Source organism: Homo sapiens, chromosome 13 (genome assembly GCF_000001405.40).
Source record: "Homo sapiens chromosome 13, GRCh38.p14 Primary Assembly".
Taxonomy (NCBI): Eukaryota; Metazoa; Chordata; class Mammalia; order Primates; family Hominidae; genus Homo; species Homo sapiens.
Window position 1 is genome coordinate 76,226,675 of NC_000013.11, and position 72,089 is coordinate 76,298,763.

At 37.2% G+C, this 72,089-nt stretch overlaps 2 long non-coding RNA genes across 2 annotated transcripts, besides 1 other annotated feature; one reads left to right on the forward strand and one right to left on the reverse strand.

The window, feature by feature from the left end:
• Window positions 1–2,840: 2,840 nt before the first annotated feature.
• Window positions 2,841–44,230, reverse strand: LOC105370262 (uncharacterized). The gene is made up of 3 exons (XR_942093.3): window positions 44,156–44,230; window positions 21,157–21,256; window positions 2,841–3,018 (listed from the first exon to the last, which is right to left on the reverse strand). It is a non-coding gene; the product is annotated as an uncharacterized LOC105370262 (long non-coding RNA).
• Window positions 16,611–17,111: an enhancer, noted in NCBI's record as "H3K4me1 hESC enhancer chr13:76817421-76817921 (GRCh37/hg19 assembly coordinates)". NCBI's record gives its function as "activates a minimal SCP1, AML or CMV promoter by ChIP-STARR-seq in naive H9 embryonic stem cells {active_cell/tissue: H9 hESC(naive)}" and the evidence as "EXISTENCE:reporter gene assay evidence [ECO:0000049][PMID:30033119]".
• On the forward strand, window positions 40,821–54,593 carry LOC105370261 (uncharacterized). The gene is made up of 3 exons (XR_942092.3): window positions 40,821–40,936; window positions 45,221–45,303; window positions 54,289–54,593. It is a non-coding gene; the product is annotated as an uncharacterized LOC105370261 (long non-coding RNA).
• Window positions 54,594–72,089: the final 17,496 nt, after the last annotated feature.

Below are 72,089 nucleotides of genomic sequence, written 5' to 3' on the forward strand. Positions count from 1 at the left end.
TAGTGAGTTTTCTCTTTAGTTCTTATTTTTAGTTTTAAATGTGCATCCTTACAAGATTTCTTACTGTTTGGTGCAAATAACGAATGATAAGGGGAAATGGGAGGTATGGTATAGTCAGCCTGCAGACCAGGAACCCTAGCTGCCACCACCACAAACAAAACAATAAGCAAATATTTTACTTAACTTTCTTTCATGATAGAAGAACTGCTTACTTCATGAGTCCAGAAAAATACAGCAAGGAAATCTTCTCTTAAAGAAACTTTGGGTAGCTTTGTAAAAACCTCTTACTGAGTCATAAACTGTTTACTGAATTCAATGAATCCTCACTTTTCCCTCAAATTAAATTTAGTGGGTGCATCTGTTACAAAAAGTATTGATGACGCCTGACTGTGGAAATTATTTACAGAAAGCTTTTCATATCTCCTGGAGAGAGAGGCTGCCTCACAGAGAAACTATGTGAGTTAGTTACAGTTTACAGATGCTACAGGAGCACTAACTCATGGGTGTGATCATCATGGCTCTGGAGCTGGATGCTTGAAGCTCTGATGAGAAAAGTCCCCAAGGGGAGTTGTGGTCCCAGAGGAAATCCAATCTAAGATTGTCCTGTGCTACTTAATCCAGCTGTCACATGTAACTTCCTGGGTCCCCCTTCTACCATATTCTTCTTTCCAATGTAAATAATTACAAACACAATTACTGGACTGTCAAAAGGCAGTACTGTGATATTTATATAGAAGAGTCAAAAATTCCTGGAGGAAAAACTATCATCACACACACACACACACACACACACACACACAAACACACACACACACAGCTCTATGCCTTATAATGACATTTTGGTCAATGATAGACTGTATAGCTGATGGAAGTCCCATAACATTGTAATGTAGCTGAAAAATTCCTTTTACCTAGTGAGGTCAAAGCCATTGTAATGTGATAGAGCAACATATTACTCACATGTTTGAGGTGATATCGGTATAAACAAACCTACTGCGCTGCCAGTCCAATAAAAGTATCGCACATACAATTATGTAGAATACATAATATTTGATAATGACAATAAACAGCTGTGTTACTGGTTAATGTAATATATATATATATATATATATATATATATATATATATATATATATATATATATATACAAGCTTTTATCATTTTTTATAGTGTACTCCTTCTACTTATAAAGAAAAGTTAACTAAGTTTACCCATCCAGTGGTTTGCAGAAAAAGGAGAAGGAACACAGATGGATAACGAGCAATAAAGGGCAACATGCTTGCAAATAGAGAACAAAGGCCTCTGAGTGCACAAGGAAGGATAGAGCCTTCTTTCATCTGATAAAAAGAAAGAGGGAAGTTTAATAAAAGAGGTCACACTTGAGCTGGACCTTGGATAAAGACTGGAATTTGATGGTGGAAATGCGATAAAGTTTCTTTTTGCAGTGAACAGCAAGGATAAAGGTATGGAGACAGAAAACCTATACATTGCAAACCTGTTTGGGTGAAATATAAGAATACTGGGAAACAAGATAGAATCATTGTTTTTAAAACTACCCTCGTGGTTCCTTCCTGTAAGATGGGGATGAAGATAATTGTGCCTATTTCATGAGGCTGTTATGAGGATCAGATGAGTTGATTCATGTAAATGGTTTGATTTCGAACACACAGAAAGCACTCAACAAATGAAAAAAACATGAGGCTAGAAAGCCCTCCACTGCTACTGATTGTTAATTTTTGTAAATCTTCCACAGAACTTGAAAGAAAGTACTTTCTCTGTTTATATGAAATTATAGTCAATTTACATCAATTAGATAACTCTTACTGTGTTATTTTGTTCAGCTCTGTGTTTACTTAGTTGATCAATTGTGGTTTAGAACAGGAGTTGGCAGACTATAAACAGTAGGGGAACACACCTGAAGCCTGTTTTTGTAAAGGTTTATTGGTAGCCAGATATAAATGTTTGTTTATATAATATCTCTGATAGAGTTGCATGTCTGTGACAGAAACTGTATGGACATCAAAGTCTAAAACCTTCACTATCTGGCCTTTTATGGAAAAGTTTCCTGACCCTTGGTCTAGAGAGAAACAAAATTAAGTTTCTTGCTACTATTTATTTCAATCAATTTGTTTTTGTACTTACAGCAATTTTTAGTACTTGTATTTTGGTTCTATATTATCTCATGCTCAAAAATTCATTGTGGCATTCACTTTCCATCATTTTTAAATGACAGTATTTATCCAAGTTATTTATATTTTGCAATAATATTTAACCTTGCCTGATGCCTGTATTGTCAACTGTTGATTTCTTTGTTTGCATCTCTCAAGATATATCTTCACTTGTACTTTTAGAGCCAACTTGTTATGATTGCATCTTTTTCTACATACTTTTTAAAATTTAATGTGATATAAGGTGAATTTATATCCCATTTAACTATAAATACTCTTCTTAATCTTAAGCCCTTCATTTTATTTTATGTTTTTCTTTGTAACTATCTTTTCCTCTATAAGATGTGTGTGCGTGTGTGTCTGTGTGTGACAGAGAGAGAGAGAATGCTAGGCTACAGCTACAGACTGCAGAAACCACTCTAGATAGTTCAAATAGAAGGGGATTTACTACCAGCTAGGTCAATGGTTTGTGAAATTGTTGGTAGGGTTGGAAGAGCAGGATTTGGGCAGAGTTCTTTGCTCCTAGGATTGCACTCATCTGTGATTGTGATTGAGAAACCTGTGATGATTTCTGCAGAGAAATACTGAAACACAAAGATATGACCATGGCACTCACTTTGTCACAGTCTGGAAAACTGCCATTCCCACTGTGGCCAGTGGTTTTTCCTGGGCCACATTACTTCCACTGTGATCTCCATCTGAAAATGGATGCCTCATACTCCACCTCCTTCTTACTCACTTCCACATTTCTCAGTGAATGCATACGTTTAGTAGATCCTAAAACACACCTGAAGCCCTCGTACATGGAAGTCTGGGAAATGAAGATTTTAGCTGTTTTTTTCTCTGCAATCTAGGGAGGCATTTAAAAATAAACATTGAGCAAATCAATCCACCATATCCATCATCTTGTGTTCTTCCCTATTTTACATAACATGCATGGCTTTGAATAATTATCTCATTTTAAATAGTACACATAAATATCTATTTCTTGACTTATAAATATTAATTGGAATCTATTATCCCTCAAGTATGAAATATAAAGTATCTAACTCACTCTGTTTTCTCCAAAATAGAAAAAAATGAGGCAATGAGCTCACTTCCATTTTCCTGTTTCCCCCATTTTTCTCATAATTTATATTAATCATATTACTATTTTTGAATGATCAAGGTTTATGACACTTAAATTCTATCCTATAACTGTAATTCACCCGGTGATTGGTATGAGTCATACACTTTTACAGATTTAATTATACCGACGGTCTTTCCATACTATGGCTTTTCCACCTCTGACTTTAATTGCAGATATCCATGTTTGGCTGTATTTAATTAACAAATACGCCTACCTTGTGGCATATTTGTAAAAATTTAAAATAATGTATTAAATGTCTCAGGTATGATAGCTGCTCAATAAAAGGCCATTTTATATGGCCTTACTCTTATTAATAAAGAAAAATAAAATGACAAAATTGAGAATGTAAATAAGATAAAGATAGAATAGTATTCATAGCACATGGTAAATAATGAATAGATTTTGTACTTAATTTTCTTTGAGCATCAATAATGTTAGATTTGAGGAGGAGGCTGAGCAAGATGGTAGAATAGAAGGCTGCACTGATCATTCCCTCTTGCAAGGGCAGCAATTTAACACCTACATACAAAAAGCGCCTTCAAAAGACCTCAAAATCAGGTAAGCACTCACAGTATCTGGTTTTTAACTTCATATCACTGAGAGAGACACTGAAGAGGTAGAAAAAACAGTCTCGAATCGCTGATGCCATCCCTCCCCCACCCATAGCAGCAGTGGCATGGTGCAGAGTATTTCTGTGGTCTCGGAGAGGGAGAGTGCAGCAAATGGGAGGCATTAAACTCAGTGCTGTTCTGTTATAACAGGAAGGAAAACCAGAACAAACTTAGCTGATGCCCACCCATGAAGGGAGCATTTAAACCAGCCCTAGCCAGAGTGGAATCACCAATCACAGAGGTGGGAACTTGACGTCCCACAAACCACACCATCACGGGCTAAAGTGCTCTGGGGCTGCCAATAAACTTGAAAGGCAGAGTAGGCCACAAGGACTGCAACTTTTAGGAGAGTCCTAGTGCTGAACTGGGCACAGAGACAGTAGACAGGGGTTGGGGGGAGGGCATGCTGAGACACCAGCCAGGACAGCCAAAAGAGTGCTGCCATCACCACTCCCATAACCGCAGGATGCACAGCTCACAACTGTAAAAGAGATGCCCCTGCTTTCTGCTTGAGGATAGAAGAGGGAAGAGTGGGGAGGACATTTGTCTTAAACATGGATAGTAGCTCAGCCACATCAGGATAGGACACTGGTCAGTATTAGGAGGCCCCCTTCCCAGCCCTAAATCTTGTATGACATTACTAGACACATCCCCCTGGGCCAGAAGGGAACCTACTGTCTTGAAGGGAAGGACCCAGTCCTGGCAGCATTCATCACCTGCTAACTGAAGGGCCCTTAGACCCTGAATAACCAGCAGTGATACCCAGGTACTATGTCGAAGGCCTTGGGTGAGACCTGACATTTACTGGCTTCAGAGGAGGCTCAGCAATTCCTGCTGGGGTGGCTGCAGGAAGAGACTCCTTCTGCTTGAGAAAAACAGAAGGAAGAGTTAGAGACTTTGTCTTGCACCTTAGGTACCAGCTCAGCCACAGGGAGTAAAATACCAAGCAAGCTCTTTGGGTCCCAAATTCTAGGACTTGGCCCTTGGATGGCATTTCTGGACCTGCTCTGGGCAGAGGGGAGCCCACTGCCCTAAAGGGTGGGTTCCAGGCCAAGCAGCATTCACCACAAGCTGACGAAACAACCCTCATGCTTTAACGGAAAATTGGCAGTAGTCTGGCAGTACCGTCCATGGGCCTGTGGTGGTGATGGCCACAAGGTGAGGCTCCTCTGCCTTTGGAAAGAGGAGGGAAGAGAGGGAAGGATTGTGTCTTCTGGTTTGAGCGCCAGCTCAGCCACAGTACAATAGCATACCAGGTATACTTCTAAGGTTTCTGACTCTAGTCTCTGGCTCCTGGACAGCATCTCTGGACCTGCCCAGGGCTTGGGGAACTTGCCACTCTGAAGGAAAGAATACAGGCCTGGCTGGCTTTGCTACTTAGTGAGTATAGAGCCCCAGGGCCTTAAGTGAAAATAGGTAATGGCCAGGGAGTGGTTACAGCAGGCCTTGGATAAGATCCAGGGCTTTGCTTACTTCAGGTCTGACCCAGCACAGACATAGAAGTGGTGACCACAGGAGTGCTTATGTCACTTAATTCTCAGCTTCTGATGGCTCAGGACAGAGAGAGACCCCATTTGTTTGGGACAAAGTAAGGAAAGAGAACAAGGGTCTCTGCCTGGTAATCCAGCGAGAAGAGAAAGAGATAGGGGTGGAAAGTTTATTAAAATGGATAATAACAGAACTTCCCAAATCTGTAGGAAGATATCAATATCCAAGTACAAGAAGGTTATAGAATACCAAGCAGATTTAACCCAAAGAAGACTACCTTAAGGCATTTAATAATCAAACTCCAAAGGTCAGGGATAAAGAAACAATCCTAAAAGCAGCAAGAGAAAAGAAACAAAAAACATACAGTGGAGCTTCAGTACATCTGGCAGCACACTTCTCAGTGGAAAACTTACTGGCCAGGACAGAGTGGCATGATATATCAAAAGTACTGAAGGAAAAAAAAAAACAAAAAAAAAACAAAAAACCATTTACCCTAGAATAGCATACCTGGCCAAAATATCCTTCAAACATGAAGGAAAAATAAAGACTTTCCTAGACAAATAAAAGCTGAGGGATTTCATCAACACCAGACCTGATATACAAGAAATGCTAAAGGGAGTACTTCAATCAGAAAGAAAAGGATGTTTATGAGCAATAAGTAATCGCCTGCAGCTGCAAAATAAGCCTGCACTCACTGATAATAGTAAGTATACAGAAAAAGAGAATATTGTAACACTGTAAGGGTAGTGTGAAAACTACTCTTATTCCAAGAAGAAAGACTAAACAATGAACCAATCAAAAATAATAATTACAATAAATTTTTGAGATATAGACAGCACAGTACAACATAAATAGAAACAACAAAACGTTTAAAAGTCAGGTGAGGAAGTTAGGGCTTACAGTTTTTGTTTTCTTTTTGCTTGTGTTTATACAGTGTTAAGTTGTTAACAGCTTAAAATAATGGTATTTGCAAGCCTCATGGTAACCTCAAACCAAAAAACATGTAACAGGTACATTAAAAATAAAAAATGAGAAACATTCACATCACCAGTCAAAATCACCTTCACTAAAAGGAAGACAGCAAGGAAAGAAAGAAGAGAAGACCATAAAACAACCAGAAAACAAAGAAGAAAATGACAGGAGTAAGTCTTTACTTATTAACAACAACAATGAATGTAAATAGGCTAACCTCTCCAATCAAAAGCCACAGAATGGCTGAATGGATTAAAAAACAAGACTCAGTGATCTGTTGTGTGCAAGAAACACACTTTACCTATAAAGACACACATAGACTGAATATAAAAGTATGGAAAAAGATATTCCATGCCAATGGAATACCAAAAAAAGAGCAGGAGTAGCTATGCTTATATCAGACAAAATATATTTCAAGACAAAAACCATAAGAAGAGACAGAGGTCACTACATAATGATAAAAGGGTCAATTCAGTAAGATAAGAATTTTAAATATATATGCACCCAACACTGGAGCACCCAGATATACATAAAGCAAATATTATTAGAGCTAAAGAGAGAGGTCCCAATAAAATAACTGGAGACTTCAACACCCCACGTTTAGCATTGAACAGATCATCTAGACAGAAAATCAAGAAGGAAACATTGGACTTTATCTGCACTATAGACCAAATGGAAATAATAGCTACTTAAAGAACATTCCATCCAGTGGCTACAGAATGCACTTTCTTTACTGCAGCACCTGGATCATTCTCAAGGATAGACCATATGCTAGGTCACAAAATAAGTCTAAGACATTCCAAAAAATTGAAATAATACCTTCTCTGATCACAGTGGAGTAAAACTAGAGAGCAATAACAAGGAATTTTGGAAGCTATACAAATACATGGGAATTAAACAATATGCTTCTGAATAACCAGTGTGTCAATGAAGAAAGTAAGAAGGAAATTGAAACATTTCTTGAAACCAATGATAATGGAAACATAGCACACCAAAACCTAAGGGATACAGCAAAAGCAGTACTAAGAGGGAATTTTATAACTATGAAAACCTACATCAAAAAAGAAGAACTTCCAATAAATAATCTTACAATGTATTTTAAAGAACTACAAAAGCAAGAGCAACCCAAACAAAAAATTAGAAGAAAAGAAATAGTCAAGTTCAGAGCAGAAATAAATGAATTTGAAATGAAAAAGAAAAAAGCCAAAAGATCAATAAAAGTGTCTCTTCTTGGCCAGGCATAGGGGCTCACACCTGTAATCCCAGCACTTTGGGAGGCTAAGGTGGGCAGATCACAAGGTCGGGAGATTGAGACCATTCTGGCTAACAGGGCGAGACTCTGTCTCTACTAAAAATACAAAAATTAGCCAAGCATGGTGGCGTGTGCCTGTAATCCCAGCTACTCCAGAGGCTGAGGCAGGAGAGTCACTTGAACCCAGGAGGTGGAGGTGGTAGTGAGCCGAGATCCTGCCACTGTACTCCAGCCTGGCAACAGAGTGAGACTCTGTCTCCAAAAAAAAAAAAAAAAAAAAAAAAAAGTCTCTTCTTGTCCTTTGCCCACTTTTTAATGGGGTTACTTGGTTTATTTTCATGTGAATTTGTTTAAGGTCCTTATAGATGCTGGACATTAGACTTGTGTCAGATGCATAGTTTGCAAAATTTTTCTCCCATTCTGTAGGTTGTCTATCAATAGTTTATTTTGCTGTGCAGAAGCTCTTTAGTTAAATTAGATCCCATTTGTCAATTTTTGCTGTTGTTGCAATTGCTTTTGTTATCTTTGTCATAAAATCTTTGCCAGGTCCTATGTCTAGAATGGTATTGCCTAGATTGTCTTCTAGGGTTTTTTTTTTTCAGTTTGGGGTTGTACATTTAAGTCTTTAATCCATCTTGAGTTAATTTTTTTATATGGAGTAAGGAAGGGGTCCAGTTTCAATCTTCTGCATATGGCTAGCTAGTTATCCCAGCACCATATATTGAATAGGAAGTATATTCCCCATTGCTTGTTTTTGCGAGCTTTGTTGAAGATCAGATAGTTGTAGGTGTGTGGCCTTATTTCTGGGCTCTTAATTCTGTTCCACTGGTCTATGTGTCTGGTTTTGTATCGGTACCATGCTGTTTTGGTTACTGTAGTACAGTTTGAAGTCTGATAAAGTGATGCCTCCAACTTTCTTCTTTTTGTTTGGGATTTCCTTGGTTATTAGGGCTCTTTTTTGGTTCTGTATGAGTTTTAAAATAGTTTTTTCTACTTCTGTGAAGAACATCATTGGTAGTTTGATAGGAATAGAATTGAATCTACAAATTGCTTTGGGCAATATGGCCATTTTAACAATGTTGATTCTTCCTATGCATGAGCATGGAATGTTTTTTCATTTGTTTGTGTCCTCTCTGATTTCTTTGAGCAGTGTTTTGTATTTCTTATTGTAGAGATCTTTCACCTCCCTGGTTAGCTGTATTCCTAGGTATTTTTATTCTTTTTGTGGCAGTTGTGAACGGGATTGCATTCCTGATTTGGCTCTTGCCTTGACTGTTGTTGGTGTATAGGAATGCTAGTGATGTCTGTACATTTATTTTGTATCCTGAAACTTAGCTGAAGTTGTTTATCAGCTTAAGGAGCTCTGGGGCTGAGACTGTGTCGTTTTCTAGATATAGAATCATGTCATCTGCAAACAGGAATAGTTTGACTCCCTCTCTTCCTATGTGGATGCCTTTTATTTCTTTCTCTTGCTTGATTGCTCTGGCTAGGACTTCCAATACTATGCTGAATTGGCATGGTGAGAGAGGGCATCCTTGTCTTGTGCCAGTTTTCAAGGGGAATGCTTTCAACCTTTGCCCTTTCAGTATGATGTTGGCTATGGGTTTGTCATAGATGGCTCTTATTATTTTAAGGTATGCATGCAGCCAACAAGCATAGAAAAAAAAAAAACATTTCCATTGATGCTGAAAAGCTCTTAATAAAATTCAATATTCCTTTATATAAAAACTCAAAAAACTATATAGAAGGAACATACCTCAACATAATTAAAGCCATATATGAAAGACTCACAGCTGGTATTATACTCAATTGGAGAAAACTGAAAGCCTTTCCTTAAAGATCTGGAACATGACAAGGATGGCCACTTTCACCACTCTTATTCAACATAGGACTTGTGGTTCTACCTAGATCAATTAGACAAGAGAAAGAAATAAAGGGCATCCATGCTGGAAAGGGAGAAGTCAAATTATTCTTGTTTGCAGACGGTTTAATCTTATATTTAGAAAAACATAAAGACTCCACCAAAAAAAATCTATTAGAACTGATAAACAAATACAGTAAAGTTTAAGAATGTAAAATCAACATATAAAAATTTGTAGCATTTCTATATGCCAACAGTAAAGTCTAAAACAGAAATTAAAAGGTAATCCCATTTACAATTAAAATTAAATACTGAGGAATTAACCAAGGAACTGAAATATCTCTATAATGAAAACTATAAAACATTGATGAAAGAAGTTGAAGAGGACAACAAAAAAAATGGAAAGATATTTCATGTTCATTGATTGGATGAATCAATATTGTTAAAATGTCTATACTGCCCAAAGTAATCTACAGATTCAATGGACTCCTTATCAAAATACCAATGACATTTTTCACAGAAATAGAAAAAAAAATCCTAAAATTTATATGGAACCACAAAAGACCCAAAATAGCTTAATATCTATCCTAAGCCAAAAGGACAAAATTGGTGGGATCACATTACCCAACTTCAGATTATATACTACAGAGCTCTAGTAGCCAAAACAGCATCGTACTGGCATAAAAACAGACACATAGACCAATGGAACAGAACTGAGAACCCAGAAAGGAATCCACACACCCACACACCTTTGTGAACTCATTTTCAACAAAGATGCCAAGAACATACACTGGGGGAAAAAAAAACAGTCTCAATAAATGGTGCTTGGAAAACTGGATATTCATATGCAGAAAAATGAAACTAGACCCCTATATGTTCCCATATACAAAAATCAAATCAAAATGTATTAAAGACTTTAAGACCTCACAATATGAAACTACTACAAGAAAACTTTGGGGAAAGTCTTCAGGACATTGGTCTGGGCAAAAATTTCTTGAGCAATACCCCACGAGCACAGGCCACCAAAACAAAAATGTGCAAATGTTGTCACATAAAGTTAAAAAGCTTTGCACAGCAAAGGAAACAATAAAGTGAAGAGACAACCTACAGAATGGGAGAAAATACTTGTAAACTACTTGTCTGACAAAGGATTAATAACTGGAATATATAAGGAGCTTAAATAACTCTATAGGAAAAAAATCCAATAATCCAATTTTTAAAATGGGCAAAATATTTGAATAGACATTTCTCAAAAGAAGACATACAAATGGCAAACAGGCATATGAAAATGTGCTCAACATTACTGATCATTGGAGAAATGCAAATCAAAACTATAATAAGATATCATCTGACTCCAGGTATAATGGCTTATATCCAAAAGAAAGGTGGGAACAAATGCTGGCAAGGATATGGAGAAAAGGGAACCCCCATCCACCGTTGATGGGAATGTAAATTAGTATAACCACTTCGGAGAACAGTTTTGAAGTTCCTCAGAAAACTAAAAACTGAGCTACCATATGATCTAGCAATCCCACTGCTGGTTGTATACCCAAAAGAAAGGAACTCAGTATATCAAAGAGAGTGATCTGCACTCCCATGTTTTTTGCAGCACTGTTCACAATAGCCAAGATTTGGAAGTAACCTATTTGTCCATCAACAGATGAGTGGATGAAGAAAGTGTGGTACATATATACCATGGAGTATTCTTCAGCCAGAAAAAATAATGAGATCCTGTCACTTGCAACAATATGGATGGAACTAGAGATCATTATGTTAAGTGAAATAAGCCAGGCACAGAATGACAAACATTGCATGTTCTCACTTATTTGTGGGATCTAAAAATCAAAACAATTGAATTCATGGAGATAGACAGTAGAATCATGGTTACCAGAGGATGGGAAGGGTAGTGTGTCTGGAGTTGGGGGGGCTTAGGGCAAGTTGGGGATTGTTAATAAGTACAAAAAATAGAAAGAATGAATAAGACCTAGTATTTGATGGCACAACAAGGTGACTATAGTCAATAATAACTTAATTGTACATTTTATAGTAACTGAAAGAGTATAACTGGATTGGTTGCCACGCAAAGAATGAGTGCTTGAGGGAATGGATACCCTATTTCCAATGATGTGGTTATTACGCATTGCCTGTCTGTGTCAAATCATCTCATATATGCAACAAATATATACACCTACTATGTACCCACAAAAATAAAAAAGAAAAAAGAATTTACAAACAATAAATAATGTTAGATTTGAGTATTTTCTATGATACTAAACTATATTATGACATTAAACCAGGTAAGATGTCTCAGGTTGTTTCCTGGCACAAGTTATCTAGGTTAAGGAGCCTCAGTTCAGCCATCTATAAATTGAAACAGCAGTGCTCAAAAGCCCTTCAGCTTCCTACAATTCTATATTGCATTTTCATGACTCTTGTTGGGTTACCTGTAACTATTTTTAGGATCTAAGTTTGCCTTCTTCCAGGTGCTCTGAATGTTCCTTGACATATTTTCTGTGCTGTCAGTTGATGTGTGTGACAGGGAATGTCAACTAATTGTAATATTAATCTAAAAAGGCTATTATTCAAAATCAATTTGTGATGTTTATCAAAATTAAGGAGCAATGATCCTTGTTTGTCTACAGTGTAGGCAGGGCATGTCATTGCAGGTCTTTTGCAATATGTAAAATAAGAAGCTGACATTATTTGTGTTCAAGTCCAAAGTAGCATTTTGGGAAATTCTGGAGCTATTTTAGATTTTTTTTTAAAATCAAATTTCATTGGACCTAGTGTGTGTGTGTGTGTGTGTGTGTGTGTGTGTGTGTGTGTGTGTGTAACTATTTGAGTACACTTTTTTCTTATGGCTTCCAATAGCCTCAAAGGCTCAAAAAAATGAGGAAGATTATAGAAATGAAAAATAAGAAATAAAGAAAAACCTCATGCATGACTATGGGTTATTTTATAATAATTGGTCAGTGATTGGAAGCTTCTGAAACCATGGTCTGGAACATTAAATTGCAAGCTCGTAACTGAATATCATAGTATCAATTTTCTGAAATTTGACCCAAGAAAATTTAGAACACTTATGAAATAACAGGGCAATGATTTCCCAAAACACTCATATTACTGAAATTGGAGATGATATGGGAACATAATAGTGAAAGCAAAATACTAAGATTTTGTGGGAAGATATTTTTGAGTCTTCAATGTGAAATTGAGAATTGATTAAGAGGTGACTTTGTGGTGGCCAATTAGGAAAAAGTTATTTGTGTCTACATGTTTCACTAAGTCTAGTGTCTGGAATTTGTGTTAGTTAAGTAACTATAAATAAAAATGAGCTGCCACTCAGGCAGTTCTGACTTTGGAATTCCATAAAAGATAGTGCTACAGGAATCCATTTGCAAAATTTAAAAAGGAATCCCATAATTCTTGCAGAATAGTGGGTTTCGTGAATTGTTTTAGCACAAAGACACCACCATTCACGATCATAGCAAACTACTCAGAAAAGTCGTGTCCCTGGGAAACAGTTAAAGCTTAAAGAGTGTTGGATTCTTTTTTTTTTTTATACTTTAAGTTTTAGGGTACATGTGCACAATGTGCAGGTCTCTTACATATGTATACATGTGCCATGTTGGTGTGCTGCACCCATTAACTCGTCATTTAACATTAGGTGTATCTCCTAATGCTATCCCTCCCCCCTTCCCCCACCCCACAACAGGCCCTGGTGTGTGATGTTCCCCTTCCTGTGTCCATGTGTTCTCATCGTTCAGTTCCCACCTATGAGTGAGAACCTGCGGTGTTTGGTTTTTTTGTCCTTGAGATAGTTTGCTGAAAATGATGGTTTCCAGCTTCATCCATGTCCCTACAAAGGACATGAACTCATCACTTTTATGGCTGCATAGTATTCCATGATGTATATGTGCCACATTTTCTTAATCCAGTCTATCATTGTTAGACATTTGGCTTGGTTCCAAGTCTTTGCTATTGTGAATAGTGCCGTGATAAACATACGTGTGCATGTGTCTTTATAGCAGCATGGTTTATAATCATTTGGGTATATACCCAGTAATGGGATGGCTGGGTCAAATGATATTTCTAGTTCTAGATCCCTAAGGAATTGCCACACTGACTTCCACAATGGTTGAACTAGTTTACAGTCCCACCAACAGTGTAAAAGTGTTCCTATTTCTCCACATGCTCTCCAGCACTTGTTGTCTCCTGACTTTTGAATGATCGCCATTCTAACTGGTGTGAGATGGTATCTCATTGTGGTTTTGATTTGCATTTCTCTGATGGCCAGTGATGATGAGAATTTTTTCATGTGTCTTTTGGCTGCATAAATATCTTCTTTTGAGAAGTGTCTTTTCATATCCTTCTCCCACTTTTTGGTGAGGTTGTTTGTTTTTTTCTTGTAAATGTATTTGAGTTCATTGTAGATTCTGGATATTAGCCCTCTGTCAGATGAGTAGATTGCAACAATTTTCTCCCATTCTGTAGGTTGCCTGGTCACTCTATGGTAGTTTCTTTTGCTGTGCAGAAGCTCTTCAGTTTAATTAGATCCCATTTGTCAATTTTGGCTTTTGTTGCCATTGCTTTTGGTGTTTTAGACTTGAAGTCCTTGCCCATGACTATGTCCTGAATGGTATTGCCTAGGTTTTCTTCTAGGGTTTTTATGGTTTCAGGTCTAACATTTAAGTCTTTAATCCATCTTGAATTAATTTTTGTATAAGGTGTAAGGAAAGGATCCAGTTTCAGCTTTGTGCATGTGGTTAGCCAGTTTTCCCAGCACCATTTATTAAATAGGGAATCCTTTCCCCACCTCTTGTTTTTGTCAGGTTTTTCAAAGATCAGATGGTTGTAGATATGCGGCATTATTTCTGACAGCTCTGTTCTGTTCCATTGGTCTATATCTCTGTTTTGGCACCAGTACCATGCTGTTTTGGTTACTGTAGCCTTGTAGTACAGTTTCAAGTCAGGGAGCGTGATGCCTCCAGCTTTGTTCTTTTGGCTTAGGATTGACTTGGCAGTGCGGTCTCTTTTTTGGTTCCATATGAACTTTAAAGTAGTTTTTTCCAATTCTGTGAAGAAAGTCATTGGTAGCTTGATGGGGATGGCACTGAATCTATAAATTATCTTGGGCAGTATGGCCATTTTTATGATATTGATTCTTCCTACCCATGAGCATGAAATATTCTTCTATTTGTTTGTATCCTCTTTTATTTCACTGAGCAGTGGTTTGTAGTTCTCCTTGAAGAGGTCCTTCACGTCCCTTGTAAGTTGGATTCCTAGGTATTTTATTCTCTTTGAAGCAATTTGAATGGGAGTTCACTCATGATTTGGCTCTCTGTCTGTTATTGGTGTATAAGAATGCTTGTGATTTTTGCACATTGATTTTGTATCCTGAGACTTTGCTGAAGTTGCCTATCAGCTTAAGGAGATTTTGGGCTGAGACAATGGGGTTTTCTAGATATACAATCATGTCATCTGCAAACTGGGACAATTTGACTTCCTCTTTTCCTAATTGAATACCCTTTATTTCCTCCTCCTGCCTGATTGCCCTGGCCAGAACTTCCAACACTATGTTGAATAGGAGCGGTGAAAGAGGGCATCCCTGTCTTGTGCCAGTTTTCAAAGGAATGCTTCCAGTTTTTGCCCATTCAGTATGATATTGGCTGTGGGTTTGTCATAGATAGCTCTTACGATTTTGAGATACGTCCCATCAATACCTAATTTATTGAGAGTTTTTAGCATGAAGTTTGTTGAATTTTGTCAAAGGTCTTTTCTGCATCTATTGAGATAATCATATGGTTTTTGTTGTTGGTTCTGTTTATATGCTGGATTATGTTTATTGATTTGCGTATGTTGAACCAGCCTTGCATCCCAGGGATGAAGCCCACTTGATCATGGTGGATAAGCTTTTTGATGTGCTGCTGGATTCGGTTTGCCAGTATTTTACTGAGGATTTTTGCAGCGATGTTCATCAGGGATATTGGTCTAAAATTCTCTTTTTTTGTTGTTTCTCTGTCAGGCTTTGGTTTCAGGATGATGCTGGCCTCATAAAATGAGTTAGGGAGGATTCCCTCTTTTTCTATTGATTGGAATAGTTTCAGAAGGAATGGTACCAGCTCCTCCTTGTACCTCTGGTAGAATTTGGCTGTGAATCTGTCTGGTCCTGGACTTTTTTTGGTTGGTAAGCTAGTAATTATTGCCTCAATTTCAGAGCCTGTTATTGGTCTATTCAGAGATTCAACTTCTTCCTGGTTTAGTCTTGGGAGGGTGTATGTGTCCAGGAATTTATCCATTTCTTGTAGATTTTCTAGTTTATTTGTGTAGAGGTGTTTATAGTATTCTCTGATGGTAGTTTGTATTTCTGTGGGATCGGTAGTGATATCCCCTTTATCATTTTTTATTGTGTCTATTTGATTCTTCTCTCTTTTCTTCTTTATTAGTCTTGCTAGCAGTCTATCAATTTTGTTGATCTTTTCAAAAAACCAGCTCCTGGATTCATTGATTTTTTTTGAAGTTTTTTGTTTGTGTCTCTCTTTCCTTCAGTTCTGCTCTGATCTTAGTTATTTCTTGCCTTCTGCTAGCTTTTGAATGTGTTTGCTCTTGCTTCTCTAGTTCTTTTAATTGTGATGTTAGGGTGTCAATTTTAGATCTTTCCTGCTTTCTCTTGTGGGCACTTAGTACTATAAATTTCCCTCTACACACTGCTTTGAATGTGTCCCAGATGGCCGAATAGGAACAGCTCCAGTCTAGAGCTCCCAGCATGAGCGATGCAGAAGATGGGTGATTTCTGCATTTCCAACTGAGGTACTGGGCTCATCTCACTGGGGAGTGTAGGAAAGTGGGTGCAGGACAGTGGGTGCAGCGCACCCAGCATGAGCCGAAGCAGGGCGAGGCATCGCCTCACCCAGGAAGTGCAAGGGGTCAGGGAATTCCCTTTCCTAGTCAAAGAAAGGGGTAATGGATGGCACCTGGAAAATCGGGTCACTCCCACCCTAATACTGTGTTTTTCCAATGGTCTTATCGGCACACCAGGAATTTATATCCTGCTCCTGGCTCGGAGGGTCCTAAGCCCATGGAGCCTCACTCATTGCTAGCACAGCAGTCTGAGATCAAACTGCAAGGCTGCAGCGAGGCTGGGGGAGGGGCGCCCGCCATTGAGTAGGTAAACAAAGTGGCTGGGAAGCTCGAACTGGGTGGAGCCCACAGCAGCTCAAGGAGGCCTGCCTGTCTCTGTAGACTCCACCTCTGGGGACAGGGAATAGCCAAACAAAAGGCAGCAGAATCCTCTGCAGACTTAAATGTCCCTGTCTGACAGCTTTGAAGAGAGTAGTGGTTCTCCCAGCACGCAGCTGGAGATCTGAGAACGGACAGACTGCCTCCTCAAGTGGGTCCCTGATCCCTGAGTAGCCTAACTGGGAGGCATCCCCCAGTAGGGGCAGACTGACACTTTACACGGCCAGGTACTCCTCTGAGACAAAACTTCCAGAGGAACGATCAGGCAGCAATATTTGCTGCTCACCAATATCCGCTGTTCTGCAGCCTCCGCTGCTGATAACCCAGGCAAACAGGGTCTGGAGTGGACCTCCAGCAAACTCCAACAGACCTGCAGCTGAGGGTCCTGACTGTTAGAAGAAAAACTAACAAACAGAAAGGACAGCCACACCAAAACCCCATCTGTATGTCACCATCACCAAAGACCAAAGGTAGATAAAACCACAAAGATGGGGAAAAAACAGAGCAGAAAAACTAGAAACTCTAAAAATCAGAGCTCCTCTCCTCCTCCAAAGGATTCTTTTTTATTGTTTAAACATCTGTAGCATCAGTATGATATTGAACTTAAAAGGAAAACAATTATTTGCATGTATGTTAGTACTGCACCAGCTCTTCCACCTATCAACTACATGAGTTTGGGAAAATCATTTCATTTCCCTAAGCTACTTACTGACATTATTTTGAGGTTTATAGAAGAAAATTCATAGGATACAGTAAAACTCTACATATGTAACATTATTGCATTGCATTTAAAAAAAAGCATTAAGAATTATTTAAGCACATATCCCCTAGTTAGACAAAGTAAAAACTTTTTAAAGCAGCATTTAAATCCAATGCAATGTCTTAAAATATAAGCACTACCAATTCTTATCACTGTTTTCTTAAATGTAGTTAACTTTTAATTATTAGCAGTGGATTGCCCACATAGCAATTTATCAACAGTAAAGCTTCATACCTTCAACAGAAGCATTGTGCTAGGATATACTTTGATTACTTTATCTGTGTGATTTTAATTAAAATGCAATGTTTAATGCTAGAGGGAAAATTGTTTGGGTTTTCTCTTTATACTTCACTAAACTCAGAAAAAGATATTGAAGACACATTTCACTTTTTAATCCTTACCTAAACATCCTAAAAATTATGAGAAAAAATGCAGCATCGCAAGGAAAATTGTTGAATAATATTATCTTGAATATTCGCTGTTTGCAAATTTCAACAATTTAAGAAAAATGCTAACTTTACATATACGACCATATGATTTCTGCGATTTGTTTCAGCATAACTCAGTGGAGGATGGGAAGGTTACGTATGTGTAGATATATATGAAAAAACATTTGGAAGGCATTGTTGATTGTGGAAACTGAAGAGGTTCATTTTACTATTCTCTCTACTTTAAAATTTTTATGCTGAAATGTTAACAATAATATACATAAAATGAGAAAAAAATTATTAGGTGATTTGCTGGCTTATAAATCCAATGGAAGAAAAGAAATCCTAAGAGTTAATATGAAATACATTTCATCCAAGTACGTTTCAAGAGCATTTCCTTTAGGAAAGTTTCAAAACCTTATGAAAACTGATAATTCATTCAGATTGTAGCATGGTCATGTTATGATCCTCTGATGCTTAATATTGAGTGTCAACTTGATTGAAGGATGCAAAATATTGTTGCTGGGTGTATCTGGGGGGGGGGTTTGCCAAAGTAGATGAACATTTGAGTCAGTGGACTGGGAAAGGCAGACCCACCCTCAATCTGGGTGGGCACAATTTAATCAGCTGCCAGCTCAACCAGATTAAAAGCAGGCAGAAGAGCGTGGAAAGACTAGACTGGTTTACTCTTCTGGTTTCTATCTTTCTTCCGTGCTGGATGCTTCCTGCCCTCGAACATTGGACTCCAAGTTCTTCAGCTTTGGGACACAGACTGGCTTCCTTGCTCTTCAGCTTACAGATGGCCTGTCATGGGACCTCACCTTGTGATCCCTGTGAGTCAATACTCCTTAATAAACTTCCCTTTATATCTACATCTGTTCTATTCTGTCCCTCCAGAGAACCCTGACTATGGCAGATGCCAACTAAATAGCTTCTCTCTATTATGGGAAATACTAACAGTTTGTATTTCATATTAAGTTCTCTGTCATTATACGATTATTTTATGTCATCCAGACACTAAAGTTATAAACACAGATTATGACATGTGAAAATAAAATTGTATAGGTTATTATTTAGAGGTTCCTAAACATTTCATGATTTGAAAACTATGCGTAAATGTATTTATACTTCTACCAAACGTTTAAAAAATTCATCTATTTGGTAATATGAAGAAACAAATATAAAATAGTTCTAGTTTAAATGACTATATACTGATTATTACATCTACAAAAGCAAGTGAAGCATTGACAAACATCATTTGAGAAACTGGGCTTTTCGTATAAATAACCTAGATGGGATCTTTCTGCTGAATCAATTCTCTGGATAAAACTAATTCTCCACTTTTTAAAAAACCTTTGTAAACAGTCTTCCTTAATTTTGTAAGATAAAGGAGCCCCTTCTAGCAATAAGCTCAGCTTAAAACAAGCACTGATTTCAAGTGAAAGTGTGGAATAATTTGGGAACATTTATTTTGCTGCCTTACATATGTGCAGACTGATTACATAATGACAAAGAGGTCAGGCTGCTTAACTCGACACAAGAGTACTCACTGGGGCAAAACCTGGAGTCTGTTCCTGTCTGTAATACAGGTTTATGTTTAGTACAGTGTTCACAGATCTTCCTGAAGTGAATCCCTCATGATTGTTTTACATGCCTTATTAGTTCTAAAACTTGTCCTACACATTAGTATTATCTAGACAAAATATACATACAATACCTTTGCTGACCACCAAAATCCAGAACACATAGAAAACTAAAGGAATATTGTAATCTGGCTCTGCTTTTTAATCTGACATAATTCCTTTCTATGTTCAAACAAAGCATTTCTCCCACCTTAGGGTTTTAGCATTTGCAATTCTCTATCACATGTTTGCTTCTTAATCATCAGGTTTCAGCTCTATACTGTCCTCCTCTATAAGAGGTATTTTTGGACCATTCAATGTAAAACAGATTCATCCAGTCCTTATCCAATCCATAATTTTTTCCTAGTTAAAATTGTCTTGTTTAATTATTTTTATGTTTATTGCGTGTCTCTCTTCACTAGGATGTAAAACATAAGACATCTCCATGAGCACACAGAAGAACAACTTCTTCTTCTTCTTCTTCCTCCTCCTCCTCCTCTTCCTTTTCTTCTTCCCCTTCCCCTTCTTTTTCTTCTTCTTCTTTTTCCTCTTCCTCCTTTTCCTATTCTTCCTCTTTCCTTCTCCTCTTTTTTTTTTTTTTCCAGACAGGGTCCCTCTCCCTGTCAACCAAGCTGAAGTGCAATGGCGTAATCATAGCTCATTGCAAACTCAAACTCCTGGACTCAAGCAATTCTCCCTCAGTTTCCTGAGTAGCTGGGATTATAGGAATGAGCACCTGTTTATTTATTTATTTGTTTGTTTTCACCACAGTGTTTAAAATACTGCCTGGCACATTACTAATGCTCAGAAAGATATTTTTGAATGAATAAATGACAAATGAAAATCAATGAATTTGTTTATATAGGGCTTGTTTTCTGGATCATAGTTAAATATAAACAAAGATTTACTCATCAATAAAAATTATGACACTTTCATTAGAACAAGTTACTAAACAAGGCTCTAGATTAAATCAATTAATAGAACAAGGGCAAAGTTGTGTCATTTATCACATACAGTTCAACTATTTACTATTATATAATAGCAAAAGCTCAAGTACTTTATAATACACATGGTACTTTGAATTCTATTTGGCAGATTTAGAATCCAAATTATTGAGCACATATTCTTTATTTGCTCAAGACATCAGTCTAACAGGGTGCAATGTGAAGGGACAGCTGGAATTAAAACCTATCTGAGTAAATACATAAAGGTAGTATTTTTAAACTTAAAATAGATTATATTTGAAGAATGAGGAAAAGATGACCCCATGACTCAAATGTAGTAGACTTTTAAAAGATGAGGTTGCCCTTGATGCTGCAGAAGATTAAACACTGCTAGACAAAACTGTAGGCTAAACTGATGAGATCTGCTCTAATTTATATTATCTTATGTGAACTAGTTCTAAGGTAGGTTGTTCTTTCTTTTCAGAGACTCTACTGGGTACTTCAGAGATCCCCAAACACTGGTCATCTGTGACCTGAAGTTCCACACAAGTGCATCTCTATTAACCATGCTGACCAGTTGTTTCTCATCCTCCATGTTGCTCCTCCAGATTTTTGGCTCAACAAAAATACCCTCGTTGTTTTGTGGTTCTATCCATATGCTTTTTCTGACAGTTTTACTTACTTCTTTTAGGAATGCTGCACTTATCTTGTCCATTACCCCTTCTTCAAGTGTTTATATATATCTCAACCAACTCTTTCACAATATTTGTTGATGTGGCCACCTGAAAAAAAAAAACTCTCCATGTAGTGGAAAGTTTACTAAATCTGGGAGCAGTTTACCCCATTGCTTGACTCTGAATTCTGATATAAAATTCTTCATATTAGGCAAAACTCTTTATACTTATAGTTTTTCTAAATTGATTCTGGTTTTCTTTTTGAAGCCTCTTCCATGTAAGATGCCTTTGAATATTTTTAGATATTTATTATGCCATTTCAAGTCTTCTCTTCTTCATTAAAGAGAAACATCCTTAGTTCAAAGTAGTTTGATGCTGGCCCACCCAGCTGGCCTCCACCTCCTTCAACAGCACCATCAAAAGTACTCCTTCTATAGCACTTCCAGTCCAGAGTTCTGGCCTCTATTGAAATACTGATTTGCTGGTCTGTTCATCTAGAGTCTAACTCCCTGAATAGCAAATGTGCTGGATAGGCTACTTCCTAAGACCAGAGAATCCTACTCCTGACATCAGGGACCTGCATTTATCAATGATAAACCCACCATATATCCCGTTCCTGTGAAAACTATATACCTTTCCCCATGTTATCCTAATTGCACTGCACGATGCTGGCATCTGCTGATCCAGCTGCCGACCATCTCTCTCCCTTTCAAAACTGCACAATTCCTCTGGAACTTCATTTCGTATTAAATATAACCCCATAGATACTCAAACTTTTTAGTAAACATTCCATACACTTTATTTCATTAGCTGAAAACTGCTTCCTTTCCTGTTTACACCTCCCTAAAAGCTGACATGATTCCATCATGTATTGTCCAAACTGGGATATTTTTTAGAGTAAATAGATAAAACCATTAGTAATTACAATATGAGATTAGGGGTAAACTGGGACTGGGACTGCCCTGAACAAACCAGGATGTATGTCCATAATAGTTTCCTGGGGCTGCCATAAGAAATGACCATAAATGAGTGGTTCAAGGTAACAGAAATGTATTCACATATAGTTGAGGAAACTAGAAGTCTGCAGTCAAGATGTCAGCAGGTTTCCTTCCTTTCAGAGGCTCTGAGGGAGAAGAAATCTCATGTTTCTCTCCTAGCTTCTTGTGGTTGCCAACAATTCTTTGCTGTACCTTGACTTTTAGATACATCACTCCGATCTCTGCCCATATTGTCACATTGCCTACTTAACTGTGTCACTCTCTTCTCCTACTCTATCTCTTGTTAGGGCTTACACTAAATGTCAGAGTCATTTTAATCCCATATGATCTTACCTTGATCTTTAATTACATCTGCCAAGAGCCTTAGTCCAAATAAGGTTACATTGTGAAGTTCAGGTCGGAATGGATTTTTGAGGGACATAGTTCAACACACCACAATGGTCAAACTACCTACAGGATGATGGTTCTTCTCCCACAGTCCATAGCTTTTGGAGTTGTGAGGTGCAGTTAACACATTCTCTCCCCGTGCCATTTCTACATTATTCCTTCATCTTGTATTAAAATATCCCTCTTGATACTCATGTCAGTTGGTTAAATCATATTCCTTTTTTTTTGTTTCAATCTCAGTCAAGTCCCTTCTTTTATCAAAACCTATTTAAGTTCAACATTCATATGAATAAAGCCTAATATCCCCAAAAAGTCATTCACTTGATAGTCTCTATTCCATCGACCTTTACCCCAACTCTGTTTCAGGTTTCTATTCCGTGACTCATATTATAGATAGTAAATTATAAAAATATCCATTTCAAAAATGGTTAAATGTCAGACATTTCATACAGTTTAACAAAATAGAATTTGTTCTCAATTCTCTGCCTGATATGGCTTGGATCTGCGTCCCCACCCAAATCTCATGTCAAATTGTAATCCCCATTGTTGGAGGTGGGGCCTGATGGGAGGTGATTGGATCATGGGGGCAGTTTCTCATTAATGGTTTAGTACCATCTCCTTGGTACTGTCCTCACAATGGTGAGTTCTCACATGATCTGGTCATTTAAAAGTATGTAGCAACTCCCCCCTCTAACTCGCTCCCACTCCCACCATGTGAGAGGCCTCTCTCCCGCTTTGCCTTCCACCATAATTGGAAGCTTCCTGAGGCCTGCCCAAAAGTAGAAGCCACTATGCTTCCCATACAGCCTGCAGAACCATTAGCCAATTAAACCTCTTTTCTTTCTAAATTACCCAGTTATAGGTATTTCTTTTTATCAGTGCAAGAAAGGACTAATAACAAAGGACTAATAACTTTACAGCAGTGCAAGAAGGACTGATAACTGCCTCATTGTCCTTCTGTCTTACTTTCCCCAAAACATCTCAATCCTCTGTCAAACTAATTGTCCCTTTTCTCTTGTCTCACACATGGTGTCTGTGGAAAATCCTACACTAAGGCAGATTGTTGCTACTTCATTTTGGTTTCCATAAATTATTGTGTTAGTGTTGCCTAGAGCTCTTCTTAGTCATCTCTTGACTGGTTCTTCACAGCGACTATTTCAAACCTTCTCCACTCTGTTCCAAGTTCCTACTTCCCACATCATCCTTCACACTCATCATGCTACCTGTCCTCCTACTTTATAAAGGAAAACAAAGCCAACAGATGGAAAATTTCTTCATTTTCTGACGTTCTATTTTAACATTTTGCTGCATTTACATCTTATTTTATCATTTCCATCCTACCACAATGGTATAAAATATCCCCACTTTTAATTTTAGAATAGTTTCTCTGCTTCAATTTTGCATACCATCCGTTTATCTTCAAGGATACTCCTCCACTGATTATTTCCTGTGTACCACTCTCTTATAGCTCCTACTTCAAGAAGCACTCCTATCAAATATTGAAAAAGCACTTACTATATTTTAGGTAACATGTAAAACTCTGTGAAATTAATAATGAACAAGATATTCACTGCCACTGCCTTCATGAAACTTATAATCCGTTTAACAAGAGACTAATTCAACAGACTACATTTTGTTTTCTTTTTTTTTTTTTTGAGACAGAGCCTCTCTCTGTCACCCAGACTGGAGTGCAGTGGCATGATCTCAGTGGCTCACTGCAACCTCTGCTTTCCAGGTTTAAGTGATTCTCCTGCCTCAGCCTCCCAAGTAGCTAGGATTACAGGCGCCTGCCACCATGCCCAGCTAATTGTATTTTTAATTGTAATTTGTATATTTAGTAGAGACGGGGTTTCACCATGATGATCTCGAACCCCAACCTCAAGTGATCCACCTGCCTTGGCCTCCCTCCCAAAGTGCTGGGATTACAGACGTGAGCCACTGCACCCAGCCAACAGACTATATTTTCTATTCATCAAATATTTTCTCCCATTTGTCTTTTAACTCTGATTTAGTATTTTGTCATACAAAAATATTCTTGTCTTAATTTGATTTGTGTTCTATTTTTACATAGTCAAAGTTTTCTTTCTTTAATTGCATGTAGATTTGCGACATAGTTAAAAAGACTTTTCTAACATCCAGGCTGTAGAGTAATTCTCCACATTTTCTTCTAGTACTTTCATGGTTCCTTTTTTTCACAATTATATTTTCTGATAATTTTGAGTTTATTCTTTGTATGGTAAGGTATCAAACTATTTTTTTTCCTACCCAATGAATATCCAGTTGATACAACCCCATTTCTTAAAAGGTCTATCTTTGCAGCTGTAATTTTTGATACTATCTAACTTTATCAATTACTAAATTTTCACCTGTAGTTTATTACTAGACTTTCTATTCTATTCCACCGGTCAATCTGCCTTCTTAGGTACCAGTTCCATGCTATTTAGAGAGGCTTTGTAGCTTGTTTTAATATGTGCAGCTATTCCTCTCTCATATCTTTTTCAGTGCCTTCTTAGCTATTCCTGAATGATGACTTTTAAAAATCAACTTGTGCAGATTAAAAAACTGATGATATTTTTGTTGGGATTAAATTAAATCTATTAATTAACTTAGGGGGAGAACTCACATCTGCATAATTTTGAATTATTTTTATCCAAGAACAAGGGATATCTTTTTATTAGTTTCAAGGCTACTTTTGTGCTTTTCAGGAGGGTTTTAACTTTTCTGTATATAGTTTTGCAATTTCTTGATAGCTAATTTTTTCTAAGTATTTTTATATTGCTACTGTTAATATAATTTTCTCTTTCATCACATCTTCAAACCTGTTATTGTTTGTATATATAGGGTACTGGGTTTTGTCTGTAATTTTTGATCCTATTTCCTTACTAAATTCTTTTATACTTTGGATTTATCATTGTTTCTCTGGGTTTTCCAGGTGCATTATCATATCATCTGCTGATAAAGAAAGTTCTGCTGCTTTAATTCTCATTTATTTACTTACTTTTTACTGTTTTAATTGCATTGGCTGACACTTTTAATATAACATTACATAGAAGTGGATATTGTGATCATTCTTGTTCCCGACCATAATGGAAAAGCCTTTTGTGCCTCCTGATTAAGTAAGAAACTGGCTTTAGAATTATGTTTTTATAACATTGAATAGTACCATCCATTTATAATTTGAGTACTTTTATGATAAATAGATGTTGAATTTTCAGCATCAATGGAGAGAAACATGTTTTTTCTTCTTATGCCTATTAATTTCTTGAATGTTATTAAATATTCTGATTAATATTAAACCACATTCACATGGCTGGTATAAATCCCATCCCAACTTTGTATTAGTCTGTGCAGGCAACCATAACAAAATACCATAGACTGAGTGGCTTAAACAACCCAGAAATATGTTTCTCACAGTTCTGGGGACTGAGAAGTCCAAGATCAAGGTGCCAGCAAGGTAGATTTCATTCTGAAGTCTCGTCTCTTGGCATGTAGGCAGCCATGCTCTTCTTGTGTACTTACTTGGTCTCTTGTTTGTGCACATGTGAAGAGACAATGATCTCTCTAGTGTCTCTTCTTATGAGGATACTAATCCTATGGGATCATGACTTCTACCCTTATGAGCTTGTAAACTCTATTTTTATAAAGATCCTATCTCCAAATACAGTCACATTGGGGATTAGAGCTCCAACATATGAATTTGGGGGATACAAACCTACATTCCATAATATTTTGCCCCTTCTTCCTCCCCCAAATTTATGTATTTATTGCATACAAAATACATTCATTCCACCTCTCTCAAAAGACTTAACTCATTCCAGCATCAACTCTAAAGTCTAAAGTCCAAATTCTTATCTGAATACCATTCATCTAAATATGGATAAGACTGAAAGTACAGTTCATCCTTAGGCAAAATTTGTCTCCAGTTGTGAACCTGTGAGAGCAGACATGTTGTGTACTTCTAAAATACAAAGTAGGACAGAGCTAAGGCAAACATTCCCATGCCAAAAGGGCTAAATAAGAAGGAAGGAAAGGTGATGATTCCCAAATAAGTTCAGAGCTTAGCAAGGAAAACTGCATTAGATTTTAAGTCTTAAGAATAATTTTATTTGGTTCAATGTTCTGCCCTCCAGGCCTACTGGGGTGGCAGCATCAGCCCCATGGCTCTGTGGGGTGGCCTTATTTTGTTTTGCTAGGAGAGCGAACTCTGCCCACAGGTCTCTCTTTGGTGGCCCTACTCTCTGCAGCCCCAAAAGAAAGCCTTTCTCCATCGGCCTTTGGTAGGAGTTGCTGTCTTGATCTCTAAATCCCTTTGGGCCATTCTTCCCTTTACTTAAAGAATATCACACATTTATAGCCTGTACTAGTCTGTACTCACACTGCTAATAAAGACATACTCAAGAATGGGTTATTTATAAAGGAAAGAGGTTTAACTGACTCACAGTTCCACATGGTTGCGGAGGCCCCACAATCATGGCTGAAGGCTAATGAGGAGCAAAGTCACGTCTTACATGGCAGTAGGCAAGAGAGCTTGTGTAGGGGAACTCCCTTTTATAAAGCCAACAGAACTCATGAGACTTATTCACTATCTTGAGAACAGCAAGGGAAAGACCCGCCCCTTGATTGAATTACCAGCCCCGAGGTCCCTTCCATGACATGTGGGAATTATGGGAGCTACAATTCAAGATGAGATTTGGGTGGGGACACAGCCAAACCATATCATAGCCAAATAACTATATGGTTCAGTCTTGTAGAATCCAAGAAATCTGGCAACCTTTCATTCAGTTTTGTTTTTTCTCTTCCCTGTAATTGAAACTGTCAGTGTCTCTGCTGGTATAATCCTCTCTCTATTCCTGGATTCTTCTGAGATGGCTGATTAAGCCCATGAGGTGAACCCATGATCTATTCATCAAATGATTGTTCAGTCACAACCCTAGTGTTCTTTTAAGAACAAGATTTCTCATTTTTTCAATGTAGATAGGCCATAAATTTTCCAAATCTTCAAGATCTGATTCCTTTTTACCCTAGCAGTATTTTCTCCAATTGTCTCTCTCCTCTTGCCTTTTATATTATAAGCACTCAGGGGAAACCAAGCTAATCCTTGAACACTTTGCTTAGAAATCTCCTCAGCTAAATATCATATTTCACTGCTTGCACGTTCTACCTTCTACAAAACATTTGAACACAGTTCAGCCAAGTTTTCTGCGACTTTATAACAAGGACTGTCTTTTCTCCAGTTTCCAATAACTTTTTTTTTCCTGAGACCTCACCAGAATGACCTTTAATGTCCACATTTCTGCCAACATTCTGTTCATGACTATTTATGTATTCTTTAAAAAGCTGGAAGCTTTCTCTCCAGCTCTCCTCTTTTCTGTCTGAGTCTTTACTGAAATCTCCTTTAACATTCGTATTTCTTACCAACAATACAATCCAGGCATTTTATAGCATACACTTCTTACCTCCTCCATCCTCTACCTGTTACCTATTTCCAAGAGGCAGGAGAATCACTGCCTATTTCCAAACACCTATTTCCAAAGCCACTCTTACATTTTTAGGTATGTCCTATAACAGCACCCAAATTCTCTGTACCAAAATCTGTGTTAGTTTGCTCAGGCTGCCATAACAAAATATCACAGATTGGGTAGCTGAAAAAAAACATAATTGTTTTTTCTCACAGTTCTAGAGGCTGGGTAGTCTAAGATCAAGATACCAGATAATTTGCTTCTGGGTAAAGGCTGTCTTCCTGTGAGAGCAGGAGCAAACTCTCTGGTGTCTCTTCTTATATGGACATTAATTCTGCCAGACCAGGGCCTTACTCTTGTGATTTCATCTAACCTTAATTATCTCTTAAAAGCCCCATCCTGAAATACTATCATGTTGAGTGGTAGGGCTTCAACATGTGAATTTTAGGGGAACACAAACATTCAGCCCATAACAGACATGGTGTATTACTGGTGGTATTGGAGTCTACTCTCTAATATTTCATTTTAAAACTGCAATACTTACAAGAAATATTAGTCCATGATTTCCTTTGTTAACTATCTTTAACAGGTTATAGAACAATATCATTCTTGCTTCATAAATGAACTTAAATATTTTTAATCATTTTTCATATTCTAACTTGTCTTTAAAAGTTTGGAAGAATTAGTTGGTGAAGCCATTTATGATACTATTTTTCTAAAGTAATTCATTTACAACTGTATTGCAGCTATGAAAATGTACATCTTTAATTCTTCTAGACTTAATGGAGTTAATGTTGGTAAACTAAATTTTTGTCTAAAGTTATTTATTTGTATAGAGATCTGCCTGTAGTTCTCAATAGTGAAGTGACTGGGGACTGATCTAGAAGTATTTATTCCAATTTTTAAAAATTAAGACTAAAGTCTAAATTTTGAATTTTTTTTGTGTTCAGGTATCATGGAACATACATATTATAATAATATGTTTTTCATTGTTATAATCATTGTTTCTACCCATCTGCATCTCATTTGTTATTTTTCTTTTATACAAGAATATGCCTTTACTGCTACCTAGTCAGGAGATTGATGATAGATTCCTCAAGGTCAGGAACCTGTCTTCTCCTCACTATAATATACCATAGAGTACAAAACTCATAGTGTTCAGCAAATATATATTATTATAAAAAGCAATATGGATCATAATAGATGTTTGACGTTTCATAATAATCTTCTAACAGCATGTTATCATGCAGTACCCCATGCTAAGAACAAAAATTGACTTAAGAAAACATATCTTTGTATATAACTTGTAATAAAATCATAGCTATATAATTTTGTTAGACTCTGCAAATAACTCTAAATAATGTATTTAGAGAGTAGCAATTGTCAAGAAGTATGAATAAGAAATGATAATTTGACATTTAAAAGAGTGAAAGTTTTACGCCATTAACCATAAACAGAGAAATACATGAGAACAAAAAAAATGTGCCAAAGGAAATATTTATGAACTAGTTGGAGTTCAAGGACAAGTGCATTTAACATCTAAACGAAGTTCACTGTTTTTTTTATGTCCTTGTCAAAGATTGACTTTCACTTACTTTCACTCAATAAATGAATGGCAGTTTGGCTTTTCACAGAGGTAGGATTCCAGGGATCCATTAAACCTTTCTAAATGTCATTAATGTCATGATCATACATTTTTTTGAGAGGTAACCATTTCTTCAGGTTGGTCTTGTTAATGAATCTTCGCATTCTCTATTAGCATCATTATCGAACATGAAAACAAGGTAGAAGCATCACCATTAGAGTATCAAGTGAACACCAGCACAGCACTTTTCTGAGTCACTGATCTGCTGCCAGCAATAAGCAGTCTATCAAGGGGACAGTGACCTTCAGATAAACTTTACTTTATCTGTAATGTTTCATTGATTATAGGCTTCTTTTAGCAGGGGATATAAAATGTAGATCCTGTTACTAAAAATCATGATAAATAATTTCACATAGTATCATTTCTGAGCAAAATTTCATCTGAAAATAGTGAATGAAGTATTTATAAGAAAATATTCTTTTGGTCTAAGTATGAATGGTCTATTTTCATAATTTGTATTTTACCTGCTGTGTTTAAATAGCAACCAGCCAGAATATGCCATTAAATTTCAAATTTTCAGACACAATTTAATGCACAAAAATAAAACTTGCAAACTGATTCAGATTAATCAAGTATGACTGTTCCAAATGCACCACATGATGTTGCACAAGCTTTTAAAAATGTTTATTTCAACACATTAGATTCTTTGCACTGCATTATTGTACCCTTTGGGTCAAGGAAAGGAAAGTTTTATGCATAGAATTAACTGCCATATACATCTGTAGAGCCATAGATGTGTATGACAGTAGGGATGACACGTGTTATGGTTTAGATATATCAATAAAAGTTATTTAACAACCTACCTTTTACATAGTATAAATATGAGAACAATTCTCTACATAATTTATAAATAAATTCATTAGGTATTTCAAGTGTGTGATCTATTTACTTATGAGTTCTGGGAGACATTTGAGAAGAAAATTATGATCTGCCTTTTTCTGAAATGTTTTGTAGTTGAAGCAAGATGTTTAGCCTTGATTTGTCTTAGTTGTTTTTTTATTTACAATTCTCACCTTTGCTTTGCATTTCTGGGCTTAGCCTGAGGCCAATCACGGTCTGAATGTAGCTATGGATCATCAGGCTATGTCTGATGTGCACTGATTTTACTTGGCCAAAATGTCCCATTGGCTTTAGTTATTATATTGATGATAAGCTTCATTTAAATATTATTGATATTATTTAGGTGATGTAGATTTTTGATCTTTGATGTTTACACAATAGATAGTGAGTACATTTGAATGTATATTTCTTTGCTTGCCATTAAAAAAAAACAAGCAGCTTATCTGCTTAAATATACAAATGTATTGGAACCTCACACACTCCTCTAAGGCCAAGTAGTGAAAATATTTTCGGTGAGAAAGTGTTGGCATTTCTAGCAGTAAAATCTTGATAATCCATTATGATTAAAATTAATTTCTCTACTGCCCCCTCCAAAATAGAGGACACTTTATTCCCTATCTCAATTCATGAATCAAGCTGGAATTCCTGTTGTCATGGTCGCTCCTCTTTCCTCCAACTTTATTTTCACTAATTTGTGTCAATTCTTCCTGTCCAATGTCTTTCAAGTCATTCAACTCCATTCTTTCCTCACTTTCAAAGATATATTTCATCTTCAGGTTTCATGTGCAATTTCTGGGCCTTCGTTTCTGATGCCATGAAAGAATATCATAATGCAAGGGTGGGAAGATGTTATTAGCATAGGAACACAGGAACAACTTTTAATCTGCTGTAGTTAATTAAAATGCTTCATAAAATATATGCCAAAGTTGATCATTGTACAGCATTAGGTCTTGGTACAATTGCTGAAAAATAATATGGTCTATATTGTGTACTCTGTTGCCAGTTATTAAAAATAATTTTGGTGATGTCAGTTCCTTTTACAACAAACCATACAAATTCTGCATTGCCTGTAGGATAAGGTTCAAACTTCTTGGAAAGCCATACAAATCTCAACAATATAATTTTGGCACATATATCTCCTACAATGTGTGTGTATATACGAGTTATGAAGAGTTATGGGCCAGGCACGGTGGCTCATACCTGTAATCCCAGAACTTTGGGAGGCTGAGGTGGGTGGATGACCTGAGGTCAGCAGTTTGAGACCAGCCTGGCCAACACCGTGAAACCCCATCTCTACTGAAAATACAAAATTAGCCAGGTGTGCTGGTGGGCGCCTGTAATCTCAGCTACTTGGGAGGCTGAGGCAGGATAATCCCTTGAATCCAGGAGGCAGAGGTTGCAGTGAGCCGAGATCATGCCATTGCACTCCAGCCTGGGTGACAAGCGTGAAACTCTCTCTCAAAAAAAAAAAAAAAAAAAAAAAAAAAAAAAAAAAAAAAAAAGTTATGAATTGTTGGAATAACTCTAGGCACATATATACATACCTTGTAGGATTCATATACTATAGAACATCAATGTATGACAATTGGTTTTATTGACTATGAACTAGTAATTAATAGAAGTCATTACAGAGCAGACTGTTGTCAATTTTACTTAAATCAGCATGTCTCTAAGATAGAGCTCAAAATTGTACCATACCCACTTTGGCTCTGTTTCAAATGCACTGTGGGGAGGTGTCTATCTACAAGGTAATTAACGAAACATTTTATTTTCAATCTCAATCTATTGTTGTCTTTATAAATTCCTGGTTTTAACCTGAGAGTTTTTATATATTCAAGTAATTTTAATAAAATGAGAAAAATGTGAAGACATTACCAAATAAAAGAGTCAAGTTAAATATTGGGGAAGACAGGAATGCAAGGGACATTATAAAAATACAATTGGCCCTTGAGCGACTAGAGGGTTAGGGTGCTGACCTCCTGCACAGCCAAAACTCTGCAGATAACTTTGAATCCCCCAGAACTTAAGTACTGATAGCCTACTGTTGATGGGGAGCCTTATAGATAACATTATCAATTAATATATATGTATTATATACTGTATTTGTACAGAAAAGTCAACTGAATAAAATAAATTGTTATTAAGAAAATTATAAGGAAGAGATAATATATTTACTCTCCGGTAAGTGGAAGTGTATTATTAAGGTCTTTATCCTCTTTGTCCTCACATTAGGTAGGCTGAGGAGGAGGAAGAATAGGAAGGGTTGGTCTTGTCTTAAGAGTGGCAGAGGTGAAAGAAAATCCACGTATAATGAATCTGTGGAGTTCAAACCTGCATTGTTCAACCTGTGTTACAGTATTATTATTGCAGTCTAAGGCATCCTGGCAGTATACAAAACTTGCTACCCTGTTTGTTTTCTAATTTCTCTTTCCTCCCAACTATAATGCTTTTCCCAATTCCAGTGAAATACTTTCTTTTTCAAAGTGCAAATGTTTTAAAAATTTAAGAGTAAAGGAGACCTAATGTTAATTCAACTATTCAAATTAAAGAAAATTTATTGGACATTTATTGTTTGCAATGCACAGTTTCAGTGCTAACAATTATAACTTTCTAACAATTCACAGTGTAACTGAAGAGACAGTTGCATAAATATCTCTGTACAATAAGGAAAGATAGAGACTCATTCTCTTTCTGTGCTCTGAGACTTTCACTGAATGGCACTCTTGACCACCCAGTGGAAAGATCACTTTACCTGCTTCCTCCATAGTCTTTTTTTTTTTTCTTTTTTTTTTTTTTTTGAGACGGGGTCTCGCTCGGTCGCCCAGGCTGGAGTGCAATGGTGCGATCTTGGCTCACTGCAACCTCCGCCTCCCAGGTTCACGCCATTCTCCTGCCTCAGCCTCCCAAGTAGCTGGGACTACAGGTGCCCGCCACCACACCAGGCTAATTTTTTGTATTTTTAGTAGAGATGGGGTTTCACCGTATTAGCCAGGATGGCCTGGATCTCCTGACCTCGTGATCCTCCCACCTCGGCCTCCCAAAGTGCTGGGATTACAGGCGTGAGCCACTGCGCCCGGCCCATATTCTCTTTCAAAAGCAGTCACCAACCTCGGTGAAGTGAATCATATTTTCCACCATTCATTTTTGCTCTTGCCTGGCATCTTCTATCTACCTACCCACCTATCCATCTAAATTCATAAGTAAGTTATTCTTATACCTTCACTATCTATATTTACCACATCATCATGTCTTATTGATTCTATCTCCAAAATAATAAATCTTAAATGTGTCCACCACTATGGCAGTGCCCAACTCTAAACAACACCAGAGTAGGCATTTTAAAAAGTATATTGAATCCTGTCTATTCCTAGCTTAAGCACAAATTTATCACTGCTATATGTAACACTCTGCATGATCTCAACTCATCCTTGATTCCTCCTACTAGCACATATTTATTGAGAGCCCAAGAATGCCAAGCTCAGTGCTGCATATACAATAGTGCGGAAGATGCATATGTTGTCTTGCTTTTAACAATCTTATATTCTAGTTGAGGATATGGAAACAGTCATGTGAGTAAACAAATAAATCAATTATAATACATTTTGATGAATGCCATAAAGGAAACAAATTTGGTTCTAAACCATAATGGGATTAGGGAGCACCTATTAGATACAGTAGCCAGAAAAACCAATGAGGAGGTCACTTAAGAAGAAAAGGCTTAGACTGAAGGAGCCAGCCACAGGAAGAGTGGGGACAAAGCATTTCAGGCACAGAGATCTGTATGTCTAAAATCCATGAAATGGGGACCAGAAAAAGCCTGAGTGAAAAAATCAAAGTAATATAAAAGGAGAGGGTCAGGAAAAGTGGTAGAGGAGTAGGTAAGGGCTTGTTGATTTGGTTTGGCTGTGTCCCCACCCAAACCTCATCTTGAATTTTAGTTTCCACAATTTCCACATGTCCTGGAAGGGACCAGGCGGAGATAATTGAATCATGGGGGCAGTTTCCCCCATCCTGGTCTCATGATAGTGAGTTAGCTCTCACGAGATCTGATGGTTTTATAAGAGGCCTCCCCCCTTTTCTGGGCACGCATTCTCCCTTCTGCTGCACTGTGAAGAGGTGCCTTCCAACATGATTGTAAGTTTTTTGAGGCCCCCCAAGCAATGCAGAATCATGAGTCAATTAAACCTCTTTCCTTTATAATAAATTCCCAGTCTCAGGTATGTTTTTATTATAGTGTCAACGGACTAATGCACTTGTTTTTTTTTTTTTTTTTTTCTGCTTAACAATTACACAAACTTACTGGCTTCAAACAACACACAGTTATTACCTAACTCACAGTATTTGTAGGGAAGGAGTCTGGATATAGATTAACTGATGCTCAGCTCAGAATCTTAGTCTCACAAGGCTGCAATCATGGTGTTAGCCAGTGTCTTTTTTTCTGGAGCTTAGTTTACATGGTTGTCAGCAGGTTTCATTTTCTTGCACTTGTATAACTGAGGTATCCATTTTTCACTGGTTTCCAGCCAAAGTTCATTCTCAACTCTTACAGGTCATTCAAAGTTCCTTGCCACATGAACGTCTCACAGCCCCCTTTATAACATGCTATCTGACTTCTTCAAAGCCAGCAGGAGAATCTCTTGCTCCCATCAGCTATAATGTGATCTTATATAGTGTAATTACACAGTGACATCTTTGCCAAATTCTATTGGTTACAAACAAGTCACAGTTTTCATTGCACTCAAACAAAGAGGGTTGTGCAAAGACGTGACTCATTGGGGACCACCTTAGCGTGTTTCTGCTGCAAGACTCAATCATGTAAGTCACAGTTTGGAATTTGGATTTATTCTGGATGGAATGAGATGTTGTGGAAGGGAAGGAAGAAAGATGAAAGGAAAATAGTTAATGAGGCTCAAATCATGTCCCAGGGAATTATGAGGTAATGTGTACTTAATTCTGTTTATTGACTCAGATATTTCTTGGAGAAGATGGGCTCTAGGATAATAGGACTGGTGGATGAACACAGAAAGAGATAACATCAGAGGAAGATAAAATCTTTGCATAGACTGCAGGTAGACACGAGCAGCAGCAGGATGTGCTTGGGGAAGAGCAAGTAGCACACACTTATCAGAGTGCTCAGGATGCACCAGTTCAATAGTACACAGAAATCCAATGGATTTGAAAGCAGTAGGCTATTTTATATGGTCTTAAATGGAATCTATATTATCAGATATCTTAGTTTGGAAGGTAAGCCTGGTGCTACCAATAGAGAGAATGAATTGGAGGAAGAATTCATCAGACCAGTTAAGGAGATCATTATTTTCAGAGAATTAACAAAATTTTTAATACATTTTGAAATCTTTGAACTCCACATCAAGCATCAGAATAAGTTTCTTTAAAAACACCGTATCCTAATTAGTAAATGGAATAAATCTTTTGTTTGTTTGCAGGGACTCCTCTGAAGGATGGTTTTAACACATCTAGAAAGAACTAGGTACTGTGCCTTTAATCAGCGAGTTTCAGTTTTAGGACAAAGGAATTAGGGGTAAGGAATAAGGGTTTGTAATCAATGTGTCTGCTAAGTAGAAAATTATTACTTCCATTGGAACCGGAATCCTGGTTCCTCTGTTTAATCTTTGCATCCCCAATCGCTGACAACATACTAGATCCTTCAAAATTATTTTTAAATGGACAAATAAATGGTCACATCAAATAAATGTTATTCTTATTGTAACCTCCAGAGCACCACCTCTGTCCATCCCCTCTTTCCTGCTTTTTTTTTTTAACCTTCTGATGTCCAAAGACATCAGGAGATTTGAGGCATATTCTAATCTTAAAATCTCAATGCATTAATTTTTATCTTACTTTGTATTAAAATGAAGTTATGTAGATTGTCTTATTCATAGACTCTATGTAATGCATGAGATAATTCATAAGATGTATGGCAAACTTAAATTGCTTGAGTACTAATGATGATTATACAGAGATTTGCACTGTTTTTGAAATTAAATTTAGATAATTCTTTATCTTAAAACTTCTATCGAATGCCATTCTGGGTTATGAATGACTATCCCCTAGGATATTAGTTCAGAAGAAACAAGTGATAATTGTGAGATAAGATAAAATAGAAGAAACCAATGTTTATTAGTGCATGACTAAAGGTATGTTTGATATTTTCTTCAACACAAATATTTAAATATCCTTTCTGGAACTTTTAAATAAATAGCATATTAGCATTTAGAATTGTTTAGGATACTTACGTGTTCTTGTTCATTAATTTTCATTATTATTAAAGCAGGATAATGCTTTTTTTTTCACTTTAAATAATTCTAGCAGGCCGGTTATAGTGGCTCATGCCTATCATCCAATGCTTTGGGAGGCTAAGGAGGGAGGATTGCTTGAGGTCATGAGTTCAAGACCAGCCTGGGCAACATAAATAGCCAGGCATGATGACGCTTGTAGTCCCAGGTCCCAGCTACTCCGGAGGCTGAGGTGGGAGGATCACTTTAACACAAGAAGTCGAGGCTGATGTAAACTGTGATCAGTGATCATGCCACTACACTTCAGCCTGGGCAACAAAGAGAGACCCTATCTCAAACAAATAAAAAAAATTACAATCCTGTTCAGTATACACAAGTCAATAAATGTGATTCACCACATAAACAGATTAAAAGCAAAAACCATATAATCATCTCAATAGACTGAGAAAAAGCTATCGATAAAATCCAATATCTGTTCATGATAAAAACAATCAACAGACTAGTCATTGAAGGAACATACCTAAAATGATAAGAGCCATCTAATGACAAACCCACAGCCAACATCACACTGAACAGGCAAAAGCTGGAACTATTTCCGTTGAGAACTGGAACAAGACAAGGATGCCCATGCTCACCACCCCCACTATTCAACATAGTGCTGGAAGTCCTAGCCAGAGCAATCAGGCAAAAGAAAGAAATAAAAGGCATCCAAATAGGAAAAGAAGAGGTCAAAGGATCTCTCTTCACTGACAATGTGATTTTATACTTAGAAAATGCTAAATAATCCACCAAAAGGCTTCTAGAATGGGTGAATGACTTCAGTAAATTTTCAGGATGCAAAGTCAATGTGCGAAAACCAGTAACATTTCTATACACCAATAACACCGAGGTTGAGATTCAAATCAAGAACATAATCCCATCTATAATAACCACATACACAAAAATGAAATACCTAGGAATAAGCTAAGCAAGAAGATGAAAGATCTCTACAAGGAGATCTGCAAAACACTGCTGAAACAAATTAGAAATGACACAAATAAATGGAAAAACAGTGCATGCTCATGAATTGGAAGAATCAATATCATTAAAATGGCCATACTGCCCAAAGCAATTTACAGATTCAACATTCCTCCTATCAAACTACCAATGTCATTCTTCACAGAGTTAGAAATACTCTTCTAAAATTCATATGGAACTGAAAAATGAACCCAAATAGCCAAAGCAATCCAAAGCCAAAAACAAAACAAAACATAAACAAAAGACAAAGCCAGTGGCATCACACAACCCAACTTCAAACGATACTATAAGGCTACAGTAACCAAAGCAGCATGGCAATGGTACAAAAACAGACACATAGACCAATGGAACAAAATAGAGAACTCAAGAATGAAGCCACACACCTACCAATTATCTGATCTTTGACAAGGCCAACAGAAACAAGCAATGGAGAAAGGACTTCTTATTCAATAAATGATGCTGGGATAATGAATGTATAGAATGTGTTCATATGCAGAAGAATGAAATTGGACCCTTACCTTTCACTATATACAAAAATTAACTCAAGATGGATTAAAGATTTAAACATAAGACTTCAAACTATAAAAATCCTAGAAGAAAACCTAGGAAATACTTTTTTTTGATATCAGCCTTGGCTAATTTTTGGCTAAGTCCCCAAAAGCAATTGCAGAAAACCCAAAAATTGACAACCTAGAGAACTGGAGAAAATATAGTGGGGATAGATAAGTTAATATGTGTAACTTGCTTAGAAAAGCACCTGTCACTTGGGAAATGCTGTATACAATTAGCCATGACCAGTAAATTTTGGAAAAGAATAGCTTTTATTTTATTGTCTAAAGGGATTGGATATTTCAACAGGATACTGTATAGATTATGCAGTGAAGGAAAATACTTTGTTAGAAATCAGCAAAGAAGTAAAAATAGAAAAGAAACAGTCGAACCAAGCTTTTATGAATATTTATGTACCTAAAACTAATTTCTGTTGCTTTCACTAACAGAGGATGTTTTGAATGAGCAACTATTTCTTCTACCCAATTCATTTTCTCCAAAGATTATAGCTTTGTTTATGATAAAGTCTGAGATTTTTTATTTTTTTGGTAAGGAATCTGTCTGCCTACAGCTCGTTGGATTTTCTTAATGTATGTGTTTTGTTCAGCTAAAATAGTATCTCTTTTTACTTATTTTACCTGGAATATTTATAATCCTGTTTTAGATTTGCATAGGCTTTTTTCCAACTTAGATATTTTTTTCTTAGACTATGTGTTTTAGTATTCCTTCTATTCCAAATATTCATATTTCTCACTCTTCTCAATCTTCCTCAGAATGATGACTTTTTTCAGTTTTTTCCCTGGTCCTTTTAATTTGCCTTTAATAAGCAATAGTTTTTCATGTTATTTTTCTGATTTATGTATTTAGCTTTCCTTGGTTCATTGCAAATTTAAATTTAATATTGTATTATTAGTTTCCTTTTTGATTCTTCCTTATCTTTACTCTTCTCCTTTTAATTTTCTTATTTTCATTTCAGCTTATCTTTATTAACTTTCTGTTCATATTTCATTGAAATCATCATGTCTTCCTGTGTTTGAGGTAGCTGTCAAAAATGTAGTTATTAATTTGAACGTCTTTTCTAAATAATGTAGTTACATTGATTCTAATTATAAATAATGATTTTTCTCTTTCTTTTTTTTTTTACTGCAGAAAAAATTTATAGGCATAATCCCCCCTCCCCCCGCCCACACACAGACACACATTTAAATAAGTAAATGTCTATCCAGATTTGGCATTGCCAATAAACGGAAACCGCGGGCCATAGATTGTTTTTGGCCCCACTTTTTATTTACTTAAGAATTATGGTCACACTGAACTATCTAAACAGATGTGCATGGCTCCAAGCCAGTTACCATTGTGAATGGTAGTGTGTGTGTGTGTGTGTGTGTGTGTGTGTGTGTGTTTCCCCAGCTGAGATCTGCTAGAGCCTCTCCTACCCTCATGATCTGATTACCCATCACTGTGATTGTATGGTGCACATGAAAATGTTTAGTCTTGTTTATTCTCTTGCCTTCTTGCCTCTGCTAATACCTAGAGCACTTGACCTCAAAGAGATATATTTACCAGCACTCATTACCCGAATACAAATAAAAAGAGAAATACTGATGGGAAATACAGATGAGGGGACCCAAAATGCTGGACTTTGAAAACACAGCCCTAAGAGTATTGACACCGCTGGCCAATATATTAATTAACCTGAGTATTGAGTGAGTAAGAAATGCAAGATCAATTGACTTTTACATGGACAGCATATGATATTTCTGGCAGCATATAAAAGATGAGTCACCATTTGATTTAAGTTGATCTTGTCATTTGAAATTCTTTCCATATTATGAAAATACATTGCATGAAAATCTTACCTAATAGGGGTTTAGTGTGTGTCTGTATACTGATGTTATTGCTATTTTTGTCTATATATGTATTTTCAATGAAAAATAGAAGAGTCTGTGTTGGTGATTGATCATCAGATACCATATTAAATCAGAAATAGAGACTTTCATTTTAAGCAGGATAACAGGACTGCCACTACTCATATAAACATTATAGTGAGTCCTGCTCACTATAAATATTTACCTGATCTGCATGAATGGAAGGTCTTCATTTATCCTGTTATTCAGTTTAATTTAACAGATTTAATTTTTCACTTTGTCTTGTTTTGGCGCAGAGAGGAGGCGATAACTATAGTGAACTGTCTTTGCTTCATTAAGCATATTTACTTATCACTTATGACTTTCTTGTTTAAAAAGCAGCCATGCAGAGCACAGGGCTGTATTAACTATCATAAAGGAAGAATTAAAAAAGTGCTTGCAAGAAACTATGTTCCGTCTTCTTTGACATGGTTTCAGTATCTACTGTTCTTGCTTCAGCTTTCCACATATAGGAATTTCTATGTAGTATGGAAAAAGGAAGAATAGCATTCCAGTTATTTTTGGCTAGTATGTAACTTAATTGCATACCAGCTGAAAAAAAAAAACACGTGATTTCTGAATACCTTCTATAGCTATTCTGCTTCTTTCCTAGAAGGAGAAGGAGGAGGAAGGGGAGGAGAAAGACGAAGAGATGGAGGAAAACTGAAAATGGTTGCCTTGCTCTTCCTGCTTCCACCTCAAACCCTAAAATGACAGTTCTACAGATGAGTAAGTCTTGGTACAAATGAGCCTCTGCATTACAGAATAAGAATCCTATGATAAATTTGAATGGAAAATGACTTACATATTTTCACTTATTTTACATTCAAAAAGAATACAATTTGTTTTGTATTATTTGATATGTGTAAAGAAATCTGTTTTTGTAAATCCACAAAGATCCTTTGTAAATCCCTATGCAAACCTTCACTGTTGTCTCATTTCCGTATTTTTTATTTTTATTTTTATATATATTTTTTATTATACTTTAAGTTCTAGGGTACATGTGCACAACGTGCAGGTTTGTTACATATGTATACATGTGCCATGTTGGTGTGCTGCACCCATCAACTCGTCATTTACATTAGGTATATCTCCTAATGCTATCCCTCGCCCCACCCCCCACCCCACAACAGGCCATGGTGTGTGATGTTCCCCTTCCTGTGTCCAAGTGTTCTCATTGTTCGATTCCCACCTATGAGTGAGAACATGCGGTGTTTGGTTTTTTGTCCTTGCAATAGTTTGCTGAGAATGATGGTTTCCAGCTTCATCCATGTCCCTACAAAGGACATGAACTCATCCTTTTTTATGGCTGCATAGTATTCCATGGTGTATATGTGCCACATTTTCTTAATCCAGTCTATCATTGTTGGACATTTGGCTTGGTTCCAAGTCTTTGCTATTGTGAATAGTGCCACAATAAACATACATGTGCATGTGTCTTTATAGCAGCAGGATTTATATTCGTTTGGGTATATACCCAGTAATGGGATGGCTGGGTCAAATGGTATTTCTAGTTCTAGATCCCTGAGGAATCGTCACACTGACTTCCACAATGGTTGAACTACTTTACAGACCCACCAACAGTGTAAAAGTGTTCCTATTTCTCCACAACCTCTCCAGCACCTGTTGCTTCCTGACTTTTGAATGATCGCCATTCTAACTGGTGTGAGATGGTATCTCATTGTGGTTTTGATTTGCATTTCTCTGATGGCCAGTGATGATGAGCATTTTTTCGTGTGTCTGTTGGCTGCATAAATGTCTTCTTTTGAGAAGTGTCTATTCATATCCTTTGCCCACTTTTTAATGGGGTTGTTTTTTTCTTGTAAATTTGTTTGAGTTCTTTGTGGATTCTGGATATTAGTCCTTTGTCAGATGAGTAGATTGAAAAAATTTTCTCCCATTCTGTAGGTTGCCTGTTCACTCTGATGGCAGTTTCTTTTGCTGTGCAGAAGCTCTTTAGTTTAATTCGATCCCATTTGTTAATTTTGGCTTGTGTTGCCATTGCTTTTGGTGTTTTAGACATGAAGTCCTTGCCCATGCCTATGTCCTGAATGGTATTGCCTAGGTTTTCTTCTAGGGGTTTTATGGTTTAGGTCTAACATTTAAGTCTTTAATCCATCTTGAGTTAATTTTTGTATAAGGTGTAAGGAAGGAATCCAGTTTCAGCTTTCTACATATGGCTAGCCAGTTTTCCCAGCTCCATTTGTTAAATAGGGAATCCTTTCCCCATTTCTTGTTTTTGTCAGGTTTGTCAAAGATCAGATAGTTGTAGGTGTGTGGTATTATTTCTGAGAGCATTCCACGCTCATGGATAGGAAGAATCAATATCGTGAAAATGGACATACTGCCCAAGGTAATTTATAGATTTAATGCCATTCCCATCAAGCTACCAATGACTTTCTTCATAGAATTGGAAAAAACTACTTCAAAGTTCATATGGAACCAAAAAAGAGCCCTCATTGCCAAGTCAATCCTAAGCCAAAAGAACAAAGCTGGAGGCATCACGCTACCTGACTTCAAACTATACTACAAGCCTACAGTAACCAAAACAGCATGGTACTGGTACCAAAACAGAGATATAGACCAATGGAACAGATCATTTCCGTGTTTTTTTTATTTGCTTGGCTCAGAAGCACATCTTGCCTTTTCCTATACAAAGGTGCTAGTGCATGAAGACTCTCTAAAGACAAATCATTAATGAATCACATGAATAAATTTGATTGGAAGAAATTCTATTTCTTTCCTTGCTTTCCAATACTGATTGATGGAAGCTATAAGATGTGCACATGCTAACTACAGATATTTTGCAAAGGCTGTGCATTAGACATGACTCATGTATATGCTGAGTAGTGTAGGCTGAGAAAATTTGGAACAGTGCATTTTTCTTTTTTTTTTCTTTTTCTGTTTTGTTTAATTGTATCATACATATTTAAAGCATATAATATGTCTTTACCTTTGAAAAATGCACTACTATATTATAGCGCATATTTTTCAAAGGTAAAGAGCTTGAGCTTAGTAATTTAAATCACATTACATGATATCTAATATCACGTGTATTTTTCTTATATCCATGGGCACTATGTAAAATTTAAAAAATGAAGGGAGTATGAAAAAGGGTATCAGGATTGAATTACACCAGGGAAATAGAGATATTTCAATCTTCACAACTAATTTTCAAACGGTTCTTTTGTGCTAGAAATTGTGCCTGACCCAGAGTAGATGAAAGTTACCAAAATAAACAACCTTTTGAGGGAAACAAATATAAAAAAAAAATCCCACCAAATACCTTCAATTAGTACTACAATGAATGTTGTAAAGCAAAATATAGGATATTTAGGCAGGCTATATCAAAGAAAACTCATCTAGGACATCTAATGCTTACTTCTGAGGTAGTGCATTAATTTAAAGTGAGAAGTAAAAGAAGAGATGGGAGTTACAGTGAGCATCTTAATGAGAAGGTATGATGGTGAGTGTAAGAAGACTCTGAGGTGGGAAAGAGTCCCAGTACATTTGAATGAAGTGCTTGATAGCTGTGTTAGTCAGTGTTCTTCAGAGAAATAGAACCAACAGGAAATATACATATAGATATATAAGATTTATTACGGGAATTGACTTATGCAATTATGGAGGCCAAGAAGTCCCACAGTATGTCACCTGGCAAGCTGGAGAAACAGGAAACCTGACTGTATGATTTAGTCTCAGTTAGAATGCCTGAGAACTAGGGGAGTTAATGGAGAAACTCCCAGTCTGATGCTGAAGGCACAAGAATTGAGGAAGAGGTGGGGGAGGAAGGGTTAAGTCTCAGAGTCAGAACGCATGAAAACCAGGAGCTCCAATGAGGAAGGGAAAAGAGAAAATGGATGTTCCAGCTCAAGGAGAGAGAGAGTAATTTGACTTTCCTACACCTTTTGGTTCTATCCAAGCCTTGATGGATTGTATGATACTCACCTACATTGTTTAGGGCAGATCTTCTTTACTCAGTCTACTGATTCAAATATTAATCTTTTCCAGAAACACCTTCACAGTCACACCCGGAAATAATGTTTTACCCACTATCTGGGCATCATTTAACTCAGTCAAATTGTTACATGAAACTAAGCATCACAATGGAAGTATGGTGAAAAATGAGATTTATATCTCGGGGAGGACCTAGCTTATACTTAATCTTCTGGTTATGTTAAGGCTTTTATTATTATTATACTTTAAGTTCTAGGGTACATGTGCACAACGTGCGGGTTTGTTACATATGTATACATGTGCCGTGTTGGTGTGCTGCACCCACCAACTCGTCATTTACATTAGGTATTTCTCCTAATGCTATCCCTCCCTCCATCCCCAGACAGGCCCTGGTGTGTGATGTTCCCCTTCCTGTGTCCAAGTGTTCTCATTGTTCAATTCCCACCTATGAGTGAGAACATGCGGTGTTTGGTTTTTTGTCCTTGTGATAGGTTGCTGAGAATGATGGTTTCCAGCTTCATCCATGTCCCTACAAAGGACATGAACTCATGCTTTTTTGTGGCTGCATAGTATTCCACAGTGTATATGTGCCACATTTTCTTAAGGCTTTTGAACAAACCTAAGAGCAATGGATTCTGCTGCAGGTAAAGAGGAGTTGAAAATGAGGTATAGCTAGAATCATGAACATACATAGGGAAGTTAGAAATTTATTAATGTAATTTTAATCAAGAGATGATGACTTGTACTTAGTTGGTGACAATAAGAGGGAAAACATAAATTAAAAAGCTGATAACAGGAAGATATAAAACTTTGGTCTTAAAACTGTTTCATTTTCTCCTATAAATGTAGAATTGTTGATTTTGTTAAAGGTCAGGCGTCCTAGTTATCATCTGATTCTGCCTCCTCATTTTACAGATAAAAACAGAGTTTTCCAGTTCATACAAGAGTCTGGGGACAGGGGATAGAAAAAAATGGAGGAAGGAGGCAGGACTAACTTGCAGCTCCAACTTGATGGACAGAGCATCATGTGGAGACTTACATTGTGACCTTTTGCAGGAACATACCAGGGAAGCTGAGAGAATCCACAAACCCTTTGAAGGAAGTGGCTTGCTGCTGCAGAGTGGGACAGCAGAGGAACTGTGAGTCGGCTTGCTTTCTCAGCTGGGAGGCTTGTAGCCTGAGGCAAGTTCTCAGCCCTGCTCACTGGCTGCCTGGAAATAAACCAGGTGCTGTTGGAGGGGCAAGATGGGAGTGAGACAGGCCTTTCAGGCTGTGGGCTATGTGGGAGCGGGTGAGGCCTATGGCTACTGGCTTTCCCCCACTTCCCTGGTGACCTGTGTGATGCAGTAAAGGCAGCCATAATCCCCCTGGGAACACAACTCTATTGGCATGGGAACCACACTTCCATCCTCCACAGAAGCCACAGCAAGTCCCCCCGAGAGTCTGAGCTCAGACACACCTAACCCTGTCCTCACCTGTTGATCTTTCTCTGCCTACCCTCGTGGCCGAAGACAAAGGACTTAATCTCTTGGGAGCTCTGTGGCCCCACCCACTGCCTGATCCTCTTTATATTACCACAGCTGATATGCTTTTGAAACTGCCACCTCCTGGCTGGAGGCCAACTAACAGAAGACCAGTGCACCAAACAAAAATACAACCAAGGACCCTCACAGAGTCCACTTCACCCCACTGCTACCTCCACCAAAGCAACTGCTGGTATCCACAGCTCAGAGACCTGAAGATGGATCACATCACAAGACTCTTTGCAGACACTCCCCAGTACCAGCCCATAACCAAGTAGGTCCATTGGGTGGCTAGATCCAGAAGACAAATAAAAATCACTGCAGTTCAGCTCTCAGGAAGCCCCATCCCTAGGAGAAGGGAGAGAGCATCACATCAAGGGAGAACCCCATGGGACAAAAGAATCTGAACAGCAGTCCTTGAGTCCCAGATATTCCTTCCGACATAGTCCACGCAAATGAGAAGGAACCAGAACAACAATTATTCTAATATGACAAACAAGGTTCTTTAACACCCCCAAAAGATCATACTAGCTCACCAGCAATGGCTCCAAACCAAGACAAAAATCTCTGAATTGCCAGAAAAAGTATTCAAGCTGATGATTAAGCTAATCAAGGAGGCACCAGAGAAAGGTGAAGTCCAACTTAAAGCAATGAAAAAAATGATATAGGATATGAATGGAAAATCTCCAGTGAAACAGATAGCATAAATAAAAAATCACAACTTCTGGAAATCAAGGACACACTTAGAGAAATGCAAAATGCACTGGAAAGTCTCAGCAATAGAATCAAACAAGTAGAAGAAAGAACTTCAGAGCTCAAAGACAAGGTTTTCAAATTAAACCAATCCAAAAAAAAGACAAAAAAATTAAAAAGTTGAACAAAACCTCCAAGAAATTGGGATTATGACCAAATGACCAAATCTACAAATAATTGGTATTCCCAAGGAAGAAGGTAAATCTAAAAGTTTGAAAAACATGTTTGCGGGAATAATCAGTGAAAACTCCTGGCCTTGCTAGAGATCTAGACTAAATGCAAGAGGCTCAAAGAACATCTGGGAAATTTATCACAAAAAGATAATTGCCTAGGCATGTAGTCATCAGGTTAACTAAAGTCAAGACGAAGGAAAGAATCTTAAGAGCTGTGAGGCAAAAGCATCAAGTAACTTATTAAGGAAAACCTATCAGATTAACAGCAGATTTCTCAGCAGAAATCCTACAAGCTAGGAGTGATTGGGGTCCTATCTTTATCCTCCTTAAAACAATTGTCAGCCAGTTTTAACTGACAATTGTCAGCCACTGGATACAATTTTGTATCCAGTGAAACTAAGCTTCATAAATGATGGAAAGATACAGTCTTTTTCAGACAAACAAATCCTGAGAGAATTTGCCACTACCAAGCTAGCACTATAAGAACTGCTAAAAGCAGCTCTAAATCTTGAAACAAATCCTAGAAATACACCAAAATAGAATCTCCTTAAAGCATAAATCTCACAGGACCTATTCAGGCAACAAATAGCATGATGAATAGAATAGTACCGCACATCTCAATACTAACATTGAATGTAAATGGCCTAAATGCTTCACTTAAAAGATACAGAATGGCAGAAGGGATAAGAATTCACCAACCAAGTATCTGCTGTCTTCAAGACTTCCCTGATACATAAGGACTCACATAAACCTAAGGTAAAGGGGTGGAAAAAGATATTCCATGCAAACAGACACCAAAAGCAAGCAGAAGTAGCTATTCTTACATCAGACAAAACAAACTTTAAAGCAACAGCAGTTAAAAAAGTCAAAGAGGAATATCATATATTGATAAAATATATCAATTTTCCTATTGGACTAGTAAAATAGGACAGTAACACAATAATAGCAGGGGACTTCAGTACTCCACTGATAGCACCAGACAGGTCATCAAGACAAAGTCAACAAAGAAACAATGGACTTAAACTATACCCTAGAACAAATGGACTTAACAGATATTTACAGAACATTCTACCCAACAACTTCAGAATATACATTCTATTCATCAACACATGGAACATTCTTCAAGATAGACAATATCATAGGCACAAAACAGGTCTCAACAAATTTAAGAAAATCGAAATTATATCAAGTACTCTCTCAGATCACAATGGAATAAAATTGGAAATCAACTCGAAAAGGAACCCTCAAAACTATGCAAATACTTGGAAATTAAATAACCTGTTCCTGAATTATCATTGGGTCAACAATGAAATCAATTTGAAAATTAAAAAAAAATTATTTGAACAGAATAATAGGGACAAAACCTATAAAAAACATCTGGGATACAGCAAAAGCAGTGCCAAGAAGAAAGTTCATAGCATTAAATGCCTACATCAAAAAGTCTGAAAGAGCACAAATAGTCTAAAGTCACACCTCAAGGAACTAGAGAAATAAGAACAAACCAAACGCAAATCCAGCAGAAGAAAAGAAATAACTAAGATCAGAGCTGAACTAAATGAAATTGAAAAAAATACAAAAGATAAATGAAATGAAAAGCTAGTTATTGAAAAGATACATAAACTTGATAAATCATTAGTGAAATTAACAAGAAAAAAGAGAGGGTCCAAATAATCTCAATTAGAAATGAAACAGTTGATATTAAAACCAATACAATGGCAATACAAACGATCATTTAAGGCTACTATGAATACCTTTACACGCATTAACTAGAAAACGTAGAGGAGATGGATAAATTCTTGGAAATATACAACTCTCCTAGATTAAACCAGGAAGAAATAGAGACTCTGAACAAACCAATAACAAGCGGCAAGATTGAAATGGTAATTTAAAACTTGCCAACAATAAAAAACTCCAGTACCAGATGGATTCATAGCTGAATTCTATCAGACATTCAAAGATGAATTGGTACCAATCCTATCGACAGTATTCCAAAAGAGAAAGAGGGAATCCTCCCTAGAACTTTCTGTGAAGCCACTGTCACCCTAATACTAAAACCAGGATAGGATATAAGAAAGAAAACTACAGACCAGTATCCCTGATGAACATTGATATACAAATCCTCAACAAAATACTAGCTAACTGAATCCAACAGTATATCAAAAAGATAATCCACCATGATCAACTGGGTTTCATACCAGGGATGTGGGGATGGTTTAACATACACGAGTCAATAAATGTGGTACACCACAGAAACGGAATTAAAAACAAAAATCACATGATCATCTCAATAGGTACAGAAAAAGCATTTGACAAAATTCAGCATCACTTTATGATTAAAACCCTCAGCAAAATTGGCATAGAAGGGACATATCTTAAGAGTAAACAGACAACCCAGAGAGTGAGAGAAAATTATAGCAATCTGTGCTTCTGACAAAGGACTAATATCCAGAATCTACAAGGGACTCATACAAATTAGCAAGAAAAGAAGCAATCCCATCAAAAAGTGGGCTAAGGACATGAATAGACAATACAAATAATATACAAGTGGCCAACAAAAATATTAAAAAATATTAAACATCATGATTGATCAAGGAAATGCAAATCAAAACCACAATGTGATAGCAAGAGTGGCCATAATAAAAAAATAGATGCTGGTGTGGATGTGGTGAAAAGGGAACACTTTTACACTGTTGGTTGGAATGGAAACTAGTACATCCACTATGGAAAACAGTGTGGAGATTTCTTAAGTAACTAAAAGTAGATCTACCATTTGATCCAGCAATCCTACTCCTGGGTATCTACCCAGAGCAAAAGAAGTCATTATACAAAAAAGGTACTTGCACACACGTTCATAGCAGTACAATTCACAATTGCAAAAATGTGGAATGAGCCCAAATGCCCATCAATCAACAAGCAGATAAAGAAAATGTGATATGTATATTTTATATATATATATATATATATATATATATATATATATATATATATATATGATGGAATACTACTCAGCCATAAAAGGAATGAAATAATGGCATTTGCAGCAACGTCTATGGAATTGGAGACCATTAGTCTAACTGAAACAACTCAGGAATGGAAAACCAAACATCGTATGTTCTCACTCATAAGTAGGAGCTAAGCTATGGGGACGTGAAGGCATGAGAATGATAAAATGGACTTTGGGGACTCTGGGAAAAGGGTGGGTGTAGTGAGGGATAAGACTACATATTGGGTACAGTGTACACTGCTTGGGTGATGGGTGCACTAAAATATCAGAAATCCCCACTAAATAACTTATTCATGTAATCAAATACCACCTGTTCCCCAAAAACCTATTGAAATAAGTAAATAAATAAATAAAAGAAATTTTAAAACAAAAACAAAGAGTTTGGGAACAGAATTGGGAACAAAATCTAGAATCTATGAAGTGTTTATTTTTATATAATATTTATTATTACAGAATTATAATTCTAAAGGCATTCTAGTATTTAACTTTATATGAATTATATAAAATTGTTGTTTTATATGAACTATATAAAATACTTGTGTTTTATATGAACTATATAAAATGTATTATATATGAATTATATAGTTGTATTTTATATGAACTATATAAAATAGTTATGTTTTATATGAATTAATATAAAATAGCTATATTTTATATAAATATTAGGAGCATTTATGAAGCACTGAAGTAGACATGAGTATTTTTGGATGCTCTACTGCAGAGAAGGCAGGATTTTAATATTCTGGTAGTGTTTTCACCGTGACAGGTTGCCTCAAATCAAAGATGAAATCTTAGGACTCAGAATCTCAGGCTTTGGGGGAATCAAGATGTCAGTGTTAAAATGCTCATCTTCTACTGCTTACGCTTCCATTATCACAAACAGGTTGAATTTAAGGACCGTAGGAGCACGCATTTACTAAATTTTCTTCTAATGTACCTGCCAGAGAGATGACTGGAGGATTTTAGGATCCATTTTGATACTCACTTTCTTTATCTGCATTCTAAAATTTAATTAGCCAACATATCTGCTGAATCGATGTGGCGAAATTCAAGACTTGGGCCACTTGATTTTGACTTTTGGAAAGAGTCTCTGGGAGTAAGCAGTGTTAGAAGCAGATGCATTTTACTTGAATTTCTCTCTTACCTCCAGAAACAAGCCTCGGTAAATAGAAATACAATTCAAGAAATGTGCTGAATAATGGTAAATGTGGATCAAACTATCACCTGCCAAGAAAGACCTTGTAATTAAATTAGTAGAAGCGACAGAATTTGTGGAACTTAAATTTAACAATTTCTGTGTGCTCAGTTTGCCAAACTCAGCACTCTGCTTGGGCATCTTACTTATTGGTCTTCGACCTAGGATGGTAGCATAAAAATTACCTCATCATTCAATTTGAAAAATCTGATTGACCTATCCATTTAGGTAGGATGACTCCTGCCTTAGAATTAACCATGGATAGCCCTTCTAGATAAGTTTTGACTGGGGTAGCACCTTTAACTCATATATTTCTCATACCACATTTAATTTCAAGGTATTTTGATGGGGGCAAAAGGATTCAGATCATATGTGTGACTAAATTTTTAAAAGGCTAAACATTGCCACAGGACTGTGACACTAGAGACACTAAGAGCAAAACAGAAATTACAGACTTACACTTCAAATATCTTCTCCTACAGCTCTGTATTTTATAACGGGTCAGGCTCTCTGGTGTGAATGGGTCCTGGCTCCACCCTGCCTAGTCAGTGTCATTTGTAATGGCCCAACATCCTTAACAACTTGCATACTTGTGGAACACAATTGCAGTGTCTAGTAGGGGCAGCAGTGTTGCTGACCTGGTTACCAACAGTTATTGAGATTTGATTCAACAGTGGATATGTGGGCTGGTAAGTGCAATATAGATGGCAGGACACGATCTAGGCAGCTAGAAGGCAAGTCTGTGAACATTCTACCTTCTCCATTGGCCCAACCTGAAACTTGTACAGTAGCCAATGGTGAATATACTATTGATAGTATTTCATACTTTGAGAGATCTACAACTGTTTTCAATCTTTGGTTTATCTTTGGTGAAGAGGTTAGAATAGTCACATCTCCATTTCTTTTGTTGAGTGTTTTGATTTCAGAGACTGAGTTCAAATGTAAACATGGAAATAGATTGACTACTTAGGCTGAGATAAGCGATCTTACATTTTTTGGCAGAGATCCTCTAGTGTCCTGGGTAATCCATTAGTGCAATACCAGGAAATGCTTCTCGGGGTAGAACTTAGAAAGGACTTAAATCCACAGGCAATAAGGGAATGTGACCCAACTTCGCTGTTATCATCTATGTCTAACAATCCAGATAAATACAGTTCCGGTATGGCCATACAGTGGATCTTCCAAGATTGGGGCTGAGCACAGGGCTTATCATTGTGGTGCTAGCAGTTTCCCTGACTCTGACACCTCAGGGCAACCAAAAAGAGATAACTTCCCATTTTCGCACTACTACCTATCCCTCTCCACTGAGCAGGATAAAGGAAGAAGTAGATGTAATCAAAGCACTTTTGGAAAGGTTGGAAATTTGTTAGGGTTTGACAGTGTAACTATAGGCATTCAATTCCCCAAATGTTTATGGTTTTTGTATATATGTTATTTTACATATATGTTATGTTACGTTTATATTATATGTCATGTATATGTTATTTTTCTCCAACTTTTACAGATCACTTTTATCCAGGACCACTAAGAAATAAATTTATTAGAGGCCAGGTGCAGTGGCTCACACCTGTAATCAGCACTTTGGGAGGCTGAGGCAGGTGGAAAACTTGAGGCCAGGTGTTAGAGACCAGCCTGGCCAACATGGTGAACCCCTGTCTCTACTAAAAATTCAAAAATTAGCCTGGTGTGGTGACACACACCTTAATCCCAACTACTCAGGAGGCTGTGTAAGGAGAATTGCCTGAACCTGGGAGGCAGAGGTAGGAGTGAGCCAAGGTCACACCATGCCACTCCAGTCTGAGCAACAGAGCAAGACTCTACTCGGTCAAAGAGAGAGAAAGAAAGAGGGAGGGAAGGAAAGAAATGTATTAGAGAACAAGAGGGAAGCACCCTGTACAGAGTATTATAGGGAAAAGAACAAGAGGGCATAAAGGCCTGAGTCTACACAGACCAACACCTTGACCCAGGACAAAACCATTTACATACTGATATCTTAGTGTCTCCATCTGCTAAATGTTTCAGCTGGCCAACAGTAGCAGCCATTAATACCTTTAAAAATAGGTAATTCTATATTCGTGGCTTTGTTTTTCAACCAGCTTATTTTCTTTCTTGGAGACATTAATCATGGTTTTTAAGAATTTATTTCATAGTATTGTATAATGAGCCTCTGCACAACAAAGAAACTATCAACAGAGTAAACAATTTATGGAATGGGAGAAAATTTTTACAAACTATGCATTCAACAATGGACAGTATCCAAAATCCATAAGGAATTCAGACAAATAAGAAAACAACCCAAATAACCTCATAGGCAATGGACATGAACAGACACTTCTCAAAAGAAGACATACAAGCAAGCAGCCAACAAACGTGAAAAAATGCTCAACATGGTTAATCATCAGAGAGATGCAAATCAAAACCACAATGAGATACCATCTCACACCAGTCAGAATGGCTATTATTAAAAAGTCAAAATATGCAGATGTTGGTGAAGTTGAAAATAAAAGGGAACACTTTATACACTGTTGGTGGGAATGCAAATTAGTTCAGCTGCTGTGGAAAGCAGTCTGGAGATTTCTCAAAGAACTAAAAATAGAATTACCATTCAACCTAGTCATCCCATTACTGGGTATACAACCAAAGGAAAATAAATCATTCTACCAAAAAGACACATGTACTCATGTAGTCATTGCAGCATTATTCACAATAGCAAAGACATGGAATCCACCTAGGTGCCCATCAGTGATGGACTGGATAAAGAAAATGTGCTACATATACACCACGGAATACTATGCAGCCATAAAAAAGAATAAAATCATGGTCTTTGCAGCAACATGGATGCAGCTGAAGGTCACCATCCTAAGCGAATTAATGCAGAAACAGAAAGCCAAATAGCACATGTTCTTACTTACAAGTGGGAGTCAATCACTGGGCACACAGGGACACAGATGGGAAAATAGACACCAGAGCTTCCAAAAGAGGGAGAGAAAGAGGGGGCCAAAGGTTGAAAATCTACCCATCAAGTACTATGTTTGCAACTTGGGTGAACAGATCACTAGAAACCCAAACCTCAGCATCATGTAATATACCCATATAACAAACCTGCACATGTACTCCCTGAATCTAAATATATGAAAGGAAAAAACAGTACAGCAGCAGTAAATACTAAGATGTGCCACCTAGATTCTCCTTCAGGAATAAAGTACATATCGCCGCAGTTTCTGAGTGTGCCACTGGCATCCAGACCTCAGCTATCAGCCCTCTTCTGAATTGCCTCTGCTGAGGAGTGCTATCTTGCCCAAGGTCATAACTACTGGACATAAGAATGTAAAGGCTCTGTCTTCTCCTTTAATTCTTAAAAACTGTTAAGGACCACCCTTGATTCAATATGGTTGGCTAACGGCCTTCGTTGTGACTGCATCACAGCCCAACATCTTCCTCTGCCAAATCCTGCCTCTTTCTCTTCATTTCCACAGGTGTTGATCCCAAGAGTGCTTCCTAAGAATCCTCCTCCATGTTAACTTTCATCCTAGAGTCTGCTTCACTGATTGCCCAACTTGCAACAGAAAGTAGTAATATCTCTGCTTTTGTATTGTTTCATGCACTACTCATCTAAGGTTCTAGGACAGTGTTCTCTCTCGTTTCCAATAATAAAATTCTTCTGATTGTCCTGGGGAGTATTTTTGATGTGCATTTTATAGTCTCTCATGCAGCAAAAACCCAAGTGAAATAGCTATCTACACTTTGTAGATTCATTAAATGCATTGGATACACAACGAAATTGAGCTTCTTATTTATGGTTTCCTTCAATAAATGTGGTTTTAAAAATTCCTTGTTTGTGAATAATTTAAGTTCACTGAAAGGAGTTTGACGGGTTATTTAAATTGAACGTTGTGGAGAAATAGTATTATTTTAATTGCTAGATGTTTTAGCCATTCTGTGAAATCTCTTTATTCATGGAAATAGCATAATTTTTTATTTTGAAAAAGTGTATTTCAGCCTGCGAAACATGGTGAAACCTTGTCTCTACAAAATATAGAAAAATTAGCCAGGCATGGTGGAGCCCCTGTCATCCCAGCTACTTGGGGGGCTAAGGCAGGAAGATCACTTGCACCCAGGAGGTTGAGGCTACAGTGAGCCGTGTTCCCACCACTTCACTCCAGTCTGGGTAACCAAGTGAGAGAGCCTGTCTCAAAAAAAAAAAAAAAATTAAGTGCATTATTAAAAAGAAAGCTATTTCACTATTTTTACTTCAAAAAGAGGATCTGAAAAGAGAATGATAGACATTGTCAAATAACGTTGGCTTACAATATTCAACATTAAGTGAAAAGTGTGTAAAAAAACTGCAAAAAGATGGATGCTACACAGAAGAGTTATTTCCCATCGAAAGTCTCTAAAGAACACTTTAGGGATAACTTAATGATATCTCAATATGAGAAAAGGAAAAAAAATGGGCCATTGAGACATTCATTGTGAAAAACATCAAATATTTTTATAAATAATATTTACCTATCATTTTAATTTTATGTAACAAAAAATACAAATTTAGTATTATCTAAACTAGGGATGGGGTAGTTTTATTTTAACGCAAACATTAATATTGAGGCAGCTCACCCCACCAACCTGATTTCTGGAAGTCTGATATAATCATTTGGTATCAAATCTACTTATCTCAGTGGTCTCGGGAACAGGGCAATTGTACTCAGGAATTGATGAATTACAGGGAAACGTAAGGATCAAAGAAGCACAAACAAGACCAACTTCATGGCCCACCTGCATTATTTTGTTGCAGTGAAATTTTGCATAGAAAACATGTTGCCCTGTATCACATTCCTAGGTTTCAGGAGCTTATGAATATGTATTATAAACCAAATGAAGAAATAAATCATCTAAACATAAACAGAAAAAGATAATGGAAACTAATATGCATTGCTTATCTGGCACAGTTCTAGATACTTTTCCCTTAATTAATATCCATAGACCCCATAAGAGGCTTAAATTATTAAGCGTACTTTGCAAAGAAATTAGTAACTTAGCCAACATCATACAGTTAATAAAAGAAGGAGTCAAGATTCAAAGCAAGATCAGTGAGGCTCCAAAGTCCATTTACATTTGTTTGTTTGTTTGTTTGTTAATTTTTTATTTCCATAGGTTTTTGGAGAACAAGTGGTATTTGGTTACATGAGTAACTTATTTAGTGGAGATTTGTGAGATTTTGGTGCACCCATTATCACTCGAGCAGTATATACTGAACCCAATTTGTAGTCTTTTATCCTTCACCCCCATTTGGATTCTTACCATCACACAAGTAGGAATGATTATGTGCACCTGTGTACTATCCTGGGGTCTCCATGCCCCTCATAATCTTTCTCCTCTTTCTTGTTCAGCCCTTCCCTGCTACTTTTTGTGTATCTCATTTGTTTGCTTATTTAATGAAGGCAAGGTATCTTAACTCCTTATGAATAACAAGAATGTTTGAGGTAAGAAAGATGTGTAAGTTAATTGCTTCTTATTGTGAGAACAATACAGGTTGAGTATCCCTTATCCAAAATAGTTGGGACCAGAATTGTTTTGGGTTTCATTTATTTTCGGATTTTGGAATATTTGCATAAACACAATGAGGTCTCTTGGGGATGGGACCTAAGTTCATTTAAGTTTTATATACACTTCGTACACATAGTCTGAAGGTAAGTTTATACAATATTTTAAATAATTGTATGTGTTAAAACAAAGTTTTTGCTATGTTTTGACTGTGACCTGTCACATGAGGTCAGGTGTGGTGCATTTCAAATTTGGGATTTTCAGATTAGGAATGCTTAACCTGTAGTGCTATTACAAAAATTTAACTTCAACTCATCTAAGCTCCTCTGTCTTTTTCAAATAGCCAATAATTGAGTTGTAGAGGACTATGTAAATTACAATAAGCAAAAGTTGAACTCATTACATACGCTTGGTGTGCTTGTATAAATAAACCTATCACAAATAAAGTCATTTACCATATTTCTGGGATGACTATTATGAAAAATGTGTGCAGTTTTCAAGAGACTTAAAATTATTTTTAACAATCCAAAAGAAAAAAAAATGTGATGCATATAGGTCAATGGTTATTAGCCATGGTGAAGTTGTCCCCTATGGGACAGTTGGCAATGTCTGGAGACATTTTTGGTTCTTACAGTTCTATAGGGTGCTATCAGTACCCAATCCACAGCATCTAGGGCTGCTGTTATATATCTTACCATGCACAGGACAGCACTCCTCTGCCCCACAACAAAAACTTATTTAGCCCAAAATGTCAATAGTGGTGTTATTGAGAAATGCTGTTCTAGGTGACATGCAAGTTTTAAGAAATGGGATCGATCTTTCTCTTGTCATAAAATCAAAAATTATGGAATATTTATTTTCCTGCCTCAATCTGTTATACCTTTAATAGTTATTTTATCATGAATTTTGCCTAATATTTATTTTAAAAATATTTTATAAAAATATTGCTGATTTTGTCTATTGAGTTTTGTGGTGCCAGGGCATATAAGTCTCAGGTATTCCACCGTGGTCTTGGTTCTGTTAAAGGTATTTTTAAAAGGAACATAATACAGCACAATGGTGAAAAATAAGACTCTGGGATTTAAATGTCTGGGCCCAAATCATGGTTTTACCAATTCTAATCCCAGGTCCTTGGTTTAGTTTTTTTTTTTGTTTTGTTTTGTTTTGTTTTGTTTTTTTGAGACGGAGTCTCATTCTTTTGCCTAGGCTGGAGTGCAGTGGCGCGATCTTGGCTCACTGCAACCTCTGCCTCCCAGGCTTAAGTGATTCTCTTGCCTCAGCCTTCTGAGTAGCTGGGACTGCAGGTGTACACCACCACACCCCGCTAATTTTTTGTATCTTTAGTAGAGATGTGGTTTCACCATGTTGGCCAGGCTGGTCTCAAACTCCTGACCTCAAGTGATCCACCCAGCTTGGCCTCCCAAAGTGCTGGGATTACAGGCATGAGCCACTCTGCCAACTCCTTGGTTTACTTCTCCATCTATAAAATGGAGAAAGTAGTACCTATGTCATATGGTTGGCTCAAGAGGTAAATTTATCAGCAAAATATCTGGTAAAGTCAACTCACCATAAACACATAACACTAAACTGGGTATACTTTGTGGTGTCATGAATAGCGGGGAGGGAGAATGAGTGTTCTTTTGTTGTTCAACATTTGTAAGGAATAGCACTATCCCGTCCATTCCCTTTTTCTCTATTTATGAGGGCCACATCCAAGCCCTTCATTTTTGGTTATCTTACCTCCATGTGGTTGTAGAACAGAAACTTCTAGTTACCTAGAACAAAAATCAATTTTCCGCTTCTGCTACAATAACAAAATGTTGCATTTCATCTGGTCTCACTGTCACCTGGAATTAAAAAAAAAACAATGGACAGTATTTCCTAGATTCCCTTGTAGCTAGCTGTAGCCTTGTAATAAGTAGTACTTACCACAGCAGAAACATATATGTGAAATTCTAGAAAGGCTGTTTATGGATTTAAATTATTAAGGAGGGAGATGTTTTTTGCTTTATCTTTTGTTCTTCATCTGGCCTGCAATGCCAAAGTGATTGGAGATCCAGCCATCACTTCGAAACATGAGAATGTTAGAGTAGGTAGCTAAGCAAACATGAGCAGAACAGGAGAGGGTCCCCCCCTCCCCGTCCCCTCTGCCTCCCAGGAATATCAGGTGACCATCAGGTGATGGTCAGGCAGTTGTTAAAGAGTCTCTCTAAAATAATAATTGGTTGTAGCTGGCACCAAGGAAAGGCAGGCTCCTAATAGATAGAAAACACCTGAAGCTGGTGGTCAGCAACTTCCTGATAAGATCTTGTTCAGGAGCTGGGTGAACGGGCTCAAGCATGCACAGTACGAGACAAAAAAGAAGACTTCAACTGGTATATGACCTTCCTCTAGGAACACTCTACTGGTAAGGAAAAAATGTCTCAAATGAGCACGTGCCCAACTTCAGTAAACACACTGTACATGCGACCCCTCCCAAGTGCTGTCAGGCCACTGCACATGTAGACAGCCCACCCCAAAGAAAAATCAAGGGAAAAGAAATGCAAACTTCTGAACCATGCCAGTGTGTAAAAACCCCAAGTCAAGGGCCAAACGGTGCTCTTCGATCTCTCAAGTTGCCCGCTTGGTCCTCTTCCAAGTGTACTTCACTTCCTTTCGTTCCTGCTCTAAAACTTTTGAATAAACTTTCACTCCTGCTTTAAAACTTGCCTCAGCCTCTCGCTCTGCTTTATGCCTCTCTGCTGAATTCTTTCCTCCAAGGAGGCAAGAATTGAATTGCTGCAGACCTGTATGGATTTGCTACTGCCTACAAGAACACCATGGAAATAGCAGACACTTTATGTTAGCATAGTGAAGTGGAAAGATGGATGTCAGGGTTCCTGATCTGATGATAAGATGGAGTTGCCACTTCAGCCTTAACCTGCCCACTTCTGGACCTTTTTTAAATGAGAGAGAAAAAGAACAATCTTGTATTTCTCATCATCAGTCACAATATTTGTGTTTAGTACAGCCAAGCCTTATTTTAACTGATAAAAATCACCTTTTCATGTGTCATTTTGGAACCCTTGAGAGCTAACTAGCTTTCCTTAACCACACTCACTCTAACAAGGATTTGTATGTCTAGCAGACTTGCTTAATTTATAAATAGCTTTTTAGGACCTTTATTTTCATTTTCCCTTATCTTCCACTTAAAGTTATTAACTTGGCTTTCGGCTTTAATTTCTGTAGCTCGAATTTTGCTAGTCATATGTGCAGATAAGCGGCCCACACTTTTGACTCACACCAAATAGAGAATGTTTGCTTAACAATGAAACACATTTTATTTTTACATGTAACTTCTTCTCTAGCCATAAACTGGAAAGTTGGATGTCCTTGCTTTTGCAAACTGCTTGGTAACCACTATTCTGACCTTATTTGATTGAGACTATTTTTGGATACAGAAAAATGCATATTTGTGGTTCAAAGCTTAAATTACAAAAACTTGTTCTCGGCTACAGTTGCCAGAGTAAGTCATGAACAATTTCTAATAGGAGAGAACAAAGTGGTTCTTAATACTATTAATAATAATGTAGAAATTAAATGGGAAATGGGTAAAATCAGTCTCATTTAAGTGCCAGGAAAGTCTTCTGCTTCATGCTCATCAAGTGTGAACCTGCACTGTGTAATACCCAATGGGTAGTGAGGAGGAGGAAAAGGAGTAAATGGATAGATAGATAGATAGATAGTAGAAACACATGGCTTTGGTATTTTTTTTTTCTATTTTCCTTTTCAGGTTTCTTCCTGATGCTAGAAAAAGTCTAGAGTATTATTTGAGGAAGTTGTCAAATTCTTTCTAACTTTTTTAAAGACACACACTATGTATGTCTTCTGAAACATACATATATTATTATAGTAAATACTGTCAGTCAGTGCCCCACCTCTATTCCCATGTGCCATATCAATTCAGAGGACTTCATCTGGCCATCACATTCTGTTCTGTCCTCAAGTGGAGCAGGCCAGAAATACCAAGAAGCTAACATCCTTCTGGCAGTAGGCCTCAGCCAGTGAGTTACTGGTGAAAGTTGGTGCGAAAATACCCCAGTTCTCTCTCCTGTTGCATGGTATAACTCTGAAATGCATCTTTTACACCTGCTCCCAGGGATCCTCAATGTGATTAAGCTGGCTTAGTAATGCATAATTTTAATAAAAGATGATCCTTTGTTGCTGTATATATGTCAAGCATTATCTAATTTTAGACAATGTACCTATAATCATCTTCATGATTGGAAAGGAGCTCAAAGGAGTCCAACTGATTATTTTAATCATGTAGCTCTACAGGATCTATCGCATACATTACCTCCTCTGCAGGTGCTTATCAGAGAGAAAATAATAAAATTCTTGAGGGAGAGGAACAATATTTTTTTAAATTCCTGAAGATCATGCATTTACTAAATATGGAACAAATGTTTCCATGTCTTCTGTGTGTCAGATGCATTGCTATGAACTGGGGATATAATGATGTGTTTGTTCTCATGAAGCTTACCACCTAAAATGAGATTAAGGGATAAGTAATAAAACATGTTTTAAGACAAAAAAATGCCATGTAAACTGTATTTATTGCCTGTGCACTCCTCTTTGCAATAAAACTTGCCTCTGTATTAAGCTGAACTCTCAGAGAGACCAGAACAGAGGTGGGTTTTATTGCAAAGAGCAATGCACAGGCAGTAAGTATAGTTATAATACAGAACTGTGTTTTGTTGTAATGTCATCAGCATACATAAAAGTAGATTATACAGAAACAATACAATTACACATAGTACTGTGTTTTTTGGAGGATATGAGGAGTACTAGTTAAATCCGTCTTATAGGATCTCTCATAAGGACACAGAGTAATTTTTCTACTCTCTAATTAAAAGGGATACTTATGCTTGTCCCAATCAACTGGTTTGCTTTTAACTAACTTATGGCTACTATGATCCTTCTATGTTTTCCTATTTTATATTGTAGGCTTTCACTCCCTCCAATATTTGTGGCTCTCACTCTGAAATTCATTGTATTTGTTCTTATTTTTCTCTTATTATGTTTCTCTTAGTTTTTAATATGAATTTGTCTTTATGTAGTGTCCAAATCTTTTTAGGCTACTTCAAATCATTCCAGATTAAGATTTTATATAAGTAACTAATCAAAAATGTGAAATGATTAAAACATCTCAAAGCAAAATATTCCCAATTTTAATAATTTACACAGATATTATTTCATTAGTTAGATAATGTTTCACCTGATCTTTATATCAGAAGTTATTAGAAAACCCATATCTTAGGTCATTGTTGTTAAATTTGAATAATTTTGAATGTGTTTCAAGTTTTAAAAGTTTTATATGCTGTGGATATAAGGGAATCACACAAAAATCAGTTTTTTTCTGTACTTCATATATTAACCTCCTACTCATACAATTTTCAGAGGATTTTAGCACTCATGGAAAGGTTTTTGATCATGCTCAAAGTTTAATATTGCTGCAGCAATAACATCTGTATTTACTTTGAGGAAAAGAACAATCATCCAGCAATTGAAAGACTATACTATGCGGAGGATAACCAAGAACCTTCTTAGAGTTGCAGAGTGTTATGTGTTACTAAAAGAGAGGGATGTTTATCGCAACTAAGTGAAGTCTTCAGATTCAGCAGCCTTGTGAATTTGTGGTGTATAAAATTACAAAGCTCCTTTTGTGGAAAGATGGTCACTCTCAAATTTATGTCCTTTGTTTACAGATTATGTATGACTTTAACAACTCTTTGAGTTATTTAGCCTTTGAAATATTGAGATAGTCTAATTCTATGTGGTTCAAATTAGTTAGATGCGTTAGCTGGGTTGGTTTTTTTGTTTGTTTTTTCGGTGGGGGACTCGTTTTTTATTTAACTAAATTCCCCAAAGTGCACAAATGACAAAACTGATTGACCCATTTATTTCTCTAGAAGAGAATAACAGAGAATTATTCTTTTAAAATATAAAAGGCTGCAGAAAATATCAAATATTTCAGGCACTTTATTTTCCCTAAGTATTTTAGTTTAATTTGATGCTTCACGGTTACATGACTTTCATATAAATGTACCTCAGAATTGTTTAAACCAATTTTCTGCATTATTTCTGCTCTTGTCCTATCAAGGAACTTCTCACTTTAAACAAGACCCCTACTGAGAATTGAGAAGTCATTTAAAATGCCACCATGGTTCTGCATTATATGACTCTGCACCCCCTTCTCTCAGGATGTAAAAAGAAATAATATTGTACCTGAACATAACAACTATAATAGAAATGTTCTGCTTTTTTAAACAACCCCTCTTATGCCATAGGAATTCAAGTTGGTTGATACAAAAATATAAATAATAATGGATGTTAAATTAATAAATAAAGCCAGCTTGGATGAAGGCGATGGGGTGGTAGAGGACATAACTTGTTGACTGTGAAAGTGTTTGATCCAAGTTGGAAAAATGAAGATTCCTTAAGAACTAAGTTTCTTTGTGAGCCCTGTGGTCACAGGCAAGCCTGCCCTTTTATTCTGTGTTCTGAAATGATGTGGAATTTTTTCTCCAAGGCTGTCATTCCAGTACTTTCCACAGGCAAGTAACTGAATATCCAAAAGCCTGGTACTGAAGAGCCAAGCTCAACATCCTCTCTTGGCTCCATTCTATGGCTTTTTCTGCTGAATAAGGCCTGCTGAGAATGACTAGATTGTAGTTTATTATGTTGTCCTGATTATGAATCAGTGCAATTTACAAATGTTTTGCATTTGAAACCCAGAGTTGTTTTAGGCTCATTTGCTGACATATGTGAATTTGCTAGAAAGGGCCAGGATCAAATGACATCCACCATCTGTGAAGGGTATTATGTCTAGAGCTAAGAACTGGAAACATAAAAGGGGTTTGCAAAGTGAATTGAACCTACTTAAGTCCCAAACAAAAGCAAATACATATTCTTGCAAAATATGTTCAAAATCATTCAATTTTGAATTACATATACTCTTGGATATAGAAGATTATTATAATGCATACACTAATGTAAACTTTTAAATCATAAAGAATATTGAGAACAAATTTAGGCTTTCAGGATATGTTTCTGTTAGAGAAATTATTAGAAATTATGAAATAAAAAATCCCAACATAACTTTTGTTCTCAAAGTAACCCCCCCCCATATATAGAGAGAGCATGTTAAGTCCAAGTCTCATATTTCTATCAAAACCTATCTTCAAACATATTTCCTGTCATACTCCTTCTTGTAAATATAAGTTATAGTTCATTACTTTCCCAAGATTAAATATTTTAGAATTAAAGAACTTGTCTCCTTTATTTTAAGAGGAGTTGGAAAGGGTGATGGAGGATGGGAGCAGAGGACAGGATGATTTGAAATCGCTTCTCATAGTGAACATATACCAGGCACTACTACAGAACTTGGGTCTGAAACAACGAACAATCAATAAGACAGTCCTTAACGACATTCATATTCCAATGGGAAAAACAGAAAATAAATAAACAAATATATAATCTCAGGTGGTGGCAAGTAACACCAAAAACAAACCAGGGTAGAGAAATAGAAAATGATTTAGATTGAATGCCAGATGAGCAAGAAAGGACTTTCTACGGAAGTTATATTTGACCAGGACTTGAATTAGGCAGTAGTTGAAACAAATAAACTGGGAAGAACAGAACGCCCAGTGTAAAGGCCTAGGCCTGGAGTGTGCTAAGTGTATTTGAAGAGTAACAAAGATGCCAGAGTGGTCATTATTGAGAATGCAAGGGAGAGACTAGCAAGAAAGCATATTACATGTGTAGCACTGGGCCTTTGGACAGAAGTAAGAACTCTGCAGGGTTATTTTTTGGTGTATAAGGCAAAAAATATGTGAAATAAAATTTACAAATTTTAAGTGTAAAGTTCAGTGATTTTCAGTATATTCACATTGCTGTGGAACAGACCTCCAGAATTTTTTTATTTTGCAAAACTGAAACTCTATACTCACTTAACAACAACTCCCATTTACCCCTCTCTCTAGGTCCTGGTAACCATCATTCTGCTTTCTGTCTTGATGAACTTGACTGGTGTATATACACAGAAGTGGAATCATATAGTATGCATCTATTTATGACTGGCTTAATGCACGTACAACACGTCCATGTTGTAGCACGTGCCATGATTTCCTTCTTCTTTTAGGATGAATGATATTCTAGTGTGTGTGTGTGTATCACATTTTGTTTAATTTTTCACTGAAATGAAATCTTACAATTTGTTGACTCCTGTTTTGTATCACACTTTAAATCCATTTATATTTTTGCAGGCATTTTATAACTTCTTTTTGTAAATATTACTCTCTAGAAATTTTTCTTTTTTGTATTAAACTTCACTGTTCTTTTTTCTCCCTTCTAAAACAACCGCTATTTGTTCTAATCTTGCTTCTATCACTGTTGCTGCATGGCTTCCTCATTATATTCAGTCTTCTTACTGGCATTCATCACAGCTAAAGTAAATTAGTATTTGTAAAGGTATTTCTTTTATACCTTTCTTATCCAACTAACAGCCAGCACAAAATAGGCCTTAGAAGAGGCATCTCTCACAAACACACACACACGACTACTGGGAATCTATGTTCTTTTGCAGTTTTATCTAATTTATAGCCGTCTATCTGAGTTATAGTACAAATTCTTTTCTCCTCATAAAGGCTCAGTTATCTAAAGAGAGAAAAAACGCTTTTTAGGGCAAAAGCAGTATCACTAGGAATACCAATTAAAATGCAAATTAGCAACACAGAATAGAATATACATCATTTTATAAATAAAGTAATATAAAAGGCAAACCTATAAGCAGCAAAGAACTGTGCTGATGTATTAAATACTATCATCACTGATAGTGCCATAATGAAGATACACACATTTATGCCAGATAAAATTTAAAAAAATTTAGAACAGAGGATTAAAAAGTTCACATGAATAAAATGATATTAAAGCATGTATTCAATTTTTGATGGGTAGGGTTGGGAGGAAGGGCATTCTAGGTAGAGGAACAGCCTAAGCAAAGGCAGGAGATGGAAGGCAGACATACAGACCCAAATTCTAATGAAATATATTAAAGCATACATCAATTAAGTGTTCTGTAGGGAAACGGTGGGGAAAATAGTGTTCATGCTGTCTGATATGTCAAGCTAGGGTGTTCGTATCTGATTCAGTAGACAGGCAGTGGGAAGATGTGGAAAGGTTTTGAGAAGATGAATAATACAATCTGAACTTTCCTCTGTGAAGAATGATCTTGTAACAGTGGCAGATTTCAGGGACACAATGCCTACAGACTATGAAATCAGGCGAATGGTTATTTCAATTATCCTTAGTGCAGATAACAAAATGTAAAATGTGGCAAGTAGCAATGAGGATGAACAGTGAAGAAGGGATGGAAAGGAAATATATTTTAGAGGTATACTTAACCGCACTGGGTGGTTGGGTGACTATGAGGAATTGAGGAAAGGAATGGTGCTAGAAGATTCTAGGGGCTGCAGAGCATAGCAGACACACACCATTAGGAGTTGGGAGGAATGGAGCCAGTTGGGAAGAAAGTATCATGAATTTGATTTTCAACTTGTAATGATAACTTGTGGGTCTACATAAGTCATAGAGGACAAGCGAAACCTATGGGAAATCATTATGGTGGATTGATAGGTACGTGGCTTTAACTAATGTTTGGATAAGGGTGGGGTTTGGAGATATACAGTAGTGGCTACAGAAGGTACAAAATAATAATAAAAATGTATTAAGCATTTACTAGTTATGAGGAAGTAGGCAAACTATTCTATGCAATTTTTTTTTTTAAGAAAAAACATCTTTCACAACAGTTCCATGACGTAGTCACTATTGGCTCAATTTTCTTGAAAAAGAAGCAGACATATTAAATAACTTACCAAACATACACAGCTGGTAGGTGCCAGAACTTGTTAGGAGCCTGTTCATCTGACTGCGGAGGTCACTTAGATTAGTGGCCAATATCCCGCTTTTCCTTTAGCACTATTTCTTTCTATCCTGGTCTGTTTTGGTAATAATGCAGTTTTTGAAATTATATTCTTTTTGATGCTGAGAAACAACTTGCGGTATGCAAAGCTCTAAATACCCAGAACTAATAAAATTACATTGATCTGTAGCACATCAAATTCACAATCCAAAGCAATTCCAGATACTTTTTCCAATTTAGCAGTAATTAGGTCTAGGGAGGCTCAAGAGTCCTGTGTTCTCAGTATTTCTAGAAGATGATGCTTGCACTCCTATGCTTCAAATTATATTTTGAAGATTGTTTTTATTACCATCCCAGGAAAGAGGCAATATAACCTTGTTTCCCCTGTATTATTCTAACCAGAATAAACCTGGATTTACTTAAAGAAAACCAAACCAACAACTACCCAAATACTTACTTCATACCAGAATTTTTTTTTGTTTCTAGGCATAAAAATGATGGTTGCTAAGAGATCCAAAGAGGTGAAAAGCAAAACGAGACAAGGGAGATTGAAATAATATTTGTCTGGTGACTCAGAACAAGATTGAAATAATATTTGTCTGGTGATTCAGAACAATACATGGTTGCTTTTGCTTTCTTCTTTCCTCTTTTTTAAAATGAACTAGTGATATTTTCTAAACTTCTGAGTGAATATAAATACCACCCTTGTGCTACTGACCTACTAATGTCCTCTGGATATTTCTAACTGAAAAAAGACAGTCAAAACATTAAATTTTAAATACTTCCAATATTAGAAGAAATTATCTTTCTTTCTTTCTTTTTTTTTTTTTTTTTGAGATGGAAAACTGTCACTTGGAAAGAGTGCTTTGGTGTTACCACTGGAAACCTCCCCATAGGGATGACTGATGAAGGCAAATGATGAAACTGTTAAAAATATAATTCTATTTGGGGATTGGCACATGTTGGGTGTGACAATTACTGAGTTGACTTCCAAGCATGTACAGCATCTAGTAACTATGACTTAGTAAGATAATAAACTTTTATTAGTACTTACAGTTTGGGGAAAATTGTAATCAACTCCTTTTGAATGCACACTATTGTTAAGGTCTCACATGCAAGCTGGATGGGGACCTACAAGGGCCTTGACTCTTACTCAATCTGATGGCATCATTTAGCTTGAATTCTTTTTTTTTTTCTTTGCTATTTACAAACAAGTGATTAGGTCAAATAATTACTTTTATCAGATTCAAAGCATGAGGAAATCAAACCATTTGTCTAAGATATCATTGGGTCAAGCTTTTCTTCAAATCAAGAAAGGAGTTATTTTCTTGTCAGAGGGAGACATGAGAAATATTTTTATGCTCTTTAAAACTAAAAGCAGTAATTAGGGTTTGAAGTTGAAATATTCCCCACCCAGCTTCTGGTACCATATTCATCTTATAATATGGTCATCAGGTAGCTGACCACAGTGGCAGACAATTCTACAGTTTTGTTTTTGAACGGAATTTCACATATGCAAATTTAGGAAGAGAACATTGTCCATTGGTGACCAGATAAATGAATTATGCTGTGTTGATTGAAAGCAGAACAGATCGATTACTTACATGATTGTTTTAAAGATATCTTACACATTGGCAGAATTTAAGATTAGATAAGAATTAAGTTTCAAGCTCCCTCTCCCTCCCCCTCCCCCTCCCCCTCTCCTTCTCCCTCTCCGTCTCCCCCTCTGCACGGTCTCCCTCTGATGCCAAGCCAAGGCTGGACTGTACTGCCGCCATCTCAACCCACTGCAACCTCCCTGCCTGATTCTCCTGCCTCAGCCTGCCCAGTGCCTGGGATTGCAGGCGCGCGCTGCCACGCCTGACTGGTTTTCGTATTTTTTGGTGGAGACGGGGTTTCGCCGTGTTGGCCAGGCTGGTCTCCAGCTCCTGACCGCGAGTGATCTGCCAGCCTCGGCCTCCCGAGGTGCCGGGATTGCAGACGGAGTCTGGCTCACTCAGTGCTCAATGTTGCCCAGGCTGGAGTGCAGTGGCGTGATCTCGGCTTGGTACAACCTCCACCTCCCAGCCGCCTGCCTTGGCCTCCCAAAGTGCTGAGATTGCAGCCTCTGCCTGGCCGCCACCCCGTCTAGGAAGTGAGGAGCATCTCTGCCCCGCCGCCCTGTCTGAGATGTGAAGAGCGCCTCCGCCCGACCGCGACCCAATCTGGGAACTCAGGAGTGTCTCTGGCCCACCGCCACCCCGTCTGGGAGGTGGGGGCGCCTCTGCCCGGCCGCCCCGTCTGGGAAGTGAGGAGCCCCTCTGCCCTGCGGCGACCCCGTCTGGGAGGTGTGCCCAGCGGCTCATTGACAACGGGCCATGATGACGATGGCGGTTTTGTCAAATAGAAGAGGGGGAAATGGGAAAGGAAGGAGAGATCAGACTGTTACTGTGTGTGTGGAGAGAAGTGGACATAGGAGACTCCATTTTGTTCTGTATAAGAGAAATTCTTCTGCCTTGGGATGCTGTTAATCTATAACCTTACCCCCAACCCCGTGCTCTCTGAAACATGTGCTGTGTCCACTAAGGGTTAAATGGATTAAGGGCGGTGCAAGATGTGCTTTGTTAAACAGACGCTTGAAGGCAGCATACTTGTTAAGAGTCATCACCACTCCCTAATCTCAAGTACCCAGGGACACAAACACTGCAAAAGGTGGCAGGGCCCTCTGCCTAGGAAAACCAGAGACCTTTGTTCACATGTTTATCTGCTGACCTTCCCTCCACTATTGTCCTATGACCCTGCCAAATCCCCCTCTCTGAGAAACACCCAAGAATGATCAATAAATACTAAAAAAAATTTAAAAAAAAGAAAAAAAAGAATTAAGTTTCAAAAGCACCAAGAACTGCAAAAGAGATAAAATATTGTCATAAATAAGCACTATGACATAAAGCTCTCCAAAGCATAGCAAAGAATAATGGCCTGTGTTGGTCCTTCAGGGGACATGCAGAATGGAAGAGATAAACGCTTGCTGACCATCAGGAAATGGACATAATGGTGAGTGCTTTCAGTGGGAATAGCTTGGAAAATAATAGAGTTCCTTCCCCTTCAAATCCCAGTTTGCTCAGACATCTATGTATGCATACGTAGAATTTTCCCATAATTCCCGATATTTAGAGAGCCCTGAGTACAATATAAGTTCTCTGAGAGCCAGGACTGTCTTCGTCAATGAGTTTCTAGTTTCTAATACATGTTCTAGCACACAGGCACATAACACATATTGGTGAATGAATAAATGATTTTAGAAAGATCTTAAGTCTTCCTCTTCTCTACATACATCTTATTAGCAGATCTAATTAAAATTTGAACCATCTTGGGTTTCTGTCTTCATTGGAAGAGCCCATCTGGGCTCATCAATCTCATCCTCTTCACCAAGCAACTTCGAGTCACATAGCATATGTTTAGTAATTTATCACCTTTACAAAAAAATAAAACTGTGCAAGGGAGTCATTGCAGTGTAGAAAAATCTCATTAACACAGCAAATTCAATCCTCCTACCCATCTTTTCAGCACTGCAAAAGAACAAATGCATGCCCAAATTCAAGAAATGATAGTATTTATGTAATGCAACTGTAACATTGCACTATTTATTATGGTATGGCTTTGGAATAGCTCAGTTTATATGTCCATTCAAATTGTTCAATATATTATGGGATAATTCAGAATAAGACTAAATTGTTCAGTGCTGAGTTTCCAAGTGTTAAAAAAAAGAAATTTTGAGTGCCAAAAGTAAGAGATTTTTTAAAAAGTATTCACAGCAACAATAATTCTGCCACATCAAATGCTTGAACATATACTGTTTTCATCAAGCCTTGAGCTCTATACATACTTGGAAAATCTATTTATGAGCAAGAACCTGAAATGTTGAATGACAACATTTTCAATAGTTTACTTAAGAACTTCTGATAATGCAGTTATTTTTTATATCTCCATATGTTACTCAAGTGTGCATTCCGAATACCTTTAACAGAATGCAGTTTAGTCTGCCAGGAGGCATTTATACTGGTGATAGCATGGATGCGGGAGCAAAGCAGAGGGTGGCCAAGGCCCAGCAATCAAGTACTGTCCGTTTACCTTAATTGTCATACGTCCAATTCACAGCTGTTGCCCTTGATGTGTGTCTGAGAGAGGTTCTGTCTAATAGTGTTTTCAATGTGAATGAATGATACTACAATATTCACTAAATATGTATTTGATACGATCATTTATGGACTTATTAATTGAAACAAGCACATTTCTAGATGCTGGGGCGACAGCAATGAATCATATAGGTAAATTTCCTACTCTTACAGAGATTACTTTGGAGAGATACAGATAAAAAAATTTAATATGTCAACTGAGTAATAGATGTGATCAAAAATAGAATAAGAATCCTACAGAGTGATATTGGTGTAATAAGAAAAGGCCCCTCTGAGAAGGTGGCATTTGTCAGAGACCTGAAGGGTATGTGAGAGTAATTCATGCAGAGGAACCCGTGAGTGCAAAGGTGCAGCTGGGAGGCTGAGTGGCACGTGAACTTGACATAAAAGGAGCCAGTGTGGCAGCAGAGGTGGGAGTGAGAGGGAGAATGGCAGAGATGAGCAAAAAGAAAAAAAAAAATTCCAGCGAGCTATATCACGTAAAGCCTCTTAGGCCATGACGAAATTTTTGGGTCGCATTCTGAGTGAGATGGGAGCCTTTGGAAGGTTTGAGTGGAGGGGTAAGGTGATCGATTTCACTTGCATTTTAAATGACCCACTCTGGATGCTACAGAGGGGTTGGACAGCAGGTGGAAAAGGGGATAGATTAGATTACAGGATTGCTGTAGAGATAATGAGATAGTTAAAATTCTGAATATATTTCAAAGACAGAGCTGAGAGGCTATATTGATGGTTTGCTTGTGGGAAGAAAGAAAAAAAGTACAGAGGTAAGAATGACACCAAAACTTTTGGCCAGAACAACTGAGAATGTAGAAAGCAATGCCATTAATTAAAGTGGAAACTCATAGAGGGAAAAAGATTTGGGGATAAAAGTAAAAATTTAGTTTTGGACATGTCACATTGAACTACTTACTTATTATAAATTTGAATGGAGATGATAAGCAGAAATTACATAACCAATTTCAGAGTTCACCAAAGTGGTCACGACTGGAAATAAAAACTTTGGGGTCATCAGGATGTAGATGGTGTTTAAAGCCAAGGTACCAAACTAGGTCACCCAGGGAGGGAGAAAGAAATGCAGAAAGGAGCCCTGGAGCATTACCACATTTAGAGAATGTAAACTTTAAAGTTTAAATGTCTTTACTCTCATTCTCTAAATGTGGTAATACTCCAGAGAAAAAACAAACAACCCCATCAACAAGTGGGCAAAGGATACGAACAGACACTTCTCAAAAGAAGACATTTATGCAGCCAAAAGACACATGAAAAAATGCTCATCATCACTGGCCATCAGAGAAATGCAAATGAAAACCACAATGAGATACCATCTCACACCAGTTAGAATGGCGATCATTAAAAAGTCAGGAAACAGCAGGTGCTGGAGAGGATGTAGAGAAATAGGAACACTTTTACACTGTTGGTGGGACTGTAAACTAGTTCAACCATTGTGGAAGACAGTGTGGTGATTCCTCAGGGATCTAGAACTAGAAATGCCATTTGATGCAGCCATCCCATTACTGGATATATACCCAAAGGATTATAAATCGTGCCGCTATAAAGACGCATGCACACGTATGTTTACTGCGGCACTATTCACAAT